This window comes from Benincasa hispida, chromosome 9 (assembly GCF_027475165.1).
Source record: "Benincasa hispida cultivar pf3 chromosome 9, pf3_genome.v1.1, whole genome shotgun sequence".
In the NCBI taxonomy this organism is placed as follows: domain Eukaryota; kingdom Viridiplantae; phylum Streptophyta; class Magnoliopsida; order Cucurbitales; family Cucurbitaceae; genus Benincasa; species Benincasa hispida.
In genome coordinates, this window is record NC_143486.1 from 5468241 (window position 1) to 5539524 (window position 71284).

The 71284-nt window shown below is 38.1% G+C and overlaps 4 protein-coding genes and 1 long non-coding RNA gene across 11 annotated transcripts; 3 read left to right on the forward strand and 2 right to left on the reverse strand.

Annotated features, from left to right (window-relative positions):
• Window positions 1–10135: 10135 nt before the first annotated feature.
• On the forward strand, window positions 10136–15000 carry LOC120085984 (GATA transcription factor 28-like). 6 transcript variants are annotated; one of them, XR_016531681.1, is made up of 10 exons: window positions 10168–10425; window positions 10582–10629; window positions 10779–11091; window positions 11740–11826; window positions 11907–12067; window positions 13024–13155; window positions 13252–13357; window positions 13817–13896; window positions 14432–14500; window positions 14608–15000. XR_016531681.1 is itself a non-coding variant. In XM_090316974.1 (9 exons), exons 3-9 carry the CDS (start codon window positions 10783–10785, stop codon window positions 14653–14655), a joined length of 885 nt encoding a protein of 294 aa, XP_090173100.1. In that variant the 5' UTR covers window positions 10159–10425; window positions 10582–10629; window positions 10779–10782; the 3' UTR covers window positions 14656–15000. The 6 variants fall into 6 exon arrangements, 4 of the variants coding, with proteins under 4 accessions (XP_038898280.1, XP_038898283.1, XP_090173100.1 ...); XR_005484102.2 differs by lacking the exon at window positions 10582–10629 and having other exon boundaries at window positions 10156–10425; XM_090316974.1 differs by lacking the exon at window positions 13817–13896 and having other exon boundaries at window positions 10159–10425; window positions 11934–12067.
• A 281-nt stretch (window positions 15001–15281) lies between these two features.
• Window positions 15282–27904, reverse strand: LOC120085982 (RNA-binding KH domain-containing protein). The gene is made up of 7 exons (XM_039042347.2): window positions 27029–27904; window positions 26492–26923; window positions 17254–17505; window positions 16180–16557; window positions 16016–16089; window positions 15720–15831; window positions 15282–15649 (listed from the first exon to the last, which is right to left on the reverse strand). The coding sequence occupies exons 1-7, from the start codon at window positions 27782–27784 to the stop codon at window positions 15503–15505; spliced, it is 2151 nt and encodes a 716-aa protein (XP_038898275.1). The 5' UTR covers window positions 27785–27904; the 3' UTR covers window positions 15282–15502.
• A 1137-nt stretch (window positions 27905–29041) lies between these two features.
• LOC120085985 (uncharacterized) lies at window positions 29042–29966 on the forward strand. The gene is made up of 2 exons (XR_005484104.2): window positions 29042–29446; window positions 29548–29966. It is a non-coding gene; the product is annotated as an uncharacterized LOC120085985 (long non-coding RNA).
• Window positions 29967–35295: 5329 nt separating this feature from the next.
• On the forward strand, window positions 35296–38237 carry LOC150033597 (uncharacterized). Its single transcript, XM_090316983.1, has 4 exons — window positions 35296–35771; window positions 36508–36838; window positions 36974–37173; window positions 37838–38237. Exons 1-4 carry the CDS (start codon window positions 35296–35298, stop codon window positions 38235–38237), a joined length of 1407 nt encoding a protein of 468 aa, XP_090173109.1.
• Window positions 38238–46980: 8743 nt separating this feature from the next.
• Window positions 46981–54607, reverse strand: DWF5 (Ergosterol biosynthesis ERG4/ERG24 family). 2 transcript variants are annotated; one of them, XM_039042448.2, is made up of 13 exons: window positions 54346–54607; window positions 53796–54018; window positions 53600–53655; window positions 53123–53225; window positions 52968–53033; window positions 51605–51718; window positions 49096–49222; window positions 48577–48677; window positions 48071–48196; window positions 47920–47984; window positions 47474–47555; window positions 47266–47348; window positions 46981–47192 (listed from the first exon to the last, which is right to left on the reverse strand). In XM_039042448.2, the coding sequence occupies exons 2-13, from the start codon at window positions 54006–54008 to the stop codon at window positions 47126–47128; spliced, it is 1203 nt and encodes a 400-aa protein (XP_038898376.1). In that variant the 5' UTR covers window positions 54009–54018; window positions 54346–54607; the 3' UTR covers window positions 46981–47125. The 2 variants fall into 2 exon arrangements, with proteins under 2 accessions (XP_038898376.1, XP_038898375.1); XM_039042447.2 differs by having other exon boundaries at window positions 54272–54602.
• Between the last annotated feature and the right edge of the window lie 16677 nt (window positions 54608–71284).

Here is a 71284-nt window from a genome sequence, read left to right on the forward strand (position 1 = left end):
AGTGAAAGCGGGAGCATGTTACGATGGATTTCTTGTTTGGTTTACCTAGGACGCCAGCAAGCTATGACAGTATATGGGTAATTGTTGATAGATTGACAAAGACAGCTAAGTTTTTACCCGTTATGGTTACTTGTACCCTAGACAGGTTAGCTAAGCTATATGTTGATAGAATTGCGAGTCCGTTTGGAGCTCCAGTTTCGATTATATTAGGCCCAGATTCTAGATTTACATCGAAGTTCTGGCTTAGCTTGCAGAAAGCTATAGGTACCAAGCTATATTTTAGTACAGCTTTTCATCCACAGACGAATGGTCAGTCTGAGCGAACGATACAAACACTAGGGGACATGCTGAGGGCATGTGTATTGCAGTTCAAGGGCAGTCGGGATGCGCATCTATCGTTGATTAAATTTGCGTATAACAGCAGTTATCATTCGAGTATCGAAATGGCTCCGTATGAGGCTTTGTACGGGAGACCATGTAGGACTTCGGTATGTTGGAATGAAGTGGGAGAAAGGAAATTATTAGGCCCAGAACTTGTTCAACAGACGTCAGATAGTGTTAAGATTATAAGAGATAATCTTAAAACAGCTCGAGATAGACAAAAGAGTTATATAGATAAGCGGAGAAGAGAAATAGAATTTGAAGTTGGTGATAAGGTATTTCTTAAGTTGTCTCCAGGGAAAGGAATACTTGGGTTTGGTAGGAAAGGGAAGTTAAGCCCGAGATACATTGTGTTGGAGATGATGCCCTAAAGTCTCGTGTCCTGTAGTTTGTAAATAGTTTGTACGAATGTTTGTGATGTATAATATATGATATTTTCTTCACTGCTTGACTTTGCACACATTTGATGTTTTATTTAATTTACCACAAACCAATAAACTAAAATCCCTGGTTGTCTTTATGTAACTTAAGCATGTATGTGGTGACATATAAGTGGATCATATCTTAAGTGATAACCAAAATGGTTTGTAATTTATGGATATAGGAGGGAAACTTTATCCTGGTAACGCTATGGATGTGGCCCACTTTGTAGAATGATTACAAGTGTTGTGACTTGCCATAGATGGTCTGATCCTGATCATTCGTGTGGGGACATGCGAATAGGGGCATCCTATACAAAGAGTTTGTATAACACCTGACCACAAAGTGTTAACGTCTCGTTATATAACGATGTTCATGACAGAGACTTCACTTCACTAGGATGACCATAGGTAACAAGACCTCAATCTTAAGTGAGTTGGGAACTCCTGCCATTAAGGGCGGTTCTTTGATTTGCATGGGTGCGAGTGGCCAGGTTGTCGACTCAAACCTACCACTTTGGGGATTTGTCTGATTTGGGAGCTGGGAACTCGGCTACACAAGATGGAATTCACTCCTTCCCCGAAGCAGGGGTAAGTAGATAGATTGCTCCCTTAAGGCCTAATCCTGGGACTTGAACGATGTGGCGCCACACACCTTCTATAGTTGGACTATGTTGTATTGTTCATTAGAGGGATCAGTGGTACTTAAAGAGTAAGATGTAACTACAGGGGTAAAATGATAAATTGGCTCAATTGTACTTACGAGCATATGTGAAGGGTTAATGTACTGATGATTGGTTATATCTCATAGACACAGAAATATATCTGTGGTAAAAAAAGTTCAACTGTCGGTCTTTAGTGAAATGCATGACAGTTAACAGATGATGGATCTCGTGGCTAAAGAGTTTAGTCAGCTATTCACGTACCGTTGGAGCTTCGAGCCATAGGTCCATAAGGTCCCGTTGGTAGCTTGGATACAAGTTGAGAATTAGGTTTTGGGTCAATTTGAAATGTTCAAATTGACAAGAGGGAATTCGATTATATATGATATAATTGAACTGGTTAATTATATATGACATGATTGACTAAATGTATGAGATACATTAATTTAGAGGAAATTGGATATAAATATGATTTATATCAAGTAGAGGAGAAAACACTATGGTTAATATATGATATCAAACTATAGGTTATGAATATAATATGGTTATATTTATTATTTTATTAATTGGACAGTTATGAGATAATTGCCCGACGTTTTCTCCGCATTCATGCATTAGTGGGAAGTTCATTCATTTTTCGTAACTGAAGAATAAAATGAAATTGGTTTTCATTTTGCAAAAGATACGCATAAAATGAAAATGGTTTTCATTTTGCAAAAGATACTTATAATTGCTCACGGTGTGACTTGCAATCAATCACTTAGTGAAACCAAAGCTCATACGATAGCGCTTCATTTTATACGATCACTTAGCGCCAGAGCCTTACAAAATGGTCGTATAGACAATCACCTAACTTTTCCTACACGATCGTGTACCTCGCCTAAACGATCAAGCATCATGACTATACGATAGTCGTTCCCTTCTCCCACTTGCTTGATCTTTGTACATGATATCTTTTCCTCCTCACCTCTACCAAATCCGAATAGAGCCCACACTTTGGATTCTCACTCTGAGAATACTAAGGGCTCCGAGTGGTGGTGTCGTCCTCATTTCCTGATGTTCGTGCAAACCCGCTCGTGGTAGATGATCGGGGTGTTGTTAAACGTTTACCAGACGTTCTAGCAAGAGCGTAAGAAGTCCGTTTATGTGAGGGCGAGTTTTGTTCTGAAGAAAGTTTTCAACTGTTAAGTCCTCGTTCTCTTGTTTTTTATTTGAAAGCATGCCAGTAATTTAGTTGTTAATGCATATCTGTATGTGTGAATGTAAATGTGAAAATTCTGTCACAATAATTTGGAAAGATCTACTTTCGCTCATAGGTACTCTCGTATAAGAGTTCCTACACATTGGATCTTACGAGATAATAAAGTGAGTTGTCCCAATGGCATACAGGTTAGAGTTACCTCCAGGGTTATCTCGTATCCATGATGTGTTTCATGTGGTGATGCTAAAAAAGTATGTGTCAGATCCTACCTATGTATTACCTGAACAACCAGTGCAGTTGAAAGAAAATTTATCATACAAAGAGGAACCAGTGGAGATTCTTGGCAGAAAAGAGCAAGTTTTAAGGAACAAGACAATACCTTTGGTAAAGGTATTATAGAGAAACCATAGCACTGAAGAAGCTACATGGGAAGCTGAGAAGCAAATGAAAAATAAGTATCCGCAGTTGTTTAATTGACGAACTTGTAGCAGAATTTTGAGGACGAAATTTTCTTGGGGGGGGGGGGGGGGGGGGGGGGGTAAATGTAAACCCTGAACCCTAATTTTCCTACTTGTGTATGTCCACTACTGAGAGCAGTATGGTGAGTAGGTTAATGTGAGAATTAATGTTTAATTGTAGGGAAAAAGGTGAAAAGCTAAAAGAAATATTTAAGTTTGGAAGCTTGACTCTTGAGTGAAGCTAGAAATTGGCTAAGTGTTGGTAGTGTGTAGCCCATGCGTTGGCTTTGTGCTAGGCGTTGGAGTTGAGCCATGCGTTGGCCTTATATATTTGTTGAGGTTAGTTGGGCTCTTAAGGAAGCCAAGTGTGGTCGAATGAGGAGAAGCCATGCGTTGGTTGTGCACGCCAAGAGGAGCATGTTGAGAGCAAGCAACCTATGCGTGGACAAGGTATGCGGCAACCAAGTCTTGGGAGGTTAGTATGCATGCGGCAGGATCGGTTGTGCGCAAGCATGGGCATTGGAGCATTGTGTGCGGATGATCACATAGCTGCTTGTGGGTTTGCACGATGCGCTAGGAAATGAGCTAAATGATAGCGCTAAATGATAAGCGTAAATGCTAGACGATTGAGGCTTTGCATGCATGCGGACTAGTCTAGGCATTGAGCACAAGGCGCTAGCTACTCAATGTGTGTTAAAGCTATGTGCTGGAGTATGGCTGGTTGTGCGTTGGTCAAGCTTGGCATGCGATGAGTAGAGCTTGCATTGGTCAGGCTTTGCAAAGCTGAAAGGGCTGGAGTTGCGATGATTGAAGTCGAGAGGAGGCCAAAGCACAAAGCACGTGCATTGTAATAGGTTTGCGTGAGAACTATGGTGTGCGTTGAATCTAGTTGAAAGCATGTGTTGATAGTAGGTGAAGTAATCAACCTTAACCACCGATTCAGGGGCACCAGCTGTCCTAGCTCCGGCATTAACTCCACTTGAGCTGGAGGTTCATGCTAAACATTTATGATAAATGGTGGGAGGCAGTTTAAAAGAGAGGATGAACTTCAAAAGCTCAGTTTGAACAATTCCTCCATGCAAATTGAGAGTTCTTGGTGTCGTTGGAAAGAAAGAATCTAGTTTTCAGAGGTGGCACTACTAGAAGAAGATCTTACTGGAATAAGGTCGAATAAGGAAGAAAGTGACAAGAGGTTCAGTTCATGGGTGAATCTGGGCCGTCGATGAAGAATTGACGCTCTAGAACGAACCACGAAGAGTTTGAAGCTTAAATTTTAAGGTAATCTTTCTAAGACAATTCTAAACAAGTTTGTAAAAGGAATTTCTTGAGATGAGCTCTACAATTTGAGTTATTAATGAAGTAATACGAATTTAGAATTCTATGAACAAGCAGGCAGCTGCTTGAGTTGAGTAAGTTGGAAGCTCACAGTAGGCACTCGAAAAAACTAAGGGCTGAGCACTCATATGTTTCTAACCTGCTGTGTGGACTAATAAAGCTTACGTTGAAGACTAAGACGCATAGATGCTTTTGTGAATGACCACGTGCGGCTGAAGGAACATCTAGAGCAAGTGTTGGTTGCATAATGGGAATGTGTTTGTGAGGTGTGTTTGGACGCATAGCAAGAGCCAAAATCTCAAGGAAATTTCTAAGTACTCGACCTATAGCCAGGTATACGTTTGAGTGAAGGTCTTCTAGGGGAAGGTTAAATGCAAAGCTTAATTAAGAATTAGGCTCAAAAGGGAGACCATTACTAGTAGCTAAATATATGTTGTTGTGTCCACGGGATTGACACCGTTGCTAGAAGCATATCAACCTTTAAGAAGTAGTCCTAAAGTTATGAGTGACTAAGTATTTACAATGTTTTTAAAGAATCCTTGATTTTAAGAAAGATTATTTTCATGCTAGCTATTTTACAAAGTAGTTTTTCGAGCAAACTATGAGTTTATTTTTTCAAACACATGCCATGTATGAAAGTATATTGTAAAACTATTTATGTGTGCTCATATGCACAAAGCATGCTTTAGTACCTTTAAAGACATGTTTCCATACGTTTAGCTTTACATGTTTTAAAGAGTAAGTCTTAGTATAACTAATGTTACTTTAAGCTCGATACTGAAGGACATTGAAAAGGTATTCGAGCAACTCGATTTTGAAGGACACTGAAAAAGTATCTGAGCAATAGTACCTAAGGTATGACGGTACTTAATTATAACCATGTGCATGTAGGTAGTTTGACGTCAGAGATTGAGCAAAAGGGTTCTCTCTTGACTAAGGCTTGACGTTGGAACTTAACCATAGCAGGGTTACTCTCAACTAAGGATCAGTTTAATGTTTTATGATGAAAACAACTTTACACGTTTATGCTTGGGAAGTTTACATTTCAGTACAAGGTTACTGTAAAGACTTATGTTTTAGTATGATCTCTTTATTGAGACTTATGCATGAGAACCTCTTTTTTTTTTTTTAAGTCACTCACTGGGCTAGTAGCTCACTCTGTTTTTCAAATGTTTTCTTTCCCCAGGTTATGGTCAAATCCTCCAAAGATAGCTATGCATCTTCTCTGCCACTTAAAGTCAGAAGTTCTAGTAAAAATAAATAAATATGAAAATAAATAGAATATAATATATGAATATATAAGATAAATAAATAACAAAAAGTAAATAAAATAACAAGGAATAGATTTCTCCACTTTCTCCAATTTTTTTAGATTGATCACCAATATGCAATTTGACAAGTAGGAGGTGGATTACATTGACAGTAATAGTATGTAATCTTGAGACACATGGGCTAATGAATAAGTGACACATGACCAATGGACACCAATAATGGGAAAATTTAAAGGATATTGTCCTTTTAGAAACTATTTAGGAAAATATTGTTGTTTTCAAACTATTTGTAAAAATATTGTTGTTTTTTTTTTAAAAAAATAAGTCGAGGGTTGAAAATTCAACCTAGATAGGTCGAATTTTGAACCCTCAACCTTTCCATATTTGCACGTCAAACTTTGAACCCTCGACCCTACCCTAACATTATTATTGAGTCTATTTAACTATCATTTCGGAGACCTTCCTCATAATTATTTGGTGTTGCGAGAACGAAAGACCTTCCTCATAACACTCATAATTATTTGATATGTTAAAAATAATTTTGTATTGGGAAAGAAGGAAAGAGGGAAGAGTAAGAGAGATAGCGAGATTATGAGAGAGAGCGAGATTTGAGAGAGCGAGATTTTGAGAGAGAGTGGGAGTTTGAGAGAGAGCAAGAGTTTGAAAGAGTGAGAGTTTAAGAGAGCGAGAGCGAGATCTTAAGAGCGAGATCAAGATTTTGAGAGCGAGAGCGAGATATCCGTACAAATTTCATTTTTTTTTCTTTTTTTTAATTATTACACATTCCACCTTTTTCTTTCTTTCTTCCTTTCTTTTCTTTTCTTTTTTTTAATTTTCCATTTTTTAAAAACAATTTCTAAAAATATTTTTTTTATTATTTATAATTTAAAAAAAAAAAAACTCCATCAAAATCTTGGTACCAAATGTACAAAAGGAATCCAAGATCATTATTGTAAAATCTTTTAAACTATTGACCTCACTACTGTGATTAAAATTTATGTTCTTTATATCAATAATACAGTCTTATTTATAGACTTTCATGTGAAGGTTTTAAATGTTGATTTGATTTATTATGTCCCCAAATTATTATCTAAATTATGTAAATTTGAATATTGAAGTTTTTTTTACCTAACTTTTTAGATTGAGACTATCTGATGTTATTATTTATGTCAGTGACATTTAAAAGCTTCTATATCAAAATAATTACTACTCATAATATATAAAAAGAATAAATTAAAAAAATAATATCTCATAAAAATATAAAAAATGTAAATTAAATATCTCATTTATATAAAAATAATTACAAAAATCAATGTGTCTCACAAGGTGGACGTCGTCGATTTCGAGCTGGTTGTCATCGTCGACTTCGAACTTGAGGTTGCTCGGGTTCTTCTTGACATTGCTCTGGTACCTTTGCAGGCGCTTCATAATATAAATATTCATTATGCTCTCCACAACCCCGACCATGTCCATGCACGTATGAAGACGAAGGACCAGCCTCTGAGTCATAATGTCCTGAACCAAATGCTGGCATCATCATCATCGGACTAACATAATCAGTTTGACTCTGCGTTTGCATCATAGAGGGCAACTCTTCCACATTATGTCAACCTCATCAACCTCATCCTCTTCCCGAACAGGTCCTCTACGTCTAGGAACTGATGGAGGAATAATAGGTATATTGTACATATAATGAATTTCCTCCATATAGCTTTGGTTGTCACTACATATAGCAAGAACCTGGTTCGGATCATTCACAACCTCACGGAGTCTACGGTTGTTCGATCTCTGTGAATTATAAAATAATTAGACAATATTTAAAATAAATTTAAATTCAAAATAATTAGATAATATTCATTTACCAGATGACCCACAGTTGCTCCCGGACGAGTGACGTAGCGCCTTGTGATATTATTATACCGATGAATATATTATGGAGTGACATCTATGTCAAACTGTTCAAGAGAAACCCCCACTACAATAAACCTTGCACGATAGTGCCATCGCACTACTAAATGTGCAACTTTTTCGGACCAATCTCCAGTCCTTAGGTCAATATCATGCAATACGGGTTCAGTATTACAAGGCGATGGGACATTCTGCTGAAAACCGAATTGTCTCATCACCCTGTCAAGAAGATGCCACTCACCAATGTGAAAACATATGAGAGGACTCATCGTCTGCCATATGTTTTGACCATTCGTACAAAAATTAGGCAAAGTATGCATAATAATTTTGTACGGCTCCCAAATAACCTGAAACACAAAATATTATATTAGAGAATATTAAAGACAAATACAATAAAAATGTGTATAAAATAATCAATTAGGTTTAGTGTAATGTATCTGTTCAAGTTGAAGCAGATCAAACATATATCTATACTGGCTGACTGCATGTGTGCCTGTCCTAGTCACACAAAATTTGTCTCTCCACCTAAATTTTTAAATTGATAATTTAGAATTTAAATTAACTAGATCAGTGATATAAAAATTAAATTAAATTAAAACAACATACCGAGAACCGTAGGCTTGTCCAACTAACTGAGCATCATTAACATGTTGTAGCTGTGGAGCCATTGTTGGAAATCGCTCCCAAGCCCATAATTGCAAAAGTCTGAGAGGCCCAACTATCTTTCGAACCTCAGGTCTTGTTGCTTTGCATAGTTGTCTATACAACCATGCCAAGCATGCTCCACCCCACGAATACCGCCCCGCATCATGGAAGTTAGCTAACAATGGCAGGAACATCAAGTGAACAAAATGACTTGATTTATCTGAAAACAAACTTCCACTCATCATTTGTAGTATATATGCTCGCGCATATCTTATGACGGTTTTCCCGTTTGCATTATCTGTGAACTCACGAAATTGTGCTCCTAACCAGATTAAACTTAACCTCGATCCTTTAATCTTGTCAGCAGGTGGGGTTGCACCGAGGTACGACAAACTTCTAACCAGTCATCGTACATCACTCCGGTGACCAACTCACTATCAACAGGTAACCCCAACAACACTTCTATGTCTTGTAGAGTGATAGTGCACTCTCCAACAGACATATGGAATGTATGCGTCTCGGGCCTCCATCTCTCGACCAAGGTTGTGATCAGATGCCAGTCCAACTGAATAAATCCTAACCTGGCAACCCCATAGAATCCATATGTGCGCAGTAGCAGTAGTATTCGAGGATGGAGCAGGATAGTGCGTTGGAGAATTGTCTCTCGACGCCTGCAAGATATTTCTCTAGTAGTACGATCTTGCCATACAAAAGATGATCGATGAATGGACTGGTCGTACAAAACATCGGGATCAACAGGTCCTGGGTTTAAAGCCATGATCTGAAGAAAAAAAAATATTTATTTCTCAATTAAAAAAATATTTGTTTCTCGATTAGAAGAATAATGTACAACTTAATTAAAAGAATAATGTACAAGTTAATTAGAAGAATAATGTACAACTTAATTAAAAGAATAATGTACAACTTAATTAAAAGAATAATGTACAAGTTAATTAGAAGAATAATGTACAACTTAATTAAAAGAATAATGTACAACTTAATTAAAAGAATAATGTACAAGTTAATTAGAAGAATAATGTACAAGTTAATTAGAAGAATAATGTACAACTTAATTAAAAGAATAATGTACAACTTAATTAAAAGAATAATGTACAACTTTATAATAAAAAAATTGAATATACAGTAAATTTATTTACTTTCCATATATATATATATATATACATGACCAATGAGAAAAAAAAGCTAGTAATCACTAATGAAAAAATAACAACAATAACAGAATTTTAAATTGTAAGAGAGACCGAGACGCATACATTCCATAGACGTTGGAGATTGTCCCATCCTACAATCTCGCTCTTAATCTCGCTCTCTCTTACAATCTGCTTCACTCACTTATCTTCCTCATCGAGGGTTGAAGTTTCGACTTATGTATGTCAAAACTAGCGAGATTTCCTTTTTCTTGCCGATGGTTTTGAAGTTTTGACTTATGTATGTCGAAACTTCAACCCTCGACAATCCTAATTTACATATTGTTTCCAAGTTTTTCTTTGTTTGTCGAGTTCTCAACGTTCGACCTCTACATTAGTCGAATCCTCAACCCTCGACTTCTAGCCTCGAACTCCCAAAACAACAATATTTCTCTAATAAGTTTCAAAACAACAATATTTCTTTAATAAGTTTTGAAAACAACAATATTAATATTAAAGGTCTGACATGTACATATAATTTAATATATTTATAATACAAGCATATTTTTAGTTTTAAATTTTTAGAAAACAAAAAATAAAAAAGAGTTACGAATATATTATTTTAAAAAAATTAAAAACAAAAAACCAAAAACGAAGAAAAGAGCAACCGGGTCAAAAACGTCTACAAACTCGCATGCTATTAAAATCCCGAATCAAAATATGTGTTAAAACGGCAAGCGGGGGACATTCAGAGGCACGTCTGTCGCTAGTTTCTAGAACCTTCTTTCTTCTCTCCGAGCTCAATCCGCCGTTGATCCCAATTGGTTTAGATCGCATCTTCAACCCTCCCCTACCCGAGGAGAGATCATCCACCTGAAAAGCAATGTGATCGTCGATCTTCTTCTTTTCAAAGCTACTTCGCACCAGAACAAGGAGATTGCATTCATCGTGTTGCGGATTTTGTGTTCGTCTGTTGGATTATCCACTCCCTTTGATGGTAATTTCAACCAAATCTCAATTCATCTTCTTATACCACCCTTCGCTTCTGATCGCTCCCTCTCCTTCTCCCTTTCTCTCTCATTTCCCGAGTTTATTTTTCCGAAAATGGAGGAAATTGACTTCTTCAGCTCACAACACATTGCCATGGTGTTAGGCATAAAGAACTTCGAACTTGGTTTTGAACTATCAACTCTATATCCTCGTATGCACTCACTGATAATCTTCTTTTTGGTCACTTATTGTTTATTGCGTGTCTAGCATTGAATTGATAGGGTTAGGATGGACCTGCGCAATAACTTGTCAACGGTTAATCGAGGTTTTTTTTTTCTTCCCGTGTTTTGGCGGGAGCAGTGAGATGGACAGTATTCATGCGAGCGATGGACGGATGCATATTAGCCATGCACAGCATTCGATGCACACACAATCTGTGCAAGACCAGGAACATCATGACTTGCATTATATGAGTAATGGGGATGGATTGGCTGATGAACATGAAAATGAAGGTCATGGTATTATGGTTGGGGAAAGGGAAGTTCAATCGGACCATGGCGATCTTGCCGAGAATCGTGGTGTAATGGTGGATCGAGGTGGCGATAACTGCGACCAGCTCAGCCTGTCTTATCAGGGTCAAGTTTATGTTTTCGATTCCGTCTCGCCCGAAAAGGTTTATTCGTTCTTCTTCTCGTGTTCGTTTTTTCCGTAGCTGTATGAAGTTAAAAACGCTTTAGAGAATTTTTCAAGTGATATCTTGAGGTTGAGACAACACAACATTTGCAAAATTTATTACCTTTCCGAGATCTCTTCGTAGTTTGCAACACTGAAAACATTGTTGAGTCAGATTGGTCCTCGATGAGCTAAGAACGTCCTCACTTCTTTGCTCCAATGGAGGTTAAGTTTATCAAAGTATAGACTGAAATTTACTGATAATGGATTACCCCCTAAATATCTTTGGACACCCCAGCTCAGTATATTTTCTGTTAGTATGGTAGATTCTTGTTTGCCACTACTCGGCGTTAATTTAAAATTCCTTCCGTACGTTTCTAATTTTAATTTATTGTTCCTCCAGCCAATTCTTAAGAACTCATCTTTTCCGAAACAGGCTTTATTACAACTTGCTGTTATTTGAAGTGCAAGCAAGTTACCCTAATTATCATTTTTATGACCAGATAGAAATATTAGTTGCTTATCTAAAGAAATTCCTGTTAGCAATTTCACACGTACCTATTAGTGCATTAGTTAGCTTATGTAGTTTGTTTTTATATTGGTTTGATGGTTTCCCATTTTCAAAATAATCTAAAGAACTCCTTGTCAGGTTCAAGCCGTGTTATTATTATTGGGAGGTCATGAAGTACCTTTGCGTGTTCCGTCAATCCCAATAACCAATCAACAAAATGATAGGGTATGTATTTTTTCATATCACATTTTACCTGTATTTTATTGTGCTATCTATTAAAGAATGACATGTTATCTCATCTGTAGAATCTCACTGATGAAGCGTTTAACCAGGCACTTGCCAATATCCCCCCACGTCTAAGTGTCCCTCAGAGATTAGCTTCTTTGATTAGATTTCGTGAAAAGCGAAAGGAACGAAATTTTGACAAGAAAATTCGGTATACAGTTCGTAAAGAGGTAGCACTTAGGTATCTCACCTTCCTTTATTGTTGGTTGGATTATTTTTTTCCCCTCAAGTCTTCTATTATTTCACCTTCAATAGGGTTATATTTTCTTCCAAGAGTTGGGAGTTAAAGCTGTATGTTCCTATTATGCGGCTTAGTTTGATTTAAACATGGTTTTCAGCTGATGGTTGAAGCTGTATAGTGCAATGTAGTTTTGTTGAACTGGGGATTCAAATGATCAGAATGTGTAAAATTCTGATGACATGATCAATGGATACTTTATGCATCTTTATTTTGTCCACTGGCTTTCAACCTGATGATTCCTCTCTTTCTCTGAATTAGCAAAGTTTTGTCCACTGCCTGTAAGGTTAGTTTCATTATGCCTCTTTATGAGAATTGAAGAGGGGCTTTAGGGGCTGGAAACAGGTTTAGGTAGTGTCTGACTTGGAATTAGTCTCGAAGTTGTGTCAAGTATCCAGTGTGGTACTCGGAGTTCCTAGTAATAGTTCAGTTGGTGGTTTGTCTACTGACTATTTTATTTTATTTTATTTTTTCGAAACAGAAAACTGAAACCAACTTACTTCCAATTCAAAATCAATCACACCTTTTAAAAAAGTAATTTAAAACTGCCACATGATTTCAAATAGCTACTGACTCTAATTTTGGAGAAGAAAATTTGTTATAGACTGCACATCTAACCCATTGATTTACTGATTCAATGATTATAAGTGCAACTGAAAACTTTGACTCACTAAACTGTAGTTTCATACTCGCTGAGGAAACTTTGACTAAACTTTGAAAACTGCATCTTGCATGCTTTGTCACAAGGAGTTGAACTTATTTTTGTTTGAATGCTGATGAATTTCTTATATAGGCTTTCTCTTTGTAACTGGGTTAGGTTAATAAAAGTTATTGGCAAATTCAAAAAGATCACTGAGCTTATATTTATTGTTTTCATCTCATTGTTCTTACTCTTATAGGATGCAGCGTAATAAAGGCCAGTTCACATCTTCTAAACCCATTCATGAAGATTCATCATTGGCCATAGCAAGTTGGGAACCAAATGAGGGTTGGAGTAATGATGGAAATGGATCCCAACAACAGGAGATTCTGTTAGTTCTATTTACAATTTCCAGATTGATTACTATTTAAAGAGTCATACTTGTTACTTTATTGATCGATTCACACTTCTAATTACTGGCTTGTAGTTGCCGACATTGTGGTATTAGTGAGAAGTCAACACCAATGATGCGACGTGGACCAGATGGGCCAAGAACCCTTTGCAATGCTTGCGGACTCATGTGGGCAAACAAGGTAACTAACATTAACTTCATTTCTCATTTCTCTTCTTCCCCCCACCCAAAATAATAAAAAGGCAACTTTTTTATCTGATGATATTTCTTTTGAAAATGTGTATTATCTTGTGTTTTAAGCTCAAAGAATTATAACAACTTTAGCAAGTCTGAGATCTTGGACATAACTGTCGATAAATTATAGATTGATCTTTCTTGGCCTCTAACATTTGTGGCAAGCATGGGCAATAATCCACTGCATTTCAGTCTTCTCCTCAATGATGACTCTAGATCCTCTTCTTTCTGAGCTATTATCTCCTTGAAAATTGAGAGTAGTAGGCTCCAAAGATGGAGGAAATCCACTACATCTTGAGTGGGGAGCCTCAATCAATCATATACAAGGCATAGCCATTCTTTCCAATCTCCCCATCTGTTATTTGTTCCTTTGATGAGAAGCTTTTTAGAATGTTTCTTTCTGAAGGTCATAAGTAACAAGATGGCTTGGCTAACTGCAAAAGGGTTTTCTATTTTGTAAAGGAAGGGAGCTCCAGCTTGGCATTGGTAATTTGAAGTGAAGAATTTTTTTTCCCTCTCTCTTTTATCTTTGTTTTTTTGGATAGGAAATGAAAACCATTTCATTGATTGATGAAATAGATTACAAGGGGAAGTCATATTTGTGACATACTTACAAAAAAAAACCTCCCTTGTGTAAGGAGGGTAGGGTAGAAAGGCAAATATTTCTGAATTGGCTTTGCTGTGGTAATATTTATTAATGGTATTGTGGATCTAAATTACCTTTTTCTTTCGTAATTAGACGTAGAAAGCCTATAGAAGTCATTTAAAGGCAAATATTTCTGAATTGGCTTTGCTGTGGTAATATTTATTAATGGTATTGTGGATCTAAATTACCTTTTTCTTTCGTAATTAGACGTAGAAAGCCTATAGAAGTCATTTAAAACGGTGGTTTAAACCAATTTGTAGGTCTTCCATGCACGAGCCTGAAAATGAGCATTTAGCAGCTCTGCTTTTGGCCTTGGCAATTCTTTTCTATGTTTTTGTTTCTATTACTTCTAATTTGTATCGCTGGACTGTTAAGGGAACTCTCCGGGACCTCTCAAAAGCTCCAAATCAAGGTGGACAAACTGCAACCTTCAATAGAAATGAGGTGAAGTGTTGATTATGTTGTCTGTCTTTACTATGGTTCTTGCAGTCGTTCAAATTTCGTGCTGTTCTCACTGCTGATTACGTCAATTCATTCAAATTTTGTTTTAGAATGCTGTGCAGAATGGAGATTCTGAGTCCAACCCAAATGGTGTTTAGAATTGTGACAGATGTTTATGATTCCTGCTGCAGAATTTAGCAAAAATCATACGTATCTCCTACAGAGATTAGTTTGAAACGGGTTAATCGACATTTGACAGATTTAAAATTTCACTGATGGATATGAATATTCACACCCATCGACAGAGAAACCCTTGTTTATCTTCTAAGCTGGCTAATTCATCTTGGAATCAAGGGCACCGTGTACGCGTACTAATTTATTGGCCTCTTGTTTTATCATACTGCGAACCATTTCAAATTATCAATTCCTAGAATCTTGTAAATTATCATTTCCTGCGGGTGTACAATGGACGTTTTTTTTAAAATCCGATTCTATTTTTGTCCTGTATTGTCTCTTCCACAGAATTTTCCTCCAATGGCTGGCACTACGTTAGGTGTCGGGTTAAAATTCAAACACAAAATTTTTGCCTTTATACCGACGGCCCAAGAGGTTACCTTCGTCCCTGGATCACTTGTGAAGCAAACCACAAAAGCACACACACTTTGGGGAAAATGCCCCAAATTTTTTTCCTTTTATTCTATCACTATACAATCTCTGGATGATGCAAATTTTGACAATGAAATCACGAGTCTAACACGATTACTACAAATTCTGCCCTACGAAATAAGATGAACACTTCGTATTTTTCTTATTGGTTTTCTACATTGAGCACTTGCCAAGGTGGCTGGAAAACATGTTTGGAACAGGGTGAAATGGATTCAAACTCTTTACCTAAATTAGAAAGCACCCTAATACCCACATGTATGTTTTGGTTTACATCCATTTGGAAACTCCCGTTGAAACTTTTGAGACAAAATTCAATTTTCATGCGGTGTTTTAGTAGGTTCATGAGGGTTGCGTCTTCCCGCACAAGATGAAGGCGTGGACAAGTCTTTGGGCAGCTCGAATCTGATCTGGTGTGCCTGACACGATCACTTTACCATCAAACATTCCAGGTTTAGCATCATGAACCACAACCATTGCCCCTGATATCTGCCACCGTAATATACAAAACACATTAAACGCAAAACACAATATGTGCCCAACTTCGCACTGGACTAACCTGCTGAACATGAGCAATGTTATTGCTGTTCTCTCCATAGATGTGACAAATTAAAGTTTGTGGAATCACCATCTCCATAGATGTGCCTCCCATGAAATGAGCTGGACCCCCGCTGAAAGACAATATAATTCAAACCAATAAATAAACCCTTAAGCCGTGAACACCAAGTTTACGAGGTAGCATCATGAAGAGTGTCGAAATGCAACCATCTTCCGAAGTCAGCGGGCGGCTCAAATACAACAGGTAAGGATAATTCCTTGAATCCAAGATTAAAGTTCATAAAAAAGATTAGTTACCTGCTGTAGGACTCATTTCTTGAAACCATGCCAAAACCAACATCAGTCGGTCCCTTGGGTATTTCGCTACTAACCTGAATGTGCTCAACAAACAAACAAACATGTTTTGCAGTCAGTTCAACACAACAAAGAAACTAGGGTTCTTAGAAAGTAAGAGCAATGACCTGAGGAGTCCACGATCTAGGAGGTCTCTCAAAAGAACCTGGCCCTGGTCTCTCAATACCATGGGGATATGGAACTCCATCCATGTTATTACCACCGAAACTAATATTATGAGAATATGGAGGCTGATGATCGAGTGGGTGGGAATGGAAAGGAAGACGTTCCATCCCATGAAGAGCTCCAGCTTGAGAAGGATAGCATCCGGGGGAATGTGCATTATTTCCCGGCCTAAATAAGGGAGGAGGTGTTCCCGGGAGAGGAGACAAGTAAGATGGATTGTTGAAGTTAGGTACGTGTGGTCTCATTGGGAATAAAGTGTCTCTAAGTCGATTTGTTATGTGAAACAGAGCATCCTGTACAGACTGCAAATTTCCAATAACCTGCCATGAACATTAGTAATAACCATTAGTTATAATCAGGTTTCAACAGAAAATTGGACTAGTGCGGAAGTAAAGTTACACAGAAATAAAGATTCCTTGCCATATTTTGAAAAGAAATAAATTAATTTAGTGAACAAATATCAATTTAACGTGGTAGTGACTTCTTTTACTGGTCACTACAAGCCATTGAAATGCTTACAAGATTGAAGGTCAGCACTCATACATGTTGCAATAGATCCATTACTTGGAAAAAAAGATATAATAATAGAGAAATGACCTGCGAGGTGTGATTTAATTTGAAACAGATAACAAAAGAGGAAGGTGGCTGCCCATAAGTCAGTTTACTTGTATGTGCAAACATATTCATTCTCCTGCATTTGCTTTGGACTAGTCACACAATCATGCAGTCCTTACATGAAAGGAAGGACAATATGAGCGTTCATGCTAAGATTCTTCTCATTTCTTTTTTATTTTAAGAAAAGAAGCGTTTCTGCTATAATATACGTATCTTAACTATCATATAGACCACCAAATGGCCATGCAACATTTGCCCTGGAGCATTTTTTTTTTATGAATAGGAAGGACAATGCAGACTATAAAACGTACAAGATGATCACTTCCATAATCATATATATTTATCAGCAAGAAAGATTGTAAAGCAAGCTTGGGAAGGTCATGTTAGAGGATGTGAATTACCTGTACTACTTCATCATTCACAGGTCCACTGTTTTGAATTTGCTCCCGGGGAAATATCTGAATGCTAGTACCAGTCCCTCTTCTCATTTCATTAATAATATGGCCTCCTCGACCCACCAAATAACCTATCTGTTGTCCGTGTACAAGCAGTCTAGCAACAACTGGAGCACCTGGTTCATATCCAATTTCTGCAATTCGACAATGTACACGTATAACAGCCTCTTGTGCAGGAGAATATGTTTGCTCCAAACTCTGGGATAAATTAAGGAAAAAAGGGGGAAGAAAAGAGCAAATGCACAGTTTTTTTTTTTCTTTTGAAAAGGAATGGAGCAAATGCACAGTATGTAATTTGAACAGGTCTAAGAAAGCTTAATACAGTTGTTAGGAACAAAAGGTATAATGCACGAATTAATACTCCTAGTCAAGGTGAACCACAAAAAAAAAAAAAAAAATCCTAGTCAAGGAAAAGAGGGTGTCAAAGATCCAAAAGGTAACGTGAAATATACAACCAAATAGATGGATGAACTTCTCAGAAATTAATCCAAGTATAACTAATGCACGAGGAAGACTTCCCCCCTTTCAAGGGGTGGTATTTTTGCGGAGCAACACGAGAGAATTTATTATTATTATTTTAAGAAACAACAAGAAGCTTCATTGCGAAAGAAACCAGAGAATAGACCCAAAAGCCAAGGGGAACAAGTGTCCCCTCACCAAAGCAAAAATTACAAAAAGACCTTCCAATCTAGGTTGATCGTGTGAGTGGTGTAATTATAAAAAAGGGATTGTGAGGGTTACTCTAATTAGAGGTCGTAAGCTGTACAGCATCACAAAAATAAACAAAAGATTTACACTTACAAAAAAGAACTCTAGCACTCCTTTCCTTCCACAGCGACCACAAAATTGCCTTTGGCACATTGCTTCAAAGTACTTTGGCTCTATCTTTCAAACCTCCTCCACTAAAAGGACTCTTGACGTCCAATCCTTGACGGCACAGGGACACACCAGCCCAAATTAAACAACCACCCAAATTGCTCCCAAACCGCTCTCACCAGCCCTTTTACAAAGAATATAACACCACAACCCCATTAAGTTAGGCATTTCCCTAGGCACCCTGTCCAAGATATTCTGTAAGGCCTCAAATAATTTACACTTATAAAAGAAGGGGTAAAAAGGGAAATGTCAAAACAACCAATGAAGAGCAAGGAAAGAAGGTGGGAGAAAAGGTGGAGGGGACCACGAGCTGGGATGAGAGAACAGAAAGAGGGGACCACGAATTGGTTACAAAAAGGCAGAGGTAGGGAAAGAATTTTCTAAAAGTGAGTGAACTTTTAGGTAGGAGAGAAAGCCAACTCTCTTTAAGGTGCTGGAAATTTCCTTGTCGTAGTTTTCTTCTTTTGGCAAGGCAGGGGAGAGTAATTTTGAGAGGAGGGTTGCTGTATTTTGGGGAAGGGTCAGTGATGAAGATCGAATGTTTGTAAGGAAGAAACCATATATAAATAATAGCAAGGAAAGTGCAGAATATTCATCCATCTGTCTTCTTCTTCTTCTTTCTGTTTTCTTTCTTTTTTATTGTTCTGTTTTGTGCTCTGTTTATTGAGCTTGCAGGGGAGAAGATCGAACGAGTGTGTAAGAGGATCTTACAAGTGGTATCAGAGCCCGCTTCATTCTGGGGCGTACACAAGCGATGGCTCAGAAACAAGTGGAAGAAAGGCTGGAAAAAAATGAGAAAGAGGTTTCGGAGATGAAAGAAATGCTGCTGGGTTTGTGCAAAAACATAGAGAAGCTGACAGAAGAAATGAGAGAAAGCAATGCAGCTCGAAAGGCTGAGGAATCGGGCGTTTCTGATGGGAGAAGGATGAAAATGAAAGGGAAAGCTGATGAATCAGAGTCAAATACGAGCAATGGAGGAGGAGGATTAGATAAAAGTATAAGAGGCTGGAAATACCCGTTTTCGCTGGTGAGAACCCTGAATCTTGGGTGTACCGGGCAGAGCATTACTTTGAGATACATGAACTGTCGGATCAAGAGAAAGTCAAGGTTGCTATCATCAGTTTTGGGCCGGAGGAGGTAGATTGGTTTAGATGGAGCCACAACCGGAGACCTATTCGAACTTGGGAAGAACTAAAAAAGAGGATGTTCAAGTACTATAGACCTATCGGAGAGGGAAGTTTAGGCGCGAGATTGTTGAGAATAAGGCAAGAAGGGACTTATGCAGAGTATGTGAAGAAATTTGTCACATATTCAACACCCTTGCCCGACCTAGCTGAAGAAGTCCTTCGAGACGCATTTGTTAATGGGCTGGAACCAACCTTGAGGGCCGAAGTTATCAGTAGAAAGCCAACTACACTTGAAGAATGCATGTATGAAGCCCAACTAGTGAGTGACCGCAATGTAGCCCTGAAGATAGCACTAGCAGACCTGGGAGTCGTGGGGCCGTGCAAGAAGGAAGGCCCAGGCAGGGATAGTCTAACTCTGAAGAGCGGGAAGAGTGCAGAGACACAAGGAACGAAAAGAATTACCCTACCAGTGAAGAACAACTTTGTGAAGAAGGAACCATCCATGAAAAAACTGTCGGATAGTGAGTTTCGCAAATGGCTAGATAAGGGATTGTGTTTTCGTTGTAATGAGAAATATAGCCCAGGCCACCGATACAAGCTGAAGGAGAACCGGGAATTGATGTTGTTCATCACCAATGAGAATGAAAAACCTGATCTGGAACAGGAGGAAAAAGGGGAACCACCGGAGGAAGAAGAAAAAGAGGAAACGGTTGAAATTGCCTTGAGATCAATCTATGGCCTGTCAGCCAGGGGGACGATGAAACTGAGAGGGAAAATGAAGGGAGAAGAGGTTCTAGTGCTAATTGATTGCGGAGCCACGCACAATTTTCTGCATAAAAGGTTAGTTAACGAATTAAAAATACCTATGAACAAGAAGTTCTCTGTAGTCATTGGAAATGGAGACATGATAAAAGGGGGAGGAATCTGCAAGGCCATTAACTTGGAACTACCCAACCTCAGAGTGAAGACTAACTTTCTGGCAATTGATTTGGGACAGATGGATGTGGTCCTAGGGATGCCTTAGTTGTGTACAACCGGATTCATGGGAGTACATTGGCCATCTTTAACTATGTCTTTTATGGCAGGGAATTCACAGGTCATTTTGAAGGGTGATCCATCCCTAACCAAGGCTGAGATTTCCATCAAGACTCTCACAACATCGTGGGAAGAAGATGACCAAGGCTTCTTAGTAGAATTTCAAAACTATGAGTATGACAGTGAGGACAAGAAGGAAGGGGAAGAGGAACTCAAACGGTCAGGGGAACTTCCACTTATGATCAGGGCCTTAATCGAAGAAAATCAAGACATATTTGAGGAGATAAATGTAAGACAATATAAGTATGAGTATGACCATCGCATCTTGACAAGCACGGATCAGAAGCCAATAAATGTAAGACCATATAAGTATGGCCACTGCCAGAAGGAAGAAATTGAGAAGTTGGTGGAGGAAATGTCGAGAGCAGGGATCTTCTAGCCAAGCCTCAACCCATATTCCAGCCCGGTCCTACTAGTTAAGAAGAAAGATGGAGGATGGAGGTTCTGTGTAGACTATAGGAAGTTAAATCAAGCAACAGTGACCCAATTGCAAGAGCAAAGCTCTACCAACTGAGCTATATCCCCCCGGATCAATAGTCTACTCTAAGCTAGATCTGAGGTCAGGGTACCACCAAATCAGAATGAATGAGAAGGACATTGAGAAGACAGCTTTTCGAACGCATGAAGGTCACTATGAATTTCTTGTCATGCCATTTGGACTCACCAACGCACCAGCTACTTTTCAATCATTGATGAACCAGGTTTTTCGACCTTTCCTACGTAAATTTGTACTTGTTTTCTTTGATGACATATTGGTATATAGTCCTGATTTATCTACACACGAAACACACTTGGGAGTGGTCTTCAATGTGCTTAGGGATCACAAGCTGTATGCAAATAAAAAAAAATGTACCTTCTTTCAGGCGAGGATCCAATATTTGGGCCATTAGATATCATCGAATGGAGTAGAAGTTGATAATGGGAAGGTTAAAGTGATGAGGGAATGGCCACAACCTCAGAATGTGTCTGAACTGAGAGGGTTTTTAGGGCTTACAGGGTATTATACACGCTTTGTGCAAGGATATGGGAACATAGCAGCCCCTCTCACCAAACTCCTCCAAAAAAATGCATTTGAATGGAGTGAGGAAGCCAATCAAGCCTTTATGAATCTGAAGCAAGCCATGGTCACTGCACCCGTACTAGCTCTACCTGATTTTTCCAAGAGTTTTGTGATTGAAACGGATGCATCAGGGACTGGCCTAGGGGCGGTTCTTTCCCAAGATTCGAAGCCTATAGCCTACTTCAGCCAAAAATTGTCAGCAAGGGCCCAAGGGAAGTCAATTTACGAAAAAGAGCTGATGGCAGTAGTGTTAGCAGTAGAAAAATGGAGGCACTACCTCTTGGGAAGCAAGTTTACTGTGATTCTAGACCAGAAGGCCTTGAAATTTTTGATAGAACAGCGTGAAGTACAGCCTTAATTCCAAAGGTGGTTAACCAAACTGCTTGGTTACAATTTCGAGATTCTTACCAACCCGAGTTGCAAAATAAAGCTGCAGATGCCCTATCAAGAGTGAGAGAACAAGGGGAATTGTGCACCCAATCAGCACCTACTGTTATCGATGTTGAAGTGGTTTTGAAGGAAGTCGAGGAGGATGAGGAATTATAGAAAATCATCATCACATTGAAGGAAGACCCGGAGAGAATGCCAAAATATAAATGGCAGCACGATCGCCTAACCTACAAGGACAGGTTAGTTCTATCTAAAACATCTAGTTTAATCCCTGCACTGCTGCATACTTTTCATGATTCGGTGTTAGAGGACATTCGGGGTTCTTGAGAACGTACAAAAGAATGAGTGGAAAACTATACTGGCCGGGAATGAAGGCAGATGTAAAGAAATACGTGGAAGGTTGCGAAATTTGTCAAAGGAACAAGTTTGAGACACTCACACCAGCAGACTTACTTCAGCCTCTCCCGATTCCTAACATGATATTGGAAGATTGGAGCATGGACTTCATGGAAGGGTTACCAAAAGCTGAAGGATATGATGCTATAATGGTGGTGGTAGACCGATTGAGTAAATATGCTCACTTCACCCCTCTGAAACACCCTTTTTCAGCAAAGCAAGTTGCTGAGATATTCATTAAGGAAGTTGTAAAACACCATGGAGTACCTCTGTCCATTTTAACCGATCGAGACAAATTTTTTGTGAGCAACTTTTGGAAGGAGATGTTTTCAACGACGGGGACGAAACTTAAAAGAAGTACATCATTTCATCCACAAACTGACGGACAAGCGGAGAGGGTAAATCGATGTTTGGGGACCTATTTGTGTTGTTTTTGCAATGAGCAACCAAGGAAGTGGAACAAATGGATGGCTTGGGCAGAATTGTGGTACAATACCACCTTTCATATTTCCATTAAAACCACCCCCTTCCAGGCAGTTTATGGGAGACCACCACCACCCTTAATCAACTATGGAGATAGGAGAACATTCAATAATACTGTGGAACAACAACTACAAGAGAGGGATTTAGCACTCAATGCTTTGAAGGAGAATTTGGCCATAGCCCAGAATAGAATGAAAAAGCAAGCCGATAAACATAGGAGAGAACTGAAATTTGAGGTAGGAGAAGAGGTATATTTGAAGCTAAGGCCTTATCGACAGAAGACATTGGCTAAGAAAAGAAGCGAGAAGCTAGCTCCAAGGTTCTATGGGCCGTATAAAATAATTGATCGAATAGGAGAAGTAGCTTATAGGCTGAGTTTGCCACCAGAGGCTGAAATACATAATGTTTTTCATATTTCTCAACTCAAGAAGAAACTGGGACAAGATCAGTAGGTCCAACAACACCCTCCAAGGTTAACTGGAGAGTTCGAACTACAGACTGAACCCAAAACTGTCCTGGGGGTAAGGTGGAATGGAGGCATGGCAACACACGAATGGTTAGTAAAATGGATGTCTGAAAATGAAGCAACCTGGGAAGATGTGAGTCTACTCAATCAAAAGTTCCCTCATTTCAACCTTGAGGACAAGGTTCATTTCGAGACGGGGAGTATTGTAAGGCCTCAAATAATTTACATTATAAAAGAAGGGGTAAAAAAGGAAATGTCAAAACAACCAATGAAGAGCAAGGAAAGAAGGTGGGAGAAAAGGTGGAGGGGACCACGAGTTGGGATGAGAGAACAGAAGGAGGGGACCACGAATTGGTTACAAAAAGGCAGAGGGATCAGTCGCAGAGATAAGGAAAGAATTTTCTAAAAGTGAGTGAACTTTTAGGTAGGAGAGAAAGCCAGCTCTCTCTAAGGTGCTAGAAATTTCCTTGTTGTAGTTTTCTTCTTTTGGCAAGGCAGAGGAGAGTAATTTTGAGAGGAGGGTTGCTGTATTTTGGGGAAGGGTTAGTGATGAAGATCGATTGTTTGTAAGGAAGAAACCATATATAAATAATAGCAAGGAAAGTGCAGAATATTCATCCATCTATCTTCTTCTTCTTCTTCTTTCTGTTTTCTTTCTTTTTTGTTGCTCTGTTTTGTGCTCTGTTATTGAGCTTGCAGAGGAAAAGATCGAACGAGTGTGTAAGAGGATCTTACATATTCACCCTACCACGGGGAACCTTCCAGATAAAAAACTTCTTGAAAATTTTCATCCTCCACGCCATGGCAAAACCCGACTCATTCAAGAGTTAGGGGTTGACAAGAAAAAGGAAAAAGGAGTGACTAGAAAACCCCATCGAAGGGCTAGGACACCAAAGGTGAACATCCCTTTTCCGAACAAAACATATTAACCTACCCCAACAAAGAAAAAAGACCAATAATATCACCTTGCCCGTTCCCCTGAAAGATAATGAGGGAAGGAACCTCAAAGAGGGGGGCAAGCGAAGCCAAAACAACAGCCACTGAAGCATTTAAAGAAAAATGGTATAAACAGGGAAAAGTAGAAGAAAGGAGACTCACTTAGCCACCAATCTTCCCATAAGAGTGTGTTCAATGAATAAATTGAGACATGAGGGGAGACCTGAAATTGCCATAACCCTCATTCAGGGTGCATTTAGAAGGAGAATGAACCAAACTTATTCACAATAATCTCGTGGCACATAGCATCAAGTTCCTGCTAAAAGCACCACAACCATTTGGCTAATAGGGCCTATTTACAAGCTCTCAAATTTACCATATCTAAGCCCCCATAATCCACGTTATTCAAAACCTTCCCCCACCTAACGAATGAAACTTCCTCCCTGACTCTACCCCTCCTAAAGAAAGTTCCTCATAAGCTTCTTCAAAGCATTACTCACAAACACATGAATTTTAAAAAGAGAAAGGAAGTAGGGAGGAATAGCACATAACACTAATTGAATGAGAGTGAGTGTGTCACCTAATGAGGGGAAACTCCTCTTCCACAATGCCAACCTTTTTTTAATCTTTTCCACAACAATACAATGACTGATTGGATTATGCGCAAGGGAAGACCAATATACGAAGAAGGGAATGAACCAACCTCACACCCTCAAACCCAACCAACCTTATGATAACAAGCCTCCATAAGGCAACAATAGGTGGATAGCAAAGAACCTAAATACTCCACGGAATTTTTACTCGAGAACTCATTTTCTTCTTTTATTTCTTCATCTCATTTTCTCCATTCTTTCCCAACTTCAATCAGCCTACTCCAGCACTCCCAAAAATCCAAAACTCCTACTTTTAACTTCCTAGTCTTCTGAGCGTTTTTTTAAATAGAAAAATTGAGCTTTCATTTAGAAAAAATATGGAAAATTACAATGGGCCAAAAGAATAAACCAATATAATAAACTTGGAACGATTTCTTACTCTCTCTTTTCACGTGAGATTGAAACCATATAACTATGAATTATAGCAATTGACACTATTTACACTTGCATTAGCACAACCCTAAGAATCCAAGTATTTTGAGAATAAGTAAGGATGCCTTGAGCATTGAGCTATAAATCCAAAAATAGTGTCCTCATCTACTTTCCTTCTCAAGGAATTGACTTGATAACATTATTGGTGGGAGATCTTGTTCCCCATTCTTCAGTGAAAGATGTCTTCAAACCAGGGAGAGAAATCACTTCAGCGTACTTTTCAAGATAAGACACTTCCAGGGATGGATCGTTTGAATTCTGCTTGCCTTAAAGCGTCATCCTAGTGCACACTTTCCAAGCTCTTAGCCAATTATCAATTCAAGATATTTGTTTAAATTGGAATGCTTTACTTTCCTCTTCATAATGTTTTTGTAGTGTTTGGTTATCTTTGGTGTTTTGTATTAGGTCTTCATACATATGTTTCTTGTACTTCGAGCATTAGCCTCTTTTCAATCTCACAATCCATCTCAAAGGTATCCACATGATACCATTTTCTTTCCAATAGAAACCTCAAAAGTAGCAACCTACACTTCTGACACTTGACTAAGCACTACCTAAGAATCCAAAAATGTTATCCTCAAAAATAGCAACCAACACTTCTTATACTTACTAGATTTAATATGTTTGTATGGGCATCTTCCCAGCCTTTTTGTAATTATGGTCTTGATTTAATGTTCATGGATTACAGCCATTAGTGTATGGACTGTTTTTTGTGGGCTTATTTTTTTTGGCTGCCTTTGTTTATTCTTTTGTTTTTCTCAATGAAAGCTCATTTCTTATAATGGATATAATAAAAGTAGTGGTGGGAGATCCGGTTCCTTTTCTTCTGGTCTGTATGTGTTTCCCTTTCAACCATCAAGGAGTGTAAAGACCAAAACAAACCTCATCAAGTGAGTAGGCTAAGGAAAGTATTCTATGAACTCAAACAAGTTATAAGATCGTGGTCTAGAAAATTAAGGAGAACCTTTACTTCACTAAGGCAGGGCTTTCAAATTCAAACTCGATTCGCCTCTCTCCTTGTTCCTTTTAAACAAGTATTTAATCTATTTCTTCATATGCGGAAGATATTGGTGGTAAGGAATAACAACGAGAGGGTTCCATGCCAATCAACTTAACTGCAATGTCTTAGACCTTTTGTTTAGTGACCCAAAATAGCAATAAAAATAAAATGGAACATGTAAGCTAATGCAAGAAATTTTACAAGAATTGACTTTAACGTGCAAAAACACCAACAATTACCAAGGAAATTGAAGCTTCAACAAGATCCTACCTCTCGTGCAGATATCATAACCACACGTTCATCCAAGTCGGGAGTATCAACTATCTTTATAGAGGCACCCGTTTCATTTTGCAACGCTCGTACGATAGTGCCACCTTTCCCAATTAGACTTCCAACTTTATCGGGTTGACATAGCAATCTAAACACTACATCCTCTTCCATAGCCGCTCTTGGACCAGCTCCAACATTTTCATGTCCTGGTATGGAAGAATAACTCCTTGAGCGATAATCTGCATTATGATGGCTAGCATATTTCCTCTTAGGAGAAGGTTCTTCGTCTTGTAATGGCATACAATTTGAATGGGACGTGGGCCCTAATGGTTTTGTGGAGGAAGAGTTGCTCGAATCCATCCTCGGGTTATCCTGAAGACAGGCGGAAACAGAAGAAAGGGCCTTCATAACCGCCGGCAAGCTTCCTGATATCTGGAAAACACGACGAAATATAAATGAAAAGACAGTTGATAATAATAACTGAAACTTTTGATTTCAAGTGCGACGTTACAGGCCGAAGAAACTCATTCGTATTACTTGAATTAACTCATCCTGCGGCGACGCACAAGCCGGATTTTGATCCTTGGGGAAAATCTTTACTTGAGCCGTACTCTCCTGCCTAATCTTCTCCACAGTTTTTCCTCCTCTACCAAGCACGCGCCCTACTTGATGACTAGGTGCCAGCAGCCTGCAGACCACTAATCCCTCAGTTTCTCCACCGCTAATCCGATCGTTTGGAGCAGAATCTGCATTTTTCTTCTGCATCTCTTGGTTTTCTTCGCTATCCTCGTTCATCCTAACTATATTCTCAAAAGTTCGTAGTAAAGCCTGCTGCGCCTGCAACCGCTCGTCAGAATCTCCAGCCACCGCATCACTAGAGACGTTGCGACTGATATCGTGCTCACTGAATTCTCTATCATTTCCTCGATTAGTAAGCGAGGGTTTGGATGGGGAGTCGGCGAGGATAACAATGATGCATTCGTCGCATGAAGGAAGAGGCTCGTCGATGTGGATCCTAGTGCCGGGAATATCGCAGAGATGGCGAAGGATGGAGGGAACCTTGGACGCTGGGCAAAGGAGGCGAAAGAGGGTATCGGAGGGAGACGAGGGTTTAAGAACGGGGGTATCTCTGGAGGTAGAGTTTAACCCTAATGTCGCCGGTGCAGTGGCGGATGCTGGTGGCGGCAGTGGCGGAGGCGGAGGTAATTGTCTTGGGCGGACGGAGCGACCGGTGGGAAGGTTGGGATCGGAGATGGCGTCCGATGGACGTTTGGGGCTGAAATTGGTGTCCATAGATTGCAGTGTCGATCACCGCATTGATCGATTGAACTGTCAATCCCAGCGGAAACTGGGCTTCCCACCAATCACCACACATTCAAAATCCAATAAATCTTTGGGTCATTGAAAATTAAGCTCGAAGTAAGGATTTAAAACAGACGGCTAAGATTCAAAAGTAACCATTTCGATTTTTATTTTTTATTTTTTAAAATTAAGTATATTTCCTATGTATTTTTTTACCATATTTATTCTTATCCGAATTTTAAAAATAGATATATATATATATATATATATATTTTTACTTTTTCAAAATTAAACCATAGATGAAAAGTGAGAAATTAGAAAATTATTGAAAATAGCACATTTGAGTTTTCATCTTGTAAAGTTAGCATCATTCCTAAAAACTCATTCAAATAATTTTTTCGTAGATCTCGAGATCAACGCCAAAATTTAGATTAAAAAATATTTTTTTCTAACATAGTGATGGTTTTGGTTGAAATTTTTCAAAATATTATGTGATCTTTCTTCTTTTGAGAAAATAAGATATGAAAAATATATAAAATCTCTATTGGAATCTCGGACAGATTAACATCAAGATCAGTGAATCTCAGGCAGATTAATACTAAGATTTCATATATTTTCCATATCTTATTTATTTTTCTTTTTATAAAATTTAATCTTTCCCAATATTTATAATCAAACTGCATTCATCCATCTGAAAAAAAATCTAATTAATAAATTAGTTTGGAAATTTAGAAATTCATATAGTCGTCGAAACTTGACTTAAAATTAGGTAATAATTGAATATAATATTCAGTAAAAATAACTGAATTTGACAAAATTTGGAAACATGCAAGATTTGGTATAAGATTTGAATGGATTACCTAATTTTTGAAAAAATTACTAGAATCTCGGTATTTAATCTCCTCAATGTATCGACAAAGGTTCAAAAGGTCAAACAATTGAGAAGTTAGAAAAAGTGAATTTTTTAACTAATTTAACGACTTTTCAAAAAGCATGGTACTTTTGAAAGATGTTATTTCTGACAATTTCTCCAATAAATTTGGAGGTGGCTTAATTTTCAAAACAAAAACAAAATGGTTGTAACGTTCTAGGTAAATTTAAATTAATTTGTGGAATTATTAGTTTCTTTTAATTTAAGGCCAAAGTTTAGGTAATTAAATAATTTGTTGGTGGTTTCAGATTTTTTTGGAAAATGGAAATTGGGGTTTATTATATTTATTTATTTATTTGCCTTTTCTTAAAAGAATTAGGGTTAAGGATTTGGTTATTTTAAAAAGGGACCTCGGGATGCGTGAAGTAAAGAAAAAAAAAAGAGAAAAAAAAGGAAAATCTTATTCTTCCTCTCATCCGCACGCCTCCCTCTCCAAGCCTTCTTCTCCCAGCCGGTCTTCTTCTTCCAGTCGCGCAAGGAGCCCACCGCTTAGCCATATCCGCCGTCGATTGTGCAACAGGAGGCGTCATCGTTCGTCGTCGATCCAAAGCCGCTGCCAACGTCACGCGTCCCTGTTGAGTTTGTCGTTGATGCGAGCCACACCATCCGCAGCCGTCCTCAGCTGCATTCTACTGTCGTCGTCAAGGTCGTCAGCACCCGCGGCAGTGGTCATTCGTATAGTGTTGAGCCTGCTTGTATGACCTCTGTTCACGTACTGTGGGGTAAGAACTTAATTGTTTTGGTCAGTTCTTTTGAGGTTTCTTGAAAGATCTTGGCTATTTAATGAAATCTTGGCTTGACAATTGGTCCAATTTTGAATCAGGAGACTGAAGTGGAGGTTCTAAGGTGTTGTAGCAGCCGCCAAAGCCTTCATTAGTTTTTTTTTTTTTTTTTTTTGGCAAGTTTTGGGGTAAGTTGTATGAGGATTGTTGAATTAATTTGTTTAGATTTTGGGGATTCGCCCCACAAATTGAACTGTGTGTTTGTGGTTGGTGTCAAGGGCTTTGACTCAAGCCTTTCCTAATTTAGGAGGGAGTTTCAGCTATTCAGTTTCTTTTGCGTAGGCATGAACCCAAGGTAAGCGATTTACTAACGGTTTTCCCTCGAACCTAAGCATGCGTACCACTGGTTCTAATTGGAATGTAATATTTTGATATGTCTGTATATGGATGGATGATTGGTGAACGATTATGTAGTCTTAGTATGATTTATGACGTTGGATGGATGCTTATGTTTGTATGAGATTGCATGACATTGCAGTCACTGTTAGCATTTCCATTGGGCTATGCACATCGCATGTTGTAAGCCTTCAGGCCCACACCTTATGCTTATATACGGTGTCCATTTGGGACCACCATTTATGTTTATGTTAATGTTAGTACCCACCGAGGTCACTACTTATGAAGTGTGCCTTCGGGTTCACCCCTTATGCCTATGTCTATCCCTATGCCTATAATGTTGTTGTGCACCCGTGCTCGATGGGAAGACTAATAGATCATTGAGTGGGTCCAGAAGTGGGTCGCTTCCTGAGTAGACATATATACTCACCCTTTTTTTTCCTCTCAAGTTTTTAGGTAAGGCAAAGATAGATCGGTGCATGACAGGGGAGATCCGTGACTTGGCCATTTGGACGAATTATTACTTCCACACATAGGTTTCATTTACTAGTGTCTAGTTTATGAGTCAGCCATTTTAAAATCCTATGAAATATTCCTTGATTTCATTTATTCATTTATTTAATTGTTATTTATTTTAAAGTTGGGTTAAGGGTACCCCGAACGGTATTTTCAGGAATTCTCTTCTTTATTTATTTGAGCTTTATTTAATGAAATAAAAACTTTATCTCTTTTATTTAATTATTCTTTGAGAAATGTATTGCCAAGCCTATGCATACATAGAGCAGTGTCCTAGAAACATACTATAAATTTTGGTCGTCAGTTAGTATCAGAGCCTAAGTTTTAGGTGAAGGAACTCTTATTCAAGAGTACATATGAGCAGAAGCGGATCTTTCCAATTCATTGTGACAGAATTACCGCATATACATTCAAAACATACTAATATGTGTTTATAATGCTAAAGAGATCAAGAGATCATACCATATGAAAATTTCTTCTTCACAACGAGTCTAAAACCCAACCGTCTACCTCGAACAATCACCACTCGGATAGAAGGAAACGGAGATAATGCCACCACTCAGAGTCCTCAGTATTCTTGGAGTGAGAATCTAAAGTGTGGGCTTTGTTCGGATTTGGTAGAGAGAAGGAGGAAGAGAGACCGTACACAACGATCAAGCAAGTGGGAGATGAAGTCGTCTATCGCATAGACAAGATGCTTGATTGTTTAGGTGAAGTATACAATCGTATAGGAAAAAGTAAGCGATTGTCTAAACGATTGTGTAGGAAAGGGTAAGCGATCGTATAAATGATCGTGTAGAGAAAGGGTGAGCGATCGTCTAAACGATAACGTAAAAAAAAGCTAAACGATTGTCTATACGGTCATTTAGTAAATATCGGGAGCTAAACGATCACTTGGGAAAAGGTAAACGATCGTTTAGTTAATAGCGTGTGAAGGTGTAATCGGTAAGCGATCGATTAGCAATATCGTATATGTAAGCGATCGTGCAGGGACTATCATATAGGCACTGATTTTCTAAATGACGACACTCACTTTAACATAATGTCCGCGCCTCCATGCTCAACACACCGTCAGCTATTTATGCATCTCAAAGTGATCTTTCAATACACTTATCCGTTATTTAGAACATAAAAGATGTCATCCTATTTCCTTTATAATCGTCGAATGAATATGATCTCATCATATTCATAACATATAAATTAATATCATATATTGATTATAATATTTTTCTCTACTAGATATAAATCATATCATATTTATATCAAATTTCCTCCAAATTAATATATCTTATACATAAAGTTAATTATATCATATTTAATTAACTCGTTCAATTATATTATATAATAATCAAACTCCCTCTTGTTAATTTGAACATTTCAAACTGGCCCAAAAACTGACTTTCAACTTGTATCTAAGCTACTAAAGGGGGACCTTATGGACCTATGGCTCAGTTCCAACGGTACGTGAATAGCTGACTAAACTCTTTAGTCACAATATCTACCATCCGTTAACTGCCAGACATTCTACTAAAGACCGACAGTTGAACTCTTCTTGCCATAGATATATTTCTATGTCCATTGGATATAACCAATCATCAGTACGATGACCTTTCACAAATGCTCATAATTACAGCACGCCAATTTACCGTTTTTCCCCGGTAATTACATCTTCCTCCTTAAGTACCACTGATCCCTTTAATTAACAATACAACATAGTCCTACTATGTGTAAACACCTCTTGGGCCATGAGCACCTCTTGGGCCATGAGAAGGTGTGTGGCGTCACATCGTTCAAGCCCCGGGATCAGCCCTTAAGAGAGAAATCTATCTACTTACCCCTATTTTGGGGAAGGAGTGAACTCTATCTTGTGAAGCTGAGTTTCCAGCTCCCAAATCAGACGAATCCCCAAAATGGTAAGTTTGAGTCAGCACTTTGGCCACTCGCACCCATGCAAATCAAAGGATCACTTTCAATGGCAGGAGTTCCTAACTCACTCAGGATTGAGGTCATGTTACCTGTGGTCATTCTAGTGAAGTGAAGTCTCAGTCATGAATGGAGTTATATGACAAGACATTAACACTTCGAGGTTAAGTCTTATACAAACTCTTTGTATAGGACACCTCTGCTCGCATGTCCACTACACGAATGATCAGGATCAGACCATTTGTGACAAGTCGCAACATTTGTAACAATTCCACAAAGTGGGCCGCGTCTGTAGTGTTACCAGGATAAGGTTTCCCTCCTATATCCATATACTACAGACTATTTTTGTTGTCACTTAAGACCTGATCCACTTGTATGTCACTACATACATACTTAAGTTACATAAAGACAACTAGGGATATTAAGTTTATTGGTTTGTGGTAAAATAAAAAACATCTAAATGTGTAAAGTCAAGTAGTGAAGTAAATATCATTTATATTATACATCACAAGTGTTCGTACAAAGTTGTTTAAACTACATGACACAAGACTTTAGGGTATAAACCCCAACATTAGGTTCTGTAGACTGACTTACGAGTCCAATCTATTCCTTATGGCCATAAATGGATCTCTCGTCATCGCCAGTTGTGTCGTTTAAAGTTCTTTAGAGAATTATGTATGAAATCTTACTTGTTATGCAATCGTTTGGTGGTTTACCCTGCTAGCGTTTATTAAAACGTTACGCGTGGTTATCAAGTGTGGCACCACAAACTAAAGGAAGAGGCAGTCGAGGTAAGAAAGTAGTTGGGGAGCAGGACCCTGACATACAAGACTCTGAGGTGCAGAGCTAAGAAATGTGGGACCTGCCACCTTGTGACCCTTCTAGGTCAACCTGGCAAAGGGTTAGACTAAGAAGCGGGCCTCGAACTTCGACTGTACCCCCACCAGGACTGTCATCCTCAGAAATTCTAGTAGAGTATATGGTCATGGCTGTGGCTATTGGGAATGTCGTCACATAGTCCGTAGTAGGGCAGCTAAGGGATATGGTGGCCGAGCAAATAGCTCAGCACTAACAGTCGCAACAAGTGCCATCCTCGTCGATCCCGTTACCACAAGTTTAAAATCAAGATAGGGCCCTGAACCGGACTGTGGCAGGCCCTTCCTTGGAGGCTGGATATCTACGGGACTTCAAGAAGTATGATCCCCCGATGTTTAATGGGTCCCTGAAAGACCCCACAAGCGCAGAGTTGCGGTTTTCCACTGTGGAGGGGATTTTTTAGTACATGAGGTGTCCAGAGGAGCAGAAGCTGTAGTGTGCCGCTTTTGTTGTCATCGATAATGCCAAGTGCTGGTGGCACTCAGTTGAATGAATGATAGAAACCAGTGGGGGCCAAACCACGTGGGACCAATTCAAGGAGCGGTTTTACGAGAAGTAATTCTCTACTCACGTGAGGTACAACAAGCAGGCTGAGTTTATGAATCTGTAGTTGGGGACCATGATAGTAGAGAAGTACGAGGAGGAGTTTGACAAGCTGTCTTGCTTCGCCCCTGATCTGGTGTCTACTGATGCAAAGAGAGCTGAAAGATTTGTGCAAATACTTTGGGATAGGATGCGAGGTATTATGCAAGCTCTTGAGCCTCTCACCTACGCCATAGCATTCTGAGCGGTAGCACGTGTGGGCTATCCTTCAGGGATATAGTTCCTGAAGTCTTTGACGGAGGAACCTGCCCCAAGCCAGAAGAGGAAAGCTGAGCAGAAAGCTCCGAGATCTCTACAGAAGATTCAAAGTACAGACAGATCGCTAGGTCATGCCCAACGGTAAGCTATTGCTTCAAAAGGATTTTAGAGGGAAAGATTGGTGTGCAAGTCGTGTGGGAAGCGTCATTAGGGACGTTGTCTGATTGGCACAGGGACTTGTTTCAGATGTAAGCAGGCAGGTCATACGGTGGACAAATGCCCTAGTAGTGATTCCGGAAGTGCAGGGGTCAGCCTCTGAGTCCGCATCAGGGTAGTTCAAACCGACAATAGCAGCAAGGTCTGGTCTATGCCACCAAATCATCGGGAAGCTGAGCATTCGGGAACTGTAGTGACAGGTACGTTCCCAATCTTGGGGCACTATGCCTTGGCATTATTTGATTCTGGCTCGTCTCACTATTTCATTTCATCGTTGTTCATAAAGCATGCTATGCTAGTTTTAGAACCCTTGGGTTATGTTTTATCAGTATCTACACCGTTAGAAGAAATTATGATAGCAAGTGAAAAGATAAAATCATGTCAATTAGAAATAGCGAATCGCACCCTTGATGTGACTTTAATAGTGTTAGACATGTGTGACTGCCAACCATGCTAGCATAGACTATTCTCGTAAGGAGGTGATTTTTAACCCCCTTAGGGAAACCAGTTTTAAGTTCAAGGGGGTCGGGACGGTAGTTTTGTGCAAGGTCATTTCAGCTGTAAAGGCCAAGAGGTTGATTAACTAAGGTGTCTGGAGTATCTTGGCTAGCGTAGTTGATACTAGAGAAACCGAGATTGCTTTAACCTCTGAACCAATTGTAAGAGATTATCCCGATATGTTTCCTGAAGAACTTCCAGGGTTGCCTTCACCAAGGGAGATTGATTTTGTGATCGAGTTGGAGCCAGGCATTATTCTCATATTCAAAGCTCCGTACATAATGGCTCTGGCCGAATTGAAAGAACTGAAGGTCCACTTGCATGAACTGCTTGATAAAGGGTTCATACGACCCAGTGTTTCTCCATGGGGAGCACTAGTGTTGTTTGTGAAGAAAAAGGATGGATCGTTACGCTTATGCATAGACAACAGAGAGTTGAATAAGGTGACCATCAAGAACAAGTACCCACTTCTTAGGATCGATGACCTGTTTGACCAGCTACATGGTGCTACCGTATTTTCCAAGATTGACCTACGGTCAGGTTACCACCAACTGAGGATAAGGGACAGTGATATCCCAAAGACTGCATTCTGATCCAGATACGGACATTACGAGTTCATTGTAATGTCTTTTGGTCCGACCAATGCTTTAGCGGTATTCATGGATTTGATGAACGGGGTGTTCAGGGATTTCCTGGACACATTTGTAATTATTTTCATTGATGACATCTTGGTATATTCCAAGACAGAGGTGGAACATGAGGAACATCTTCGAAAAGTTCTAGGAATGCTGAGGGAAAACAAACTGTATGCAAAGTTTTCTAAGTGCGAGTTCTGGCTACGAAAGCTGTCCTTTCTTGGGCACGTGGTGTCGAAGGACGGGGTTTCAGTGGATCCAACTAAGATTAAAGCCATTACAAATTGGCCCTGCCCTACAACGATCAGCAAGGTGCGCAGTTTCTTAGGGTTGGCTGGGTATTATCGTAAGTTTGTAGAGAATTTCTCTAGCATGGCCACACCGTTGACTCAACTAACTAGGAAGGAAGTTTCATTTGTTTGGAGCAAAGCTTGTGAGGACAGTTTCCAGGACCTCAAGCAGAGGTTGGTTTCAACACCGATTTTCACCGGATGGCTCCGGGAATTTCGTAATCTACAGTGATGCTTCTAAGAAGGGTTTGGGTTATGTGCTTATGCACCATGTTAGAGTGGTCGCCTATGCCTCCCACTAGTTGAAAAACCATAAGCGAAACTATCCTACTTACGACATAGAACTGGCAGCGGTGGTGTTTGCCCTGAAGATCTGGAGGCACTACTTGTATGGGGATAGGATCCAGGTTTTCACCGACCACAAGACTCTGAAATACTTCTTCACCCAGAAAGAGTTAAACATGAGGTAGTGCAGGTGGCTCGAGTTAGTAAAGGATTATGACTATGAGATCCGCTACCACCCAGGTAAGGCAAATGTGGTCGCCAATTAGGGTTAGCAACGGGGCCGGGCCAGGGCGGGGGAGGGTCCCCCATCCCCGGCCCTGTAGGGGAAATTCCCCCTATCCCCGCCCCCGTCCCCACCATTTAAAGGTGGGGACGGGGGCGAGAGATTCCCCGTCGGGGAAACGGGTCCCCGCGGGGCCCCATTCCCTATTTCCCCACGGGAATTCCCCATTTTTTCTTTTAATTTTTTAAGTTTGGGCTTAAATTTACAATTTATATATTCAATATTGGGCTCACAACACTATACGTCTATAGTATACATTATAAACATACATATAAATAAGTTATTTTATATATTATAAATATATATTTATAAAATATTAAAAATATAACTATATAAAGTCAGGGTCGGAGTCGGGGTCGGGGTCGGGTTCGGAGCAGGGATACCATCCACATCGGGATGGGGCCCTGAAAAAATTCTCCAGTTTGACCCCATCCCCGATCAAATCGGGGATTCCCCGATCAAATCGGGGATTCCCCGCCCTGATCAGGGAGGGGCCCCGCGGGGACCCGACCTTGCGGGGAATTTTACCAACCCTATGGTCGATGCCCTCAGTCGGAAGACCACTCATTCGGCCGCCTTGATCACTAGGCAGGTTCAGTTGTGTAAGGATCTGGAGCGAGCAGAGATTGTAGTGGGAGTGAGGGAAGTCACACCGCAGATAGCCCAGTTGACAGTACGACCAACCTTGAGGCAGAGGATTATTATTGCACAGTAGGGTGATCTGGACCTTGTTCAGAAATGTCATCCGGTAGGGTCAGGCCAAGCCAATGAATTTTCTATGTCGGTAGACTAGAGCCTCCTGTATCAGGGACAGTTATGTGTACCTGTAGATGATGACCTGAAGGGGGAATTGTTGACAGAAGTTCACAACTCCCCATTCTCGATGCATCCAGGCAGTACCAAAATGTACCAAGATTTGAAGCGGTATTATTGGTGGCCCAATATGAAAAGGGAGATAGCTGACTATGTCAGCAAATGTATAGTTGGTCAGCAGGTGAAGGCCCCAAGGTAGAAGCTAGCGGGCTTGCTACAATCATTAGATGTGCCAGAATGGAAGTGGGAAATCGTGTCCATGGATTTCATTATGGGTTTGCCCAGGTCAGCAAAAAGCTTCTCAGTGGTTTGGATTGTGATAGACAGACTCACTAAGGTGGCGCATTTTATTCCAAGGAAGCCCACGTACGCGTTGAGTAAGTGGGCTTCGCTATACATGAAGAAGATAGTAAGATTGCATGGTGTGCCAGTGTCAATTATGTTCGACAGGGACCCTCGTTTCACCTCCAGTTTTTGGAAGAGCCTCTAGGCAGCCTTAGGGACGCGGTTAAACTTTAGTACAGTCTTCCACCCCCAGATGAATGGGCAACCAGAACGCTTGAATCAGACGTTGGAGGACATGTTGCGCGCTTGTGTGTTGGAGTTCTCAAGGAGTTGGGACTCCCACTTGCATTTGACAGAGTTTGTTTATAATAATAGCTATCAGGCTACCATTAGCATGTCGCCATTTGAAGCTCTTTACGGTAGAGGTTGCATGTCTCTTGTTTGCTAGGGGTGAGGTTGGGGAGAGAAAACTGATGGGAACTGAGTTAGTGGAGTTGACAAATGAAGTCATGCAGAAGATCAAGGCTCGAATGCTAGTAGCGTAAAGTAGACAGAAAAGTTACGTTGATGTTAGGCGTAAAGATCTTGAGTTCGAAGCAGGTGACAAAGTGTTCCTGAAAGTGGCGCCAATGAAGGGTGTCCTGAGATTTAGAAAAAAGGGTAAGCTAAGTCCGCGCTTTGTAAAGCCATTCGAGATCTTGGAGCGAGTCGGCTCTGTGGCTTACCGTTTTGTTTTGCCACCGTCTCTCTCCGCAGTCCATAATATTTTTCATGTCTCCATGCTGAGGAAGTATTTAACGGACCTATCTCATATGATGGACTTTAAGCCCTTGCAACTGAGTGAAAACTTAAGTTACAAAGAGAAGCCTGCGCAGATTGTGGGCAGTGAGGTGAAAGTTTTGCGCAACAGAGAGGTACCACTGGTAAAGGTTTTATGGCAGAATCATCAGTTTGAGGAAGCAACTTGGGAGTGAGAGGACGAGATGAGAACACTGCATCCAGAGCTCTTCCAGGACTAAAACTTTCATCCTAGAACTTTCGAGGGTGAAAGTTTCTTAAGGAGGGAAGGTTATAATGTCCTGGGATCTACGTAAATTTAAATTAATTTGTGGAATTATTCGTTCCTTTTAATTCAAGGCCAAAGTTTAGGCAATTAAATAATTTGTTGGTGGTTTGAGTTTTTTTTTTAGAAAAGGAAAATTGGGGGCTGTTATATTTATTTATTTATTATTATTATTATTTTTTTTTGCCTTTTCTTAAAAGAATTAGGGTTAAGGGTTTGGTTATTTTAAAAAGGAGACCTCGGGATGCATGAAGTAAAGGAAAAAAAAGGAAAAAGGGAAAATCTTATTCTTCTTCTCCCAACTGCATGCCTCACTTTCCAAGCCTTCTTTTCCCAGTCGGTCTTCTTCTTCCAGTCGCATGAGGAGCCCGCCGCCTAGCCGTAGCCGCGGTCGATCGCGCACCAGGGGGCGTCGCCGTTTGTTGTCGACCCGAAGCCGTGTTCATCCAGCCATCGCCAACGCCAAGCGTCCCTGCTGAGTTCGTTGTTCTAGACGTGCGCCGTGGCTTCCTTCGTCGACCTCATTCAGGTCCGCTATCACCGTGAAGACGAGAGCCACGCCATCCGCAGTTGTCTTCAGCTGCGTTCTACCGTCGTCGTCAAGGCCATCGACACCTGTAACAGTTGTCGTCCATAAGTGTTGAGCCTGCTCATGTGGCCTCTGTTCGCATACTGTAGGGTAAGAACTTGGTTGTTTTGGTCAGTTCTTTTGAGGTTTCTTGAAAGATCTTGGCTATTAATGAAATCTTGGCTTGACAATTGGTCAAATTTTGAATCGGGAGACTGAAGTGGAGGTTCTAAGGCGTTGTAGCAGCCGCCAAAGCCTTCATTGGTTTTTTTTTTGGCAAGTTTTGGGGTAAGTTGTGTGAGGATTGCTGAATTAATTTGTTTAGATTTTGGGGATTCGCCCTACAAATTGAACTGTGTGTTTGTGGTTGGTGTCAGGCACTTTGACTCAAGCCTTTGCTAATTTAGGAGGGAGTTCAACTATTCTGTTTCTTTTGCGTGGGCCTGAACCCAAGGTAAGCGATTTACGAACGGTTTGCCCTCGAACCTAAGCATGCGTACCACTGGATCTAGTTGGAATGTAATATTTTGATACGTCTGTATATGGATGGATGATTGGTGAACGATTATGTAGTCTTAGCATGATTTATGACGTTGGATGAATGTTTATGTTTGTATGAGATTGCATGACATTACAGTGACTATTAGCGTTTCCATTGGGCTATGCACATCGCATGTTGTAAGCCTTCGGGTCCACACCTTATTCTTATGTACGATGTCCTTTTGGGATCACCACTTATGTTTATGTTAGTACCCACCGAGGTCACTACTTATGAAAGCATGCCTTCGGGTTCGTCCCTTATGCCTGTGTCTATGCCTATGCCTATGATGTTGTTGTGCACCCGTGTCCCGATGGGAAGGCTAATAGATCACTGAATGGGCCTAGTTAGGGTCGAGCATGGTAGACCGATAAATCGACACGATCGACCTAAATCGGCTGAAATAGGGTCGGTCGGTTGGAAATTTAAACAAATCGGGCAGTGGTCGGTTTCAAAGTTATCCGCCAAAGTCGGTTTCGGTCGAGCACACAAGGGACCCGACCCGACTGACATTTTAAAAAAAATTAAAACAATATTAATATATTAGATAATGTATAGAGTTTTTAGGGTCTTCGAGCTTTTTCCATGAGTTCTGTCCGCTCCGCACACCGTAAGCAAAATTTTAGGGTTTTCTTCGAGCTTTTTCTTTCGACCTTCTTTTTCTTCCTTCTTCCATTCCTCTTCCTTGCTCGTCGTCTTCTTCTGGCCTCTGATTTTCAGAGGCAACCGTATTCGCAGTCCAATTTTCAGAGGCAGTCTTCGTGCTCGTCTTCTTCAGTTCTTCGTAGCCGTTCTTCAGTTCTTCGTGCAAATGCAGAGACCTTCGTAGCCGTTTTTCGATTTTCAGCCTTAGGTCCGTTTTCGATTTGCAACTGCAGAGACCTTTGGAAATTAGATCTTTGTATTTTGTAATGTTCATTATCATTATTATTATTGTGAACAGAACACACCAAATTTAGATCTTTGTATTTTGTAATGTTCATTATCATTATTATTATTATGAACAGAACACACCAAGTTTAGATCTTTATATTTTGCAATGTTCATTATCATTATTATTATTATTGTGAACACACCAAGTTTGAAAACAATGGAAAGTATGGATTGACTTGGTGTGTTCACGATTTTCAGACAGAGAAAGGATGAAAACTTCTTTGTATTTTGTAATGTATTCTAAATGTTTATGTAAAGTTGAAATCCTTTGAATTTTTGTGAATTGTATGATACTAACGAGTGACAACGTCTGTCATGTTGTGGTTCAACTACATGGATTTAACAGATATGGAGTTTGATGGAAGTGCAACTGATGCTTCAAAAAATGAACGAGATGCAGAAGAAACGGATGCCAATACAAATATCATTGATGTTGATTCAACAAATGAGACATCAGATGTTCCAAATCCATCGAAAAGAAGGAAGGCGGTGAAAAAATCCATGGTTTGGGATCATTTTAAAAGGTGATCCTAAAGACCATCATGCTCAATGTAAGTACTGTGGAGTTATCTATGCATGTCATTCCAAACGTAGTGGTACTGGAACTATGAAGAATCATTTAAAAAATTGTAAAAAATACCCTTACCAAAAAAAGAGAGATCCAGCTCAAATGACATTATCTTTCAAAACTAAAGCCAAAGACAATGTTGGGGATAATACGTCACAACTTGTATGTGAGTAATATAGTTTAGAGAGTTTTCGGGAAGCGTTGGTGGAAATGGTAATTGTTGACGAATTGCCATTCAAGTTTGTGGAGGGTAAAGGATTTAAGAAATCTGTCGATAGATTAACATGTGCAAGTCAACCTAGATTTTTTGTTCCGTCTCGATTTACTGTGGCTAGAGATGTGCTTAAGTTGTATGTTAATGAGAAAAAGCGTTTGAAAGACATGTTTGTGAATAGGAAGTATAGAGTTTCTTTCACTACAGATTGTTGGACATCGGGACAAAATATAAATTACATGGTCCTAACTGCCCATTTCATAGATTTTGATTAGAGATTACATAAAAGAATACTTAGTTTTTATCCAATTGAGAATCATAAAGGCGATACTATTGGTAAAACCATCGAAAAGAATTTGAAGGATTGGGGCATTGAAAGGGTAATGACTTTGACTGTTGATAATGCAAGCTCGAATGATACTGTCATTGCTTATCTTTTGAAAAGTTTCAATAAGGGATTATTGTTTGGTGGATAATTTCTGCATGTTCGTTGTTGTGCTCATATATTAAATCTCATAGTATGTGATGCTTTTAAGGAATATAATGATTGCATTGAAAGGATTCGATATGTTATATGGTTTATAATATCTTCTCCTGCACGTTTTTTGAAATTTAAAAAGTGCATTGAAATTGAAAAAATTTCTTGTAAGAGTTATGTGTGTCTTAATGTTCCCACTAGATGGAACTCTACATATTTGATGCTTGAGGCAGCTGTAAAGTTTGAAAAGGCTTTTGATAGATTAGGAGATAAAGATGCTTCATATAGACACGATTTGTCACCAAATAAGGAAGATTGGACAAATGCTAAGATGTTGATTAGGTTTTTAAAGGTCTTTTATGATTGACATTGAAAATTTCAGGGTCTTTGTACACCATTTCGAATATGGTTTTTCATCATATTACAGTGGTTCAGAATTGTATACGTTTAAATGCTGGTAGTGCAAATGCAATGCTAGTTGGAATGGCCAATAGCATGAAGGCCAAATTTGAGAAGTATTAGGGGAATAATAAAAAAAATAATCTGTTGTTGTATGTTGCTATTGTGCTAGATCCTCGAAAAAAGCTAAGGTTTGTATTTTTTTGTCTTAAAAAATTTTTTAGGCCAGAGGTTGCCAAATCTATAGGAAATGTAGTGGAACAATGTTGTAGACATTTATGAGTACAGTATTACTCATACTCAGAGTGGAGTGGGAGTGGTAGTATTGCTATTACTACACCAATTGTCCTAACTTCAGAGACCATGATTGATTGTGATCCAACTGAAAAGGTGGGTGAAGACTTTGTCTATGATACAATTGATCTTGATTTTAAAGGTGATGAGAATACACCTTTTGAACAGGGGTTAGAGATTGATATTTATTTGTTGGAAGCAAATGTTAAGAATGAAGGTGATTTTAACATACTTCAATGGTGGAAGAGGAACAGTCATCGGTTTGAGGTTCTTAGTCGTATGGCTAGAGATATTTTGGCAATTCCAGTATCTACTGTAGCATCTGAGTCGACTTTTAGTACATGAAGACGTGATGTTGATTCATCACGTTGTTCATTGGCTCCAAAAATAGTGGAGGCTCTCATTTGTACTCAAAATTGGCTAAATTCTGGTCCAATAGATCTTGAAGTTCGGCATGACATGGAAGAAGCTTCATTATTTGAAGAAGGTATTTATTCATCATTTGTATTTTGTAGTTGTAATTTGTTAGATTAAAATCTTAGTGAGGTTGTCTTTATCTTCTTAATCTTAATTATATAGGATTCAGAGCGGTTATAGACAATGAAAAAGACATTCAAGACCTTCCAGATTTTGCAAAGTTGTCTGTTAACGATTAAGCATTTATCATTTGATTTTATTGTAATTGGGTTGTATTTGACAATTGACTTTATGTTTTATTGTAATTGGGTTGTATTTGACAATTGACTTTATATTTTATTGTAATTGGGTTGTATTTGACAATTGACTTTATGCTGTAATTTTTAGTTTGATTGTATTGTATGTGAGTGTGACTATGTGTCATGTGACATTTCTATTTGTGACGTACACTCTCAACTCTCATATTAGTTTTATTTTCAACTATATATGTAATATGTATTAAAGGTTCTTTAAGCAATTAAGCGAAACGAGTAGTAACATAATCCCAAACAATGTACATGTTAATTGTTAAATATTAAGGGTTGTCAAATCAAATCATATCAATAATATCTTATTTTTAATACCTCTAGGTTAGCTCTGTTCCATAAGTATTACGGTATTAAAATAATAAAATGTGAAATAGTATCTTGAATTTTGACTCACAATCACAAATTAAAAGAGAAAACTAAACATGATTGATAAGGAAGTTAATAAATAGTTGGTTTTTTTTTTATTATTATTAAAAATTGCTATTTATAACGATTTCTACCTAATAGTCAAAAAAAATTTATAACGATTTATAATTTATAATTGCAATTTTTCTTAGAATTTTAATAAATAAATAAAATTTCTTTTAAAGGAAGAAAAAAGGCAAAAAAAAAAAAAAGTATACCTCTAACCCGACGAAACCGACTGACCGACCGATCATGTTTTCGTTCATTTGTCGGGCGGGACTGGTTTGGATATATTCCAAACCGATCTTGGTCGGTTTGGGGTCGATCTGGTCGGAAAACCGACTCCAACTGGCCGACGATCACCCCTAGGCCTAGTAGTGGATAGCTTACTGAGTATACATATATACTCACTCCTTTTTTTTTCCTCTCTTGTTTTCGGGTAAGGGCAACGATAGATCTACGCATGACAAGAGAGATCCATGACTTGGCCATTTGGACAAACTATTGCTTCCACACTTAGGTTTCATTTACTAGTGTCTGATTTATGAGTCGGAAATTTTAAAATCTTATGAAACATTCCTTGATTTCATTTATTAATTTATTTAATTGTTATTTATTTTAAAGTTGGGTTAGGGGTACCCAAAACAGTATTTTCTAGAATTCTCTTCTTTATTTATTTGAGTTTTATTTAATGAAATAAAAATTTTATCTCTTTTATTTAATTATTCTTCAAGAAATGTATTGTCAAGTCTATGCATGCATAGAGCAGCGTCCTAGAAACATACTAGAAATTTGGGTCGCTACAATGGTTATCTAAAAAGTTACAAATTATAGTTTATAAATGTATGAGATGATTTATTTTAGAAAAGAAAAGTTCAAATATGTTTTCAGGGTTGTTTTCACTAATAGACATATTTTTCTATATTTAAAAATACTTCCATTTAAAATAATTACCCATGTTTTTATCTAGTTTAAAATTGTGGCTAATATTTTTAAGCGATTTGGTATTGAAAAAAAATTAAAAGGCTATTTAGAGCCACTCGTTTGACAATACATGTGTTGCACGTGTTATATAAAGTTTAAAAAAGAAAATTTAATTATAAGATTTTAATAATAGCACTTTAATTTATATGAATAAAAGGAAGATGAGATAACTAATCGAAAATTGAGAGTTTAATTTAGCCAATTTAGATTTTAAGGACTAATTTGATTTTATTTTGAGTCAAATATTTTTAATGAGTTAATGTGCTAGTGATAATTCTTTTAAATTGATCAATGTGGTGGTTGGTAAAAAATTAATGTAAAAGTTTAAAAATAAATCTAAAAAGGATTAAAAACAATAAAATTAAGATTTTAAAATGACAAATAGAAATCCTTCATATATCCATATAACCATCAAACAAAAGGGATAAATGACAAATCTTTTAAAAAAATGCATGGAGATTAAACAATAAATCTAAAAATGATTAAAAATAATAAAAATCAAGATTTTAACGATTGGTTACAAATAATTTAATCTTTTAATTACAATAAAATTACTCCATATGTCTATAAAACTATCAAATACACACTTTAAGTTGAATTTGAAGAAAAATATGTCTATTATTAAATGTTAAATAAAATAAATGTTTGAATACTTTTAAAAATATGCAATTGTTTACTCCATTAAAGAGATCTATTGATGTTTTTTTCTTTTTTTTTTCCTACAAAATTGTAATTTTTATGTTAACTATTGTTAAAATTTATTGGATCTATATCTGTCATCCAAAGAGATAAAACCATGGATGGCTTTTATTTTTCATAGTTTTCAATTTTCTTTGATTTAAAAAAAAAATTCTTGATAATTGTATCTTAGTTTTGTTTTTTGTTTTTTTGTTTTTTTTTTTTAAATTTTAAAAAATTGATTTTTATGATTCGATGATCTTAATTTCAAACTTGGATCTAAATCAAGATTTTTTTAAAAAAATTTCCTATGTTCTATTTTTTTTTTTTTTTTTTTTTTTACTTTTTTTATTAGATAAATCGATTATCCACCTACTTTTAACTTTAAATTAAACCGAAATATTTTTATTTATAATTTAATGATAATGTCTCTTAGTTGATTTTTTCTTAATTTTTATTTTGATGATTTGATTATCTACATTAAATCATTCTACATATTTTTACAAAATTGAAAAGTGAGAAAATTTGAAAAAGATGACATGCATTAAACAATAAAGAGAGAGGTAATATCTTCTTATAAAAAGATAGAAGAGATATCTGAAATAGAGAAATTAAATTTCTTGGAGAAGGAGAAGAAATGTTGGGAAGGATATTGCTATTAACGAAATTAAAAAATATATATATCTACAACAAAATTACTAGTTTCTTGCAAAAAAAAAAAAAAAAAAAAAAAAAAACTAAGAAGTTAGAGAGAAAAAAGAAAAGAAAAGGGAGAGGAGATACCGATGTAAAACTTAGGGGTTGAATTTAGTTATTTATGGATAAAATTTAAATCTCAAATCATAATTTAATTTTATAGATAAAATTTAATGTGAATGGTATGTTTTTAGATATATATATATATATATATATATATATATATATATTTATATTTATTGGAATGTGAATAGAGATATATTGTAATTTTTTAAAATTCAAATTAGATTTTTATTTTTTTAGGTGTGATACTTAAAATTAGGAAAAATCATTTTTTTTTTATGTGTGGAGCTCAAGAATAGGGGGGGAAATAGATTTTTTTTAATGAGGCTAGAAATAGGGAAAAATAATTTATTTAATGATTTTAAATTTGATACCTAAGATAACCTTATAACCAATCATTAAATGGGGTAAAGGGAAAATCGAATGTTTCACTCCATAACCCCTTTTAAATAGTATAAATGAGTGAGTTATTATAATTTAATTATAATAATTTGTGTTTGAAGTATAAATTATTTTAGTCCCACAGTTATAACCATCTATGTTTGGAGTGTAGCCTATTTTCATTTGGATTACAAATGAGAAATTGTGATTATAAAATAATAATCACAATAGACATTGAGAATTTTCAAATTACATAAGTATAGACTATATGTAAGATTGGTAAAATTCTTCGCAAGATTAGGGCCCCTCCATCCCCGATTTGACCGGGAATGGGTTCAACCCGCGTCCCTGACCCCGCTCCATTCTTTTATGGGAAATCCCCGTCCCCGTCCCTGCCTTCAAATGGCAGGGGTAGGAATGGGATAAATTTCCTCATTGGGGACAGGGGACGAGGATGGGAAACCTGTTCCCACGCCGCTCCAACCCATGCCAACCCTGGCTACAATAATTTGGAACTTCAACTATTAAATTGGAAAGACTTATATATTGGGTGAGTTATAATAGCTCATTCTACCCAAGACAAGTTGGGAGCTCAAACACCCATCCAAGGGATACGGATGAAAAGAATGAAAAATAATGGAATCCCTTGTGTGGGATAAGATATCTGGCAGAAAACTTCAAACACTCAGCAAACAGAAAATAACCAACGGAAAGAGGGATGAAAGAAGTGTTAAAAAAACGGTAGTAATTTCTTAAAATAACTTAATTTTAAGAAGATGAGTTCAGTCCCATGAATTTACACAAGTAAAGCGACCATCGTAAGCAATAGAGTGTACAGAAGATATAATAAGTGATACACAAAGTAGGAACTACAATTAGTATATTCCAGGAATGATTCTGTAAGGCACTTTCTCGCAGTAGAGTTTCCAATATTTGCCATACCTGCATGATTTTAAAATCATCAACCAAAATTGCTTCTCATCCCTTATCAGCTGAACCAAATAGATTTACTTACTTGGAGCGACATCGATCGTCGTCCCTTTTAGCTCGGTCGAACAGAAGGATAGTAAGAAATATCACATAGAAATATGGTAGAAACTGCAGAAGAGGAGAACCGAACCAACAAGACAATTACCATAAACAGATAATATAATTCTTCTTTCTGGTGAACAGCAAACAGTGAAAAGTATGTATTTGTTTTTATTAGAATGGACGACGCTTACATGATGAAAAAGGGCTGGAACTGTCCAGAAAAATGCAGCCAAAATTTCTGGGACGTAATGAAAATGTCGTGCTAAACCCCACCTGCGCCAACACCAAAAGAAAAATGCCCAATAATTTGATAGAACCCGAATATATTGAGATGTAAACGATAAAGAAATTGAAAGATAAACCAAGTTTTCGAACTACTTGGATCCAACTAATCTTGAGATCACATCCAAGCCTTAATTCACTTGCCAAAATATTTCCCCCTTCCTCCTTCCCTACTCGCTGTATTTATATAATCAAACTTCCCTAACAAACTACATAGCTAATTACTAATATACCCTTAGCATCCCTCTAATACCATTCCTATCATACTTCCCCACCCACACTTACATATAATTCCTATCATACTTCCCCACCCACACTTATTTATATGTAGGAAATGAAGTAAATGAAAACTCACCATCCAGAGGTTAAAAGAAGACTAGTTCTGGTTTCCCCAGATGTAGTGGTATATGAAGCGACTATCTGTCAAATTAATACCAGATTTAATCACATCATATCATAAGTTAGTTCTTTATGAATTCTTATGGACACAGAATTATCTCCAAAACCTTTGATGGAGCTTTTCCCCAAACCAAGCACTTCCCACTTTTTCTGCGAAATTCTTGCCTCTGCCCGTCACAATCGTAGTTGATATATACGCAAAGAATGCCTGCTACTAGAATGGAGACTGCCAACTGAAAATCAAAAGGGATTGCAAGGAAAGTAGCACGGTCCATAAAGAAGTAAATGAATAGAAATATATTTTTATCTGCTTTCAAGCTCGTCTGCTTGGGTGAGTTCTGAGTTTTTGGATTAAGAAACAACTATGCAACCACAACGAATGCAGCATATCTAGCTACTCAAATCATCTTTCTTATTCAATATCCAAACGCCTATAAATACATTAACATGGTGATCTTAAAAAGTGGATATTTTCCACATTGGCTAACCAACATCCATCAGAAAGCTAATGAGTTTCTACAAATCTCTTAAAAAAATGTGATTAACCAGCAACAGCAGATTTCAATTCAAATTAATCGCTTGATGTTCCAAGTTAACCAGAAAGAAAGGATACCTGAGTTCCAATTTTTACAGGATGGTTGACCAAATACAGGCCGGGAGAGATATATACAGACGGAACCCATACCAAGCATCCCCAGCAAATATAAAAACCAGCTGCAAGATCCAAGTTCCCAATTTCGGGGAATATTGAGATTAATAAAACAAAAGGGATAACATATGTTTATTTATTTTTAATTCCAACAAGGTAAATGGACAATTAAAATCAGATCTCAGTACAGTTCAACTGGACATGAATTGCAGAATTATACATCAGTTTTTCAAAATAAAAAACAGTCAATTCTGCTTCAGTAATTTTTATTAAGTCTAAATTATACAAAATACACATGAACTTCAGAGTAAATTTCAGTTATGTTCCTAGATTTTGAAAAGTTTGAAAATTTCAAAGTTTAGAGACATAATTGAAACTTGCCTATAGTTCAAGGATGTTTGTATGATTTAACCTTTAGTCAATAACAGAAGGGTGTGAAAAAATAATATGTTAAACAAAGAAAACCATACAATATAAGCTAACCTCTATCATGCGCTATGTCCATTGTGTTCCAGTACCCTGCTTCCCACCAAAAAAACTTTGTAACGTAAACCAACATCAAAGCAGTACTTACAAGCATCGAATCAGCTATTGTCCCGTACTTTTCATACTGAAATAGACGAAGAGAAGATAATTATGCAACAATTTACATCAAACCAACACAGTATAGAAGTACAATATTCATATAAGTGGTTGCAGAGCAGGAAATAGAACGGTGAAAGCTAACTTTTGAGTAACATATACAACTGCTCAGTTAATTAAGGATGATCCTCTAACGATTCAGGATTATTACAAATAAAATGTTCTTACAGGAATTTAATGCAGTTGTTTGCGTTATTTATATTAAGAGGACTATGGGTGCAGTGGACCAAGGGCAAAGTAGTTATTTGAAGTAGGGTAACACTTTTGTTGGAAAAAAAAAACCCTTCCACAGTAGGAGTAAGCAGAAAAATAACAGAGAAATTAAAAGAAAACAATGAAAGTGGGAACACAAGAATTAATTTGGAAAAACTCAAAATTGAAAAAAAGAAATCAGACCAAAAACAATCACTGGGTGAAAAATTATTACAATCACACAAATATCTCTCCTCATCCTCAATTACAAGAAAATACTCTCTCAAAGCATTATACCACTCGCACAATTAAGTTAATATAACAACCTTAAAGTGCTTCAAAATGATTTAAAAACCAAAGATATAGACTCTTTTTATAGTGCTTGAAACCCAACACTTTCTTGAACTTTTCTAATGTGGGACAATTGCTCTTCTAATATTTTGCCAAAAACCAACAATTTTATTGTAGTTTGTTACTATTAATGAAGTCATCAAAAGGACGTGAAATTAGTTAGTTAGTCGTTTTAAGTGGGAAAGTCACCAGGCTATATGTATAGGAGAGGGCAAAGGAAATAGTCCGTTCGTCAGCAAGTGAAAGCTGGAAATAGTTTCTGGCCTAGGAAGACAAGCCTCTCGAACATCTGTGAAGTTTATTTTTGTTTACCTTAGGTTATTAGAATTGTACATCCTTTCCCTAAGGCCCTATCCCTCCTCTCCTATTTTTTTAACATCTTTCATTGGAAAAAATGAAAGAATACAAGGGCATACGAAAAATCAAACCCACAAAATGGGAGCTGAACTAGAAGAAGGGGCTCCAACTTTAGAATATAGGGCCTATAAAGTAATTACAGAAGGTCTTGAAATTGAAGCGACGAAACCCAAAGGGAAATATGAAATCGAATAAGGGACCAAACACCACTAGAATCTCTCTCCAACCCTCTAAACACTTGATTATTCAGCAATCTCAAAGATCCTACAATATAGCACATACTCCATCAAGCCATAAAAACTGACCCTTCTTATGAAAGGGCAGATGGAGGAGGAACTCCTTGATCACATAGCAACGCTTTGTCAAATCATATGTATCAACGAGAAAGTAGCATACTATCTACAAACTCCCCAAAACTACCACATAAAGGCTCAAGTACTTTCAGTAAGACAGTATAAGCTTTCAGATTCCAAAGCCCTTGTGCAAAGACCCACGTCCAAAGTTTCAATCATCAATGTTTACCAACTACTCTAATTAAAGTGTGATTAATACAAACTGATGTGACCTTGATAGAAGCAAATAAACCAATTTATTGGAAATAAAAGACTTGACTCATAAGATAGAAATTTAAAATAATAAATAAATAAGAACCATAGACTTTAAATTCATCTAAAGAAACACAAGGTCCAGTTTGGTAGACAATCTAAAAGCATAAATTTAAAAACAAGGGATTCGATGAAAATAAAGTTGTATTTCATGTTTCATATATGTGTTTGGCAGCGAATTGAGGAATTGGATTCTAATTTAAACAATTGTTTTAAATGGGTTTGTTACAATACTTATAAACCATAAAACTAGTCATAATTATCCACTAAGTTTTAGGTTGAATATAAATTATTATTAATTAATTTATGAATATATTTTAGTTACATTTTGTAGTATAATTATTATTTTGTAATATTATATAATTACAAATAGATTACATAACACATATTTTAATTAACAAAATTATTTGAGTTTATAACATGAAATAATATATTTCTAAACATTTTTATTTTCTTTTAATATAATTCTACATTTTAAAATTTAAAACTCAAATTTAGGTATGCTGAAAACATAAAAATGTTCTCAAAATTTGCACATCATGGAATCCGGAAACAATTTTAAAAAAATGGAATCCATATTGCACACACTTCACATTTGTTGATCTCAGTGAATTTGAAAACATAAAACAGAATCCAAATTACCAATCAAACAGGCCCTTTGACCTTTTTTGCCTGAAAAATGTTACACGAAAAAATACCAATACTATGTAAAACAAAGGTGTCAATCAATTAAACGAGGCTTGAATCCCATTATTATAAATACTATTTAGTAAACCTCACATGAAGAGAAAAAATCCACAAATGGAGGATTATCTTTCATACTTGGGATCTTTTAGATTACCTACTTGCTTTATGCAATAGGTCACAGCAAGGACGGCCCAAGACATCATCCCAAATCTGCAGTTTGTAAAGACCTTGATATCAAAATGTTTGCCAATACGCGGGTACAATTCCATGCCCTGTAAGCAAGTAAATAAAGAAAAGGTGTTATAGAATATCAACAAGACCTAGACTGGCCAATGCAATCACGTGATCAAACAAAATACGATACTCTAGTACTTATTCAATTTTCCTTTTACAGATGCTTTCAGTGGAGCTAAAGAGAGAATTAAGCAAATAAAACTAAAAAAGAATAAATTAAAAAAAGGGAGCAAAACATAGACAAGTTGTATGAACTCTTGAAGTATAGAGTATACTATTTTTCTCAATTCCCAAATTTTAAGTCTATAATCTGGATAAAGATGTAACTTCACAAGATAGTAAAAAGCATTTAAATGAAATGCTGATAGAGATTACTTAACAGCTGAAGTTGAAATACATCACAATAGGACAAATCCTGTTCAAGTAAGGTTGTATCGCAAAAGATATCGTCTGCTCCAAGGAATCATCCGGAGTTAAATAGAAAATTGAAGTTATAAAAAGTAAACATAGTTTATCTTTATGCCAAACCAGTCAGGTTCCCATCATTTTGTTACCATACCATACATATTAAGCAGACCAGCATTTAAAGGCAGGCTGATTAGTAAGTAACAAGCAGAGAACACCTAAAAAAGCACAAGATAATAGCTACGTTTATATATTTGATATATAGTATCAACATGACGTAAGAAAACCTAGGAACTTTTCAGGACAATAAAGGGCACATGCAAACTACTTGAATTTTTCAGAAGATTATCATCTGATTTGGGCCAAATTACCCTAATATTAAGTTCAATAACCAAACCATCCATAATATGCATTAGCATTACATTGTCCAAAGGGTAGTGTTGTTTATGGTAGACCTTGGAATTTTCATGGTCCAAGTTCTAGTTTACACACGGCGATTGAGGAAGGAAGTTGCATTGAGTCCTCAATTTCGAGATAAAGTCGTCTACTTCGAGGAGCTGGTTGTTCAACCTGTTCATAGGTTGTAAGATGGGGTTTGCTGGCTCAAACATTTTAATGCTTCTAATTAAGTTTGCTCTTCAAAAACTTTTAGGCATCCTATTTTTCTTACAACCACAGCCGAGGTTCCTTTTTCATAATTTTGTAATTTCTCTTTTCCTTTTTTCTTTTTTGTCCCATGTTAGTTGAGTCCCTTTTTTGTGTGACCTCCTCTGCACTTCATTCATCTTTAAAATAACTGGATTTTTTTTTTGTTCTTTTAACGAAAGAAAAATCAAAGTTGTCACGTCAAGTCATAAATATCAAAGGGATGTGAAAGCTTACCCAGTAGAAATCAAGTATAATATTACCAGAGGAACCAGAATCAGAGGAAGATGGCGCCACATGACCCTTATACATGCAAACATCAGTGTTATATATACAGAGAGCATATATATACTCAACTACAACTGTATCGACACAAAAATCTAAATCCTCACTTTTATGTATAGAAGAATACAAAAGATGAAGCTTCCAAAAATAAGAGCCGAAAATATTTCTCCCAGATGATCATAAACAATTGTTGGATCAAATATCCTAAACCTGAAGAATAAAAGTTTCAATTAAACAATGAAACAAGAAAAATATCATAATAAATCGAGAAAGCAGAAAATATATTTCCTACATAAATCATGTATAAACATATAATTTTAGCACAAATTACCATAAATACTTTACTGGGTCCGTTGGAGAAATATAATGATAACAATAGACCAAGATTGAGAGATAGACGAAAAGAACAAATGTACAAACAATTGGTACAGCAGAAGAATTCCGAAAATCTAAATTGTCTAAACTGAAGGTACGGACTTCAATAAATTCCTAAAGGGGCAATAAGTTTGTAGAAATCCATCATGGATGTTTAGTCTCAAACATTCAATGGCCAAAGACGGAAGAAAATCGACTCAATACCATACCGCCAAAGAGCAATATAAGTAACCAGTGTCACTATGTAGGCAGCCACGCCATTTGCCTGCAGGAAAGAAATAGGAGCAATTAACTATTAACAGAACTTTGAACAATATCGCGAATGTCAAGGCATTAGTAACTTTTACTTGACTGTCAAATACAGAGAACTGAAACAAAATGATCGAGAGTCTAATTTGCAAATACCTTGTATACAGGTTGATTTCCTGTTGGAGAGACCGGGCCCAGAACCTTCTTTCCAGGTAAAAGAAGCTGAAGAGCAGCCTCAAAGGCAGCGTAACATCCAATTATCTTGCAAGCAGTAGCAGAGGGCGGTGGCCACATATTTATAAAGCCCTTAAATCCATTCTGGTATAAGTATTTCCAAGTCTGAGAAACGGACCCATCAGCATGAACCATCGTGTACCATCTACATTTGAGGAAAAACGTTGAGATATTCAAACAAATCAAAACAGCATTCGTATGTTGTATGAAGCAATCGAGAGCGCACACAAACACAAGAAGTGCGTATCCTATTAAGCCGTTCGATTAGATCAATTACAAGGGAAAGCAAGATTTGTGCTAAATCTTTGAAATGAGTTGAATATCGAATCGTAGAGGCGGAAAATAGAGAAATGAATGAGATCAAGAACAAAGAAGCAGAGAGAGAGAGAAAAAATTACAGTAAGATAACAAAGGGAGGGCAGAGAGTGAGAAGAGATAACATGGAAGCATAAGTGAGGAAGGGTGAGTGTACTGTGTTGGATCCTTCCGCCATTTCTGAGGCGTCTGAGTTTCAGAAAGATAGCAAGCTCGCCTGGGAAATTACTTGAACTTGACTCACTTGGAGTTGGGATTTGAATCTTCAAGACGAGATTGGTTCTTTAGATTTTTGCAAATCAATGCGGCTTCTGACTTCTCGTACCACTACTTCCTAGTTCCTACACTTGCTTTTAATTTGAAGGGGGACAAAAAGTAACGTGGTTGAAAAGTAAGAAATAAATAACATAACATAACCTAACGTAACCTAAATAAATATATTAAATATATTGGTTCTTTAGATTTAAAAATAATTCAATTTGGTCCCTAACTCAAATTTGGTGTGACATCGAAGAGACAATTCGTGCTAATTTTTGTTAGTTTAGGGTTAAGAGGCATTGTTTTTGTCTTCTCATCCCATGGCTAAATGAGAATGAACCAAAGTTTCGGAACAATGGATAGAATGTTGAGTTTCTCACGGTAATGACAAACATTTGTGGAAAGTTTTAAAACCTAAGTGGGTATGACTTAATTGGGACTAAGATTCCTTAGGGAAAATTACCAAAAATAGCATGCTTTATTTTTCACATTTCAAAAATAGTATGTTTTTCAAATACTCGTTAGATTGATTTTTTTCAGATGAGATCGAGCTCAAGATTGGATTTGAAACGTCATGAATTCAAATTATCCAGTCGTTTGAAAGAACAAAAATGCTCATACTTTAAAAAATCCTTCATACACACGAAAACCATTCCAGCTCCTCACCTCGCCCGAGATATCCCTGTTCTGGTTTTGAAATTTTCCTTCTTCATGTTTATTTGCATCCCGAAGCTTCCTTATTGTAGAGGTATTTCATTATTTCCTTTGTTTAGTCTATAGTTTCATCATAAATTAGAGTTTGGTTAGGGTTTTTGAGTCTATCTGAAATATATGAGAAATCTGAGTTGGATTGAAGGGATCAAATCTCGCTACGAAAGCGTTTTGTTTGAACGGCTTGCATCCCACAATCTGATTTTTACATAAACATAATTATTGAATTAAAACGGAATATAAGCATGTAAACTAGCATGCATTAGGGAAAAGATTAGAACAATTCTTACTTTTGTAGATTCCCAAGTGTCACGAATAATCCTCTCATAGTTCCAATGAATGGATATCCAACAATCTTGATCACGAACAATTTCTTGAACAATCTCGAACACTACCACGAGTGTAACCTCGTTATTCTTTGGGATTCCAATAGAGGGATAGGTGGTATCCAACGATTGGGAGAGAGAGGGGAGGAAAGAGTTTTGGATAATATAGAGGATTTTCTTTATGGCTTAGGTGCACAATAACACTATGGTATTGTTGGGGTTTGTGCCCTAAAGTCTCGTGTCCTGTAGTTTGTAAACAACTTTGTACAAACACTTGTGATGTATAATATAAATGATATTTACTTCACTACTTGACTTTTCACATTTAGATTTTTTTATTTTACCACAAACCAATAAACTTAATATCCCTAGTTATCTTTATATAACTTAAGCATGTATGTAGTGACATACAAGTGGATCATGTCTTAAGTGACAAAAAAAATATTCTATAGTATATGGATATAGGAGGGAAACCTTATCCTGGTAACACTACAGACGTGGCCCGCTTTGTGGAATTGTTACAAATGTTGTGACTTGTCAGATATGGTCTGATCCTGATTATTCGTGTTGTAGACATGCGAGCGGGGGCGTCCTATACAAAGAGTTTGTATAAGACTTGACCTCCAAGTGTTAATGTCTTGTCATATAACTCGGTTTATGACTGCGACTTCACTTCACTAGGATGACCATAGGTAACATGACCTCAATCCTGAGTGAGTTGGGAACTCTTGCCATTAAGGGCGGTCCTTTGATTTGCATGGGTGCGAGTTGCCAGAGCGCCGACTCAAACCTACCATTTTGGGGATTCGTCTGATTTGGGAGCTGTGAACTCAGCTTCACAAGATGGAATTCACTTCTTCCCAAAAGTAAGGGTAAGTAAATAGATTGTTCTCTTAAGAGCTGATCCCGGGGCTTGAACGATATGGCGCCATGCACCTTCTCATGCCCCGAGAGCTATTCACACATAGTAGGACTATGTTGTATTGTTCATTATAGGGATCAGTGGTACTTAAGGAGGAAGATGTAATTACATGGGCAAAATGGTAAATTGGCCTGCTGTAATTTTGAGCATTTGTGAAGGGTCATCGTACTGATGATTGGTTATATCCAATGGACATAGAAATATATCTATGGCAAGAAGAGTTCAACTATCGGTCTTTAGTGGAATGCCTAGCAGTTAACGAATGGTGGATATCGTGACTAAAGAATTTAGTCAACTATTCACGTATCGTTGGAGCTTCGAGTCATAGGTCCATAAGGTCCCCTTGGTAGCTTGGATACAAGTTGAGAGTCAGTTTTTGGGTCAGTTTGAAATGTTCAAATTGACAAGAGGGAATTTGATTATATATGATATAATTGAACGAGTTAATTAAATATGATATAATTAACTTTATGTATGAGATACATTAATTTGGAGGAAATTGGATATAAATATGATTTATATCTAGTAGAGGAAAATATTATAATTAATATATGGTATTAATTTATATGTTATGAATATGATAAGATCACATTCATTGGATGGTTATAAAGGAAATGGGACGACGTCTCTTCTATTCTAAATAACAAATGAGTGCATTGAAAGATCACTTTGAGATGCATAAATAGCTGATGGTGTGTTGAGCATGAGGCGCAGACATTGTGTTAAAGAGAGTATCATCGTTTAGAAAATCAGTGCCCATACGATAGTGCCTGCACAATCGCTTACATATACAATATTGTTAAGTGGTCACTTACCGATTACACCTTCGCACGCTATTAACTAAACGATCGTTTATCTTTTCCTAAACGATCGTTTAGCTCTCGATATTTACTAAACGATCGTATAGACGATCACTTAGTTTTTCCTACGTGATCGTTTAGACGATCGCTCACCCTTTTCCTACACGATCGTTTAGACGATCGATTACTTTTTCTTACACGATCGTTTAAACGATCGCTTACTTTTTCCTACACAATCGTATACTTCACCTAAACGATCAAGCATCTTGTCTATGCGATTGACGACCTCATCTCCCACTTGCTTGATCGTTGTGTACGGTCTTTTTTCCTCCTTCCCTCTACCAAATCCGAACAAAGCCAACACTTTGGATTTTCACTCCAAGAATACTGAGGGCTCTGAGTGGTGGTGTCAACTCCATTTCCTTCTATCCGAGTGGTGATTGATCGAGGTAGACAGTTGGGTTTTAGACTCGCTGTGAAAAAGAAATCTTCATCTAGTATGATCTCTTGATCTCTTTAGCATTATGAATGCATATTAGTATGTTTTGAATGTATATGTGGTAATTCTGTCACAATGAATTGGAAAGATCCGCTTCCGCTCGTAGGTACTCTTGAATAAGAGTTTCTTCAATTGGTATCAGAGCCAGGTTTTCTGATATTCCAATTCATTGCTGCAAAACAATTGCATTTACATTCACGGTGGGTGCAGCATGTCTACTCTCTGTTTTAATTGTTAATTCATTTGTGGATGTGTAGATTAATGAAAATTTATGGGATGTAACCTCGGTTTGTTGAATTCTTTTGTTGTTTGTAAAGGCCCCTGCATTTTTGGGCTTTGATAATCATTATTGAGTCTGTAATTCAAAGTCTGTTCAAGTTTTGAGTCGTTCGTGAAGAAGATTGGAGTAAGCATTGCGGTTCTTCAAGGAAGGAGACGATCAAGGGTTGATCGCATCGTGCAGATGATGGGGTATGCGATCGTTGTTGATCGCATCGGTTAGACGATGGGGTATGCGATTGCTGTTGATCGCAGCAGTTAGACGAGAGGGTATGCGATTAAGGATTGATCGCATCGTGTCGACGATCGGGTACGCAATCACTGAGTATCGGGTCATGTAGACGATGGGATGCTCGCGTATCATTTAACGCACGCGCGCACTAGACGATCGTTCAGGTCAGCAAGCTTCATCGCTTAGTAACTAACTAAACGATCACTTAGTAACACAAGGTAAATCGTTTACTTGTCACTGCGTTAAGCGATCACATAGACGATCAGGCTTCGCAGCCTCGTTGTCATCTACGCGATTGTTTAATTTTGCTTTTATCGTCTAGTGTGCGCTGGACGATCGTCTACCTACGACGTTTACTACACGATGGAGTCCTCCTGGTGATTCAAGTCCCGGTTCGCTTGTTAGCCTGTTTGCTCAGCTAAATTATGTAAATAGATTGTTTTTTCATTCCAGTTTTGTTTTGGTTCATCCCGGTCCATTAATCCATAGTTTTATACATGTGATGTATATATATATTGTCATATGGTATGCACATATAGACAAATCCCACCTTAGGTCATGCATATTCTCTTTATTATAAGTCTTATGATTTAGTGAAGCATGATTTAATTTACATAAGTGCATGCTCATGCATCACTTAATATAAAGGTTATATTTATGTAAGCTTTATTTATTTAAAGCTATATTTATAAGCATTATAAATACTTCGTTATGTGGGATGAGTGTTTTAGTTGTTTATTTTATAAATGGTTATAAAATGAAATTAGAACTAAAATAATTAGTAAAAGATTAATATGTAGCAAGTCTATCTATAATAGACCTTTTGTCGAAGGCGGGTTCTATCTAGGCTAGGGTATTTAAGATAACGGCAATGAAACACCCCTACTTGGGAACCTACATGGAAAGGTAATTAGATAGATTTGATGCATGCATGAAAATTAAGGCTAGTCCATTAAAGAGTTTAATGTGACTACTTGGATTTGTTTTTTTAATTTCAAAGACAAAAGTTGTTTTTGAGCAAACTTAATAAATGACTTAGATCATTATCAGTAGCTAGATTGTCTAAGTTCATAAACCCCTAGGTAGAACATTCAGTGGGAGGTTCTTGGGGCATTTGATGTTTCATTTTCACCTATCGCGTTTCTCCCTCATAGTCTACACAGTGAGATCTACCCTCGGCCTCAAGGAACCTTTGGCGTGTCCCCCTAACGGATGGTGTTTGGGTAGGTCAATATCAAGGTGGATGGAGAGAGTGTTCATAGTAAATGGGAGGGGGAAGTTTCTACGCATTGCCTCGTGGCACCCTGGGTGTGTTCCCCTATAGAATGGTTTTTTTGCTCGTTTCTTTATTTGATCTCCTGTAAGAGGATAAAGTTACTTAGTTTCTTGTCCCAATCTGCTTTTTTCCCTACGGTGAGTGCATTAGGGCAAGACTCTGGGGCCGAAAACGAGGGGTTACACTTACACAGGATTGTTAAGGGTTAACTATTCTGGACCGAAAAAATGGTGGCTATTAGGTTTAGTTCCAAGAGTTGGTTCTGCCTAATGGTTTAGAATATCTCATCCCAGTGAAGGGACATCCGATCACCCCACCGGTGACATTTGTCCTGCCTCGCTGGGGCATCATGACAAAATAGAAGTCTTTTCACTTAGGGTACTTAGAATATGTTTTGCTAAAATTAATTGGTTAATTAAAAAATGTGGTTTTTGCAAAGCCTTATAGGTTATTTATTTTTTCAGCAACGGTTTTTAATGGCATCAACCACTATCAATTTACTTAGCGTCGAAAAACTAAATAGCCAAAACTATTCAAGTTGGAAACATATGCTCACGACGATACTCATCATCGAGGATTTGAAGTTTGTCCTTACGGAGGAATATCCTCTTATTCCACCTCAGGACGCTACTCGAAATGTTTGGGCGGCGTACGAGCGTTGGACACGGGCAAACGAGAAGGCCCGAGCCTATATTTTGGGCAGTCTTGGTGACGTGTTGGCCAAGAAACACGAGTCCATGGTCTTAGCTCGTGAGATCATAGAGTCCTTGCGGGGAATGTTCAGACGGCCGTCTGGACAACTCAAGCGTAAGGCTCTGAAACACATCTTCAGCTCCAAAATGGAGAAAGGCACCTTTGTTCATGAACACGTGCTGAATATGATGGTCCACTTTAACGTGGCGACGATGAATAGGTCTAAAATCAATGAGGGCAGTCAAGTTAGCATTATCCTGCATTCATTACCAGAGAGCTTCCTCCACTTTGTTAGCAATATGATTCTTAACAAAGTGGACTACTCCCTTACCACTCTCCTCAACGAGTTACAGACTTACCAATCCTTGTTGAAAAGTAAGGAGAAAAAGGGAGGTGAGGCAAATGTTGTCTTGTCCTCTAAAAAGTTCTATCGAGGTTCGACCCCAGGAACAAAGTCTGCACCTTCAACTTCTAACTTTAGAAAGGGGAAGAAGAAGAAGGGTGGTAAAGGGAAAGGAAATGCGCCTGCTAACCTGCCACCTGTTGCCCAGAAGAAGCGTCCACTATCGATCGAAAAAGGAAAATGTTTTCATTGTAACCAGAATGGACACTGGAAGAGGAATTGTCCTCGTTATCTGAAGGAAAAGAAGGTTGCCAAGGCTAAAGCCAAGGCAGACAAAGGTAAATATGAGTTGCTTGTATTAGAAACTTGTTTAGTGGAGAATGATGATTCTGCTTGGATAGTAGATTCGGGCGCTACTAATCATGTATGTTCTTTTTTTTTTCCAGGGGATTAGATCCTGGCAACAGTTGGAGGCTGGTGAGATGACGTTGCTAGTAAGCACTGGGCACGTCGTCTCAGCTGTGGCAGTGGGAGACATCCAGTTTACTTTACATAATAGGTTTCTTATATTAAAAAATGTCTTTGTAGTTCCTAAACTAAAAAGGAACCTTATTTCTATAAAGTGTCTGTTACAATACAATTACACTATTTATTTTAAATTGAATAAAGCATTATTCGTAAGGATGGTGTTGAAATTTGTACAGCTAAACTGGAAAATAACTTGTATATGCTAAGACCTTTAGCCTTAAGTTCCCTTCATAACATAGATATGTTTAAATCTACTGTAACTCAATCTAAATGCCAACGAGTTTCTTCAAAAGAAATGCCCGACTTTGGCATCTTCAATTATGGCATTTCAATCTCAGTAGGATTGAAATATTGGTGAAGAATGGCCTTCTAAGCGAGTTAGAGGAAAATTCTTTACCAGTGTGCGAATCTTGCCTTGAAGGGAAGATGACTAAACGACCTTGTACTGGAAAAGGTTATCGAGCCAAAGAGCCTCTTGAATTAGTACATTCTGACCTTTATGGTCCTATGAATGTGCGAGTTCGAAGAGGCTATGAGTACTTTATCAGTTTTACTGATGATTACTCGAGATATGGGTATGTCTATCTGATGCAACGAAAGTCTGAATCTTTTGAAAAGTTCAAATTATTTAAGGCCGAAGTTGAGAATGCTTTGGATAGACGAATAAAAACACTTCGATTAGATCGAGATGGAGAGTTTTTGGATTCCGAGTTCCAGGACTATTTATTAGAATATGGAATCTTTTCCTAAATCTCGGCACTAGGTATACCTCAACAAAATGTTGTAGCAGAGAGAATAAACAGAACATTATTGGATATGGTTCGTTCGATGACAAGTTACGCTTCCTTACCGGACTCGTTTTGGGGTTTTACAATGGAGACTATGGTATACATTCTCAATTGTGTTCCTTCTAAGAGTGTTGCAAGAACACCTCTGGAGTTATGGAACGGGCGTAAAGCTAGTTTACGTCACATCCGCATATGGGGTTGCTTAGCACATGTGCTTGAGGCAAATCCAAGAAGTTGGAATCACGATCGAGGTTGTGCCTCTTTGTAGGCTACCCCAAACGTACACGAGGAGGTTACTTTTATGATCCGTCCGAAAACAAGGTGTTTGTTTCCACGAATGCTACTTTCCTGGAGGAGGATCATATCAGGGAGCACAGTCCACATAGTAAAGTCGTGTTAAGTGAGCTTTCCAAAGAAACTACTGAAACTTCAACAAGAGTTGTTGAATGACCTGCTTCATCAACCAGAATTATTGATGATAGCTCATCTGGTAGGTTGGTTCCACCTCAAAGTTGAGGGTAGTGGGAGGGTTACAAACACGCCTGATCTTTATCTGGGTTTCACGGAAATCCTAGCTATGGTGACAAATGGCGACGTTGAGGATCTGTTGTCCTATAAAAAGGCAATGAAGGATGTTGACTTGGATGAATGGGTCAAAGCCATGAATCTTGAGATGGATTCGATGTACTTTAACTCAGATGGGATCTTGTAGATTAGCCTGATGGGGAAAGACCAGTTGTAAATGGATCTACAAGCGCAAACGAGGTGCTGTTGAGAAGGTGTAAACCTTCAAGGCTCGACTTGTGGCAAAGGGTTATACCTAGGTGGAGGGAGTTGACTATGAGGAGACTTTCTCACCCGTTGCCATGTTAAAGTCAATCCGCATCCTCTTGTCCATTGCAGCTTATTATAATTATAAGATGTGGCAAATGGACGTCAAGACGGCTTTTCTGAATGACAATCTTAAGGAGACCATTTACACGGTGCAACCTAAATGATTCATTGCCCAAGGTCAAGAGCAAAAAGTTTGCAAACTGATTCGGTCTATTTATGGGCTGAAGCAGGCGTCTCGATCTTAGAATAATCGATTTGATGTTGTGATCAAATCATATGGCTTTGACCAAAACGTTGATGAACCTTGTGTTTACAACAAAAATAGTCAACAGTTCAATAGCTTTCTTAGTATTGTATGTAGACGATATAATACTCATTGGGAATGATGTAGGTTTATTGATTGCAGTTAAGAACTGGCTAGCAACCCAATTCCAAACGAAAGATTTGAGAGAGGCTCAGTTTGTTCTGGGTATACAGATCTTTCGAGATCGTAAGAACAAAGTGATCGCGCTGTCTTGGGCATCGTATATTGACAAAATCTTACTTAAGCACTCGATGCAAAACTCCAAAAAGGGCCTACTACCATTCAGACATGGAGTCACTTTATCTAAGAACATGTGTCCTAAGACGTCTCAAGAGGTTGAGGACATGAGAGGGGTCCTATATGCATCTGTCATTGGCAGTTTAATGTATGTGATGCTCTACATTAGGCCAAACATCTACTATGCTGTGGGAATCGTCAGTAGATGTCAGTCTAACCCAGGCCAGGGTCACTGGACCGCAGTTAAGAACATCCTTAAGTATCTTTGGAGAACCAGGGACTACATGCTTGTGTATGGGTCTCAGGATTTGATCCTTACTGGATACACGGATTCTGACTTTTAGACTGATAAGGACTCTCGAAAGTCCACTTTAGGGTCAATATTTACTCTTAATGGAGGAGCTGTAGTGTAGCAGAGCACTAAGCAGGGGTGCATCGCCGACTCCATGATGGAGGCCGAGTACGTAACGGCTTATGAAGCTAAAGAGGTCATTTGGCTCAAAAAGTTCTTGACAGAGCTAGAAGTTATTCCAAATATGTCTAGGTCCATCACTATCTATTGTGACAATAGTGGAATTGTGGCGAACTCCAAGGAGTCCAGGAGTCATAAGCGTGACAAACACATAGAGTAGAAGTATCATCTGATCTGCGAGATAGTGCATCGAGGAGACGTGATCATCACAAAGATCACCTCGAAGCAAAATGTTGCTGATCTCTTTACGAAGGCTCTCACAGCTACAGTGTTTAAGAGTCACTATCAAAGCATGGGTCTACGGGATCGCCCGCGGCTGAACTAGGGCAAGTGTGAGATTTTGTTGCACTGGGTTTTTATGCCCTAGTTCATTATTTTGTAATTGTTTACTTGTACTCCCTACTTCGTTTTAGGACAAGTGGTAGATTGTTGGGGTTTGTGCCCTAAAGTTTGTGTCCTGTAGTTTGTAAACAACTTTGTACGGACACTTGTGATGTATAATATAAATGATATTTACTTCACTACTTGACTTTGCACATTTAGATATTTTTATTTTACCACAAACCAATAAACTTAACATCCCTAGTTATCTTTATGTAACTTAAGTATGTATGTAGTGACATACAAGTGGATTTAAGTGATAACAAAAAGAGTTTGTAGTATATGGATATAGGAGGGAAACCTTATCCTAGTAACACTACGGACGTGGCCCGCTTTGTGGAATTGTTACAAATGTTGTGATTTGTCAGAAATGATCTAATCCTGATCATTCGTGTAGTGGACATGCGAGCGGGGGTGTCCTATACAAAGAGTTTGTATAAGACTTGACCTCGAAGTGTTAATGTCTTGTCATATAACTCGGTTTATGACTGTGACTTCACTTCACTAGGATGACCATAGGTAACATGACCTCAATCCTGAGTGAGTTGGGAACTTTTGCCATTGAGGGCGGTCCTTTGATTTACATGGGTGCAAGTTGCCAGAGTGCCAACTCAAACCTACCATTTTGGGGATTCGTCTGATTTGGGAGCTGGGAACTCAGCTTCATAAGATGGAGTTCACTCCTTCCCCAAAGTAGGGGATAAGTAGATAGATTGCTCTCTTAAGGGCTGATCCTGGGGCTTGAACGATATGACGCCACACACCTTCTTATGGCCTGAGAGGTGTTCACACATAGTAGGACTATGTTGTATTGTTCATTAGAGGGATCAGTGTACGTAAGGAGGAAGATGTAATTATAGGGGCAAAATGGTAAATTGGCTTGATGTAATTATGAGCATTTATGAAGGGTCATCGTACTGATGATTGGTTATATCCAATGGACATAGTAATATATCTATGGCAAGAAGAGTTCAACTGTCGATCTTTAATGGAATGTTTGGCAGTTAACGGATGGTGGATATCGTGACTAAAGAGTTTAGCCAGCTATTCACGTACCGTTGGAGCTTCGAGCTATAGGTTCATAAGGTCCCCTTGGTAGCTTGGATACAAGTTGAGAGTTAGTTTTTGGGTTAGTTTGAAATGTTCAAATTGACAAGAGGGAGTTCGATTATATATGATATAATTGAACGAGTTAATTAAATATGATATAATTAACTTTTATGTATGTGATACATTAATTTGGAGGAAATTGGATATAAATATGATTTATATCTAGTAGAGAAAAATATTATAATTAATATATGATATTAATTTATATGTTATGAATATGATAAGATCACATTCATTGGATGGTTATAAAGGAAATGGGACAACGTCTCTTCTGTTCTAAATAACGGATAAGTGCATTGAAAGATCACTTTGAGATGCATAAATAGCTGATGGTGTGTTAAGCATGAGGTGCAGACATTGTGTTAAAGAGAGTGTCATCGTTTAGAAAATCAGTGTCTATACGATAGTACCTGCACGATCGCTGGTAACAGGCAGAAATGCACGTTATCATAGTGCTAAGTTCTTAAACAATGTTGGCTTGCGTTGATAAAATTTGTTAGATTGCATCCAAAAAGCATTAAGTTCATTACATTGCGGTCGCATGCATTCATCACATAGGAATAGTTTATTTTTGTATTTTTATGCAGAATATGCGTTGATGCAAGGCAGAAATTGCGATCAAAGGAAATCATTGGTCGAGCACAGCATTATTGCAAGGCTTTGCAGTGATTGCGTTCACAAACATTTGCTCAAAAAGAATTGCCGCAACTTGGTCAGTGCAACTTAGTGGGCGTTGTAATGCTAAAATGTGTCTTTAGCTTACAACATGCGAACAAATATGAATATGGATGAATGAACAACAAGCTCATGTTGCCATAAACTTGATGACATAATGATGGAAATGGAATGTGGATGCTGTGTTATGCATTACTACTTCTAAATTTATGCGTTGTTGATTATATGCTTGTAGTATGCTATGAAGTAATGCGTTGTCACAAGTTTCCTTGCGCTGAAACCAAGTATAATTCCAACGTAAGTTTCTCAGAGTAATCCGAGGTCGAACACATGGATTTTTTTCGTTAATGTGTTACTCTCATGATATATGTGACCGATTTTACAATTAATAAAAGATTTGGTTTGTACATGAACTTAAATTGCGATAAACATAAATTGCGTTGATAAAATAAAAGTGCGATAAAAGTAAAGTCCTAAACTATTATGATACAAGATACAAGATTCATGATACATGATACTGAATTCGAGACTGACTATGAAGTTTATACGAAGGATCGTGGTATGCGATGACAAGTCTTTATGTATGAATCAGAAATAGAAAGAATAATTAGTAAAAACATCGTAGGTTTGTTAACTACATTAAAGATGTAACTAAGGTTCCGTTTTCCCTTGGCGTACACCCCTCGGTGATCGGCCGCGTTCCCATATCTCTATGGCGAAACAGGGATGAATGTGATGAACACAAGGTTGCTTCCATCTCTAGAAGTACTTCTTGCTTTAGTTAACACATTCTTCCAACCCTTTCTTGATAGGCAGAATGGCATCTTCACTTTTGCTCTCACAAGTGAAGATGCTGTCTAGCATGCTTTAGCTGAACATAATTATTTCCTTAGCACAAGATAATAGAAATGATCATAGCAATTAATACTAAGATTAAGCATCTGATACATGGTGTGAATGATGGAGTAAAGAAGATGAGTACAAGTGATGAAAACGAGATAGAAACAAATACAGAAGAGTGTCAACGTCTTGACACAGATCTGGGTGGAGGTTTTGCTTTCCGACATGTGGAATGGATGAAGAAAAGAGCTTCCCTCTCAGGCTTACTCGTTTGGTAGAAGTGACCTTCGTATAGAGCTTTAATGACGAGGATTGAAATGATCCTTTGCCCGGAGACTCACTTCTCGGCCTTGTCTCTTGATTATTCTTGGATCTACTCTGATTAATCACTCAACCAGTCTCTCTCTCTGATCAGTATTCAAGTTTCCCATCTTGGGTATATCTTTCAATGGAATTGCAGAAGCTATTTATAGGTGAAGCTTTGAATCTTTGCAGTGTGGTCCCCACTTTATTGTTAAGGCAGTTCCTAAAATGGTGGAGTGAATATTCCTTTTGTTATGCAATCAATCCCGTCAGAAATGCACAACTGACACCTGTACACGCGTCTAAATCTTCCGCAATGCGTTGCTCTTTACATCTTCGATCGTTTTCCAACATGTAGTGTTGTTTTTTATTACCGCATGCGGTTAAAATTGTGTTGATCGCAAAGCTCTTGATCGATTATTGCATGCACCGTCATTGCGTTGATCGTCTCTTCATTATTGATTGAATGGCACAATGCGACGTAGATGCGTTGTTAAGTTTATCTTTGAGCCATGAATGGATACGGTGACTTGATTTCCTGCAAAACAGACTTGAAACATTCTTTTCTACCATCGCAATGGCGTCAGTGGGTGTATTGACGACAATTTATAATTCTCGCATTTCTTAGCCAATTTCCATACTATCGACGCAACTTTTGTTTCTTTTGGCCGCAATATCTAAATAAAACAGTATAAATAACTTGTATTTCTACAAGTTATCACACCCCCAAATTTAGATATATGCTTGTCCTCAAGCATATCTTCTACTAAGGGAATATTGCTCAATTCTTATCCTAAATTTTGCATCGATTGGTTGCTTCGAATGCTCCACCTAGGCAACATTACTTAACAACGCAATTTCCTTCTATCCTCGATAATTCATAACAAAGCCCTACTTTATTCTTCTATACAACAAATTTCTACTCAGAAATGTTTTTCTAGTTTTAAAAAGAATGTTTATCTCTTCTTGCGAAAGCAACTCGATACGTCTGGATGCGGTGGTCAAATTTGCGTCATTCATTTAGAGACTGTTGATCATGGTTACACTCTTCATTTTGACCTGTTCCCACGGGTGTCATGCGAACATCCAACTATGATTTGTGCCACTCTCAACTTTAACTCTTGAATTTTAGCTAAGTATAACTTTTGCTGATTAGAGGAGTTGTCTCTTATATTCTTTTATTTTTCTTTTCTCTTTCTTTTCATATTGCGTCATTCTTGGAAACCCACCTTCATTTTGGCTTGCTCCCACGGGTGTCATGCGAACATCCAACTACGAGCAGGTTCCTTTCACGACTAACTCTTATCAGGTTGGGATAGTTTTGGGATTTCCCTTGCGCTGACATTGGAGTTTTGTATGAATTTTTTTTAATGATAATGAACGCATTTTTCTTAATGACTGCATCTACTTGATCGCATCTGCTCAGACCTTCCCCACCCCCAAATTTAGAGATGCGCAAGGTCCTCATTTCGTTGTTTGAACAAAATAGACAAATACTTAGACAAATTTTTGAAAAGAAGGTTTGAGCAGAATTTTGAAGGATAAAAGGTAAAACAGTGCTATAGCCACTAATTAACTAAGTGTTAGTCAGAAAATACAAAGTGTGGGAAATGCTACTAAGTGTATGCATATAACTCATCATGGCAGTGCAATGAATAACGCAAAATAAAAGATCAAGAATATCGTAAATAATGACAAAGGATGATAAAGAAGAGGCTAAGGCATATGGAAATAACGCAATACAAAATCTTTATCAGTACAAAAAATCAAAGAATTAGCTTCTATACATTGAAAAATAACGAATGAAGTAAAAATAAAAGAATGACCGCAATAAAAGAATTGTAATTATTGAGAAGGAGGAGGTTCCGGTGGAGGATTCTGATGAGGTACGTGAGGAGCTTCTTCGAAATTCAGATGCTGCTGCAAATGCAGAGGCACCATGGAACCATGAAGATATTCTGTCAGAAAGTTGAAATATTCATGGTTGCGCTCCGCTACTTGCCTTTGGTTTAGGTGGATCGTATAGATGCTGCGTTGAATATTGATCATCACCTGCCTTGTCATAGCAGCATTGCGTTGCAAGTCTTCGACTCGCTCATTTACCTCATTTATTCTTTGGTAGAAAAAGTCTTGTTGTTAGGAGAGAAGGGACCGCATCTCTGCTAGTTTAGCAACTAAGGAGGCAATGGTGGGTTGTGCTTGCGATGTTTCTCCATCATCGTTTTGGGGTTTGGGCAAAATTGCCTTCACCTAAATCGCGTGGATCATCAACATGCAGTGGTGGAAGGGAAAGTTGCGGTGATGATGAAGGTGAGGATAGAGCTACTGGATATGCGGTTGGAGAATTAGAGGTAAGGAGAAGGTTAGTGAAATGTTCGGGAAATGAGGGAGAAGGCTCTGCAAGAGAGCTTGGAGGGAAAATTATCAAAGGCAAAGGATCAAGGTTTCTTGATTTTGCGTTAACGCCTCTTGGAATTTTTCCTTTCCTTTGTCATCCTTGTGCTGTTTCTTTGGCTTTGGCTGCTACGACGCATTTAAGTCGATCATGGGCTTTTTTGGTGGAAGTTCGGGGCAATGTGGGGAATCTTTGAGAAGCATTCTCAAAATTTTGACGTTGATGAGACCATGTACTTCCGACATTGGTTCCTCTTCAATACCTACACCTAGTGAGAGGCATAGGCTTGAGACTGTCCAAAGAAAGAAATATTGGCCTCTTATGTGCCCTACAAAACCTTGAATTTGTCTTGCGATCAGCTGGCCCACGTCTAGCGGAATGCTGCGTGCAATGCAGTATGCGGCCATGACTCCATCCCTCGAAATTGTTTTGTCATGGGAAGTCGGGATGTGTCACCGTTTCACCAAATATACCCAAAGCTGCGCCTCTGGAAGCAATATCTTTGACACTAGGGTTCTGATGCCTTTTAAAGAAACCGACCACTGAGTGCCCATTGCGTTAATGTCGCATCTTTCATCTACTCTTCTGTAGGATCATCAATGATTTTATTACCCGGTGCATCGTGGATGTCCTTCATCTGATATAATTCATTGATATCCTTTGCGCTTAAAGGCACCACTCCCCCTTTCATGGTCACCGCATCTTTGGTGCCATGTAACCATCCATTCTAGAAGTCACACATTACCTTTGGAATGATGATGGATGGGAACTAGCAAAATGTTTCCTATCCATGCTTCAATACAATGCTTATGATCAAGTCCGGTAGTGGTGTTGGTGCAGGGAAGAATCCCTCTCCATCATCATATCGTCATTTTCTTTCTTCCTTGATGGTCGTCCCTTAGCCAGCGCAGACTCACTGCTTTCTACAACTTTTTTGCCCTTCTCTTTGGTCAACGCAAGGTGGGATTTTTGCTTTTGTTTCCTTTCCTTTCCCTTGCCTTGCATTGTTCTTCCTTCTCCCACTCTGCAATTTCTTTTCCCTTCTTCTCCCTTATGCGCTGAACGTTTACTCGGTGCTTCTTCTCATTCTCTTCCTTCTTCTTCCTCTCTTCTTCTTCTTCTTCTCTCATTTCTTTCTCAAATTCTCTTTCGAACTACTCTAAGGCCAGCAAAATGCGTTGTTCTTCCTCGAGCCTTTTCCTTTCCTCTTCTGCCAATATCTCATTGTTGTGGCGCACCTCCTCATCTTGTAATTTTCTTCTTCTACTACCTTTTGCGATGATTTGCTGTGCCCGCAACATTTTTTCTTGCTTTTCTTCCTCCGCTTTTCTTCTCCTCTCCTTTTCTTTTAATGCTTCTTGCAAAATTGATGGGTCAATTATTGACCCTTGCGGCGCATTCTCCTTGCGACGCCGCGTCAAAGGGGTGATGTCTGTATCTTCTCCATCATTAGTCGCAACCAATCTTACTTGTGTTATTTCCTCCTCGGGTTGCATTGATTCTCTCAGTTACACTGACTCCCCCTTATCCCCCCTTACAGAGGTGGATTCTCTGTCCAGTTCTGGGCTCTCAACCCTCTTTTTCCTCTCTTCCTCCTTCTTTAGGTGCCTCTCCTCCCGCCTGCGTCCGCTCTTCTCATCCGTCCTCCTGTCCTTCTTGTTGATTGGATGGGCTTGCTCATCTTCTTTAGCTCTATTCTTTTTTATCTTCTTCTTCTTCTTATTCTCTTCAGCCACTTTAGGTTGCTTCTCCGCCACCACTTCCTCCAAAGCGACCCTGATGGGTCCCTCATAAGATTCTGCGTTAGTAGTTTCCTTAGGATCCAATATTGCAAGAGCGCTTCTCCTTGATGCTTCCTCCATCTCCTCCTCTGAAGGCAGTGGCTGGTTC

Coding starts and splice junctions, on each gene's coding strand:
- LOC120085984 (XM_039042352.2), top strand. CDS start 10,783: ATGGACAGTATTCATGCGAGCGATGGACGGATGCATATTAGCCATGCA. Junction 13,358..14,431: donor GACTCATGTGGGCAAACAAG/GTAACTAACATT, acceptor TGGACTGTTAAG/GGAACTCTCCGGGACCTCTC. Junction 14,501..14,607: donor CAACCTTCAATAGAAATGAG/GTGAAGTGTTGA, acceptor ATTTTGTTTTAG/AATGCTGTGCAGAATGGAGA.
- LOC120085982 (XM_039042347.2), bottom strand. CDS start 27,784: ATGGACACCAATTTCAGCCCCAAACGTCCATCGGACGCCATCTCCGAT. Junction 17,506..26,491: donor TTATGATATCTGCACGAGAG/GTAGGATCTTGT, acceptor AATTTATCCCAG/AGTTTGGAGCAAACATATTC. Junction 16,558..17,253: donor TGAATGATGAAGTAGTACAG/GTAATTCACATC, acceptor TGTTCATGGCAG/GTTATTGGAAATTTGCAGTC.
- LOC150033597 (XM_090316983.1), top strand. CDS start 35,296: ATGTCTTTTGGTCCGACCAATGCTTTAGCGGTATTCATGGATTTGATG. Junction 36,839..36,973: donor CGCAGATAGCCCAGTTGACA/GTACGACCAACC, acceptor CTCCTGTATCAG/GGACAGTTATGTGTACCTGT. Junction 37,174..37,837: donor CAGCAGGTGAAGGCCCCAAG/GTAGAAGCTAGC, acceptor CGTTGATGTTAG/GCGTAAAGATCTTGAGTTCG.
- DWF5 (XM_039042447.2), bottom strand. CDS start 54,366: ATGGCGGAAGGATCCAACACAGTACACTCACCCTTCCTCACTTATGCT. Junction 53,656..53,795: donor GAAATCAACCTGTATACAAG/GTATTTGCAAAT, acceptor TCTTTCCTGCAG/GCAAATGGCGTGGCTGCCTA. Junction 51,719..52,967: donor TTATACTTGATTTCTACTGG/GTAAGCTTTCAC, acceptor ACTTGCTTACAG/GGCATGGAATTGTACCCGCG.